Here is a 72,089-nt window from a genome sequence, read left to right as displayed (position 1 = left end):
ATGGTTTACTTAAAACTAGAATTTTTCATCAAACTTTTGGTGGATGCCCAGAAATGGTCTCAGTTTCAACAAGATGTTTGGCTTTCCCTACACATGTTCTGCCACTGGAACACAGTGTCCAACCTTTCTTCTTTTACCAGTGCCACTGTGAGCTTATGTTTACACTGGCTGCACCATGGCTCATTTTTGTGGTTCTTTCCTCCTTCTTGCCAAATACTTAGGTTTCCTCTGGCAGAAATAAGAAGATGGGGTGAGTGCAGGGTTATGGGGTGAGTGAAAAGCAAAGATGGGGTGTGTGATGACAAAGGGAGCAGAACTAGGAAGTGTGGGGAGAAATGGAGAAGAGGAGGAAGCTGAGATATTGGGAATGCGTGTAAGACTCAAATAGGATGTGTCATTGAACCTCCAGCACTTCCAAGACAGAGCTCTAAACAACTTTATTTTTGTCTGGTTACTATAAACCAATAAACAGGAAATGTGTTATAGTAATAAACAAAGGACAGGAAAAAGGAAACACCACTAATCAAACAGGAACACAGCCTGGGAACATGAAAAAGGAACAAACAAGAGTTATGTTTTGCCCAATTCCCACTCAAGATTGAGAACGGTAATGAGTGTGACAAAACACAGGACAAAGAAGAGGCACTTATGGCGGGACAGAAACAAAAACCATCATTCTCAGAGACATTTTGGGCTCTGTTTCCTGCTAGGAAATAGGATGGGAGCTTTTGATGCAAACTCTAGCTGCTGTTCCACCTCTTACACTGGAAGTTTTAGAAGAGTATCTGTGTCCACGTATGAAACTGTAACTACCTCGCCTCAGATCTGTCCTTTGTCTTTAGCACAAATTTGCATCAACAGAATGAAGCTATTTAGCATGAAAACATGTTCAATACTCAGCAGTCACCAGAGCTAGGCTCTGTTCATGCTGAGTGGAAAGTGAAAATATAATCTTTTTTCACTGTTTATACATACATTTTATATATATACATAAACATGCATTTCTTTGTGCAGGAACATCCTATTTCCAGCATTTCTGTTTTACTTCAGGGTTAGGGAGTATCCTTTCATGTATTCTCTGTTCTTTTTTCATATGTTTGTTCTGTGCTTTAGCCACAAAAACCTCTTTAGAAAACAGACTTATTTTTGACTAAAGTTTCTGTGGAGAAACTTTAGTCAAAAATAAGTCCAAGTGTTCCTCTGGATGTTTTTCCACGAGGTTCATTCTGAAAACAAGACTACTTTCTTGGAAATATTCTGTTACAAATTGGATTGGTATATGATTCACTTAATTCCATGGGCTTATGTTCCACCTAAAACACACAGGTGAATAATGAAGAACCATTTGGATATACTTTCCGCAAGTAGGATATTCATAAATAGAAAGCTCAAAGGAGGAAATGAGCTTCCAGTGGATAAAAGCTATCAGCATTTGAAACACGTGACTGTTATTCATTAATGATCTAGATAACGAAGCAGACTGCACCATCAGCAAGTTTGTACAATAAAAGGAGGAGTGGCTGATGCACCAGATGGTTTTGGTGTCATTCTGGGAGACTTTGACATGATGAAGAAATCAGACAACAAGAAATTTAGGAAATTCTAAAAAAATGAAACGGGGATCCTAAGGTACTTAGGCCACAAGCAGGCACTGTGGTGGTACCCATTGAAAAGACAAGAAGCAATAGGCAGACACTAAAATATAAGAAATTCTATTTAAACATAAGAAAAAAACATTGCTGTAGGGGTGATCATACATTGGCACAAGTTTTTCAGAGTGGTTGTGGAGTCTCCACCTGTGGTGGCATTCAGAAAGTGACTGAGCAACCTACTTTAACTGACCCTGCTTTGAGCAAAGGAGGGGGGGTTTGGCCTTGACGTTTATGAGAGGTCCCTCCCATTGTTAACTACTTTGTGATGGTGTAAAATTAAATAAAATCCCACCACAACAATGGCAGAAGATAAATGATTGTCAATTCACAGTGAAAGACAAGAAGGGGAATATTTTGCAGAGCACCTCTGTCTGCCTCATTTCTGAAGATACCCAGAAAGCAAGGAGATGCTGCTGAACAGTGCTCTGGAGGTACAGGTGACTGGACAGCTGACATCAGAAGGGGCTAGGCAGCTGAAGGAGCACTCTGAGCCTTCCTCCACCAGACACTACAGATGGCTGAACCAGAAGGCAGTGGGTGAGGCAAATCATGGGTTCTGGAATGAGAGAAAAGAAGTGCAGGTGGAGTCTCAGCAGGCTGTTTGGAGAGGGTTTATGTGCTGGAACAGTGGCTGTGGAGATATGGCTGGCTCCTACTGTGTGCCTCAGTCCTCTTAGCTCTCCTGAATGAATACAGGGCTGTGTCCAGCCCAAATGGATACTAAGCTGCTTGGGAACAGACATGGGTCTGGCATGAGTGATTTCTCATTCAGCTCTGGTCATCACCTGCTTCTCTCACTTTTCCCCCCAGATGGCTTCAGCTGATCATCCAATGCCTACCAATCATGGTGTAACTACTTGGATACTCCTTAAGCAGCTCTTTGGAAAATACTACCCAACATAAGGATGGCAGAAGGATAGGCTGAAGCATATCCATTTCCCTGGTCTCTTTTGGGTCCTTGTGCCAGAAAATAGCACCTTGGAGGTCTGGAGAAAAGCGACTGACCAGGGCTGACACACACAACATTCATGACCTTCTCATGGGGTAGTTTAAAGATAGGAGTGAGATAGCACCCCATCAGAGACCAAGGTATTTGCAGCTTTAGCAGCAAGCTGTGCCTATAGCTATATTTCTCCATCAGGGAGACACGTGTGCTTGCTTTGCTCATGGTCAGGATGAATGAATTGCTCCACTGCTGTGCCAGAAGCCTGAGTCTGACTGGCTGTGAGCAATTTTATGGATCTGCATCTTCCCTGCAAATGCCCCAGCTTCAGACATGCCTTTAACTGGCCTCAGAAGATAATTTAGGTGATCACTGCTGTTAGCTCATTTAAGTTGTCAAATGCAGACCCTGTTCATTAGTTTTTCTCACCATTGCAGTCTCTGTTGTCTGGTTTTGCCTTTCCAATACAAGTAAAAGATTTGGCAGAGCAGCATGTGGGGAGAAATAAGAGGTTCAGAATGGACAGCCCTGCTTACATGTCAAATCATTTAATCAGGCAAAGGGCTCAGTCAGACTGGGCAAATAAAATGTAATTAAACTGATTTCACTTAATTTGTGTATTAAAGGGACTCATCCCCTCTAAAATGGCAGCAACAGGAGAAATCACAAGTTTTGCCTACATGAAACCATGCTTAGGTCATGAACAGAAATACCAAGTGTAATAAGCAGGACATCTCTGAATCTGAGCGCCCAAAATACTGCACAAGTTTCATCTTCAAAGCACATAAGGATATCAGCATGTATCACCAAATATGTGTGTGATTTAAAATGCTAGTAAATTATGATTCCCAGACATATGAGCCAGATATACAGTTTTAATAAAGTGCCACATTTTTCTTCAGGTCATAGTTTGAACCCATGCCTGATTCAGATAAAACTTCTGACACTCAATTTTTTGTTGATCACAAATATGAAGGATTTTGGTAATAATGGTTGGGCACTCACACTGGCCAAGTGCACAGCAAGCAAGTCCTTTAAGCAGCCCATTTCTTCTCAGTATTATTAGTAAAACTATTTAAAGCATAATTGGTCTTTTAAGTTCTTGGCTAGGCTCTCATTCTGCTGTCTGAATGAAAATAAAATTAAAAAACTCTAATGAAAAATTCCTGACAGATGTTTTGTGCCACTAAGCTGACACAGGTGCAATACACCATCTCACTAAAGCAAATTACTCTGGCTCTGAAAACTTGAGACATTTATTCTTGAGTCCAAATTTAAAAACCTTTAAAAATCACGTTAGAAGTAGAAACCTGAGAATAAAGCAAACCAAAGTCTGTGTAAGTTAGTTTTGGCAAAATTAGTAAAGAAAACAGAACAAAATAAAATATGATCAAGGGAAGGGGAAACCCACAAACATAAAGGCACTTAGGGTGTAATTTTTTCAAAGTAGATTTTCACCAAAAGTAGTGCATAAACTCCAAACTTCATTAAAACATAAAGCCTGAAAGGGTTTAGTGGGTGAGGCTTTTGTTTATTACGTGTGACTGTGATGTCAGTCCAGGTGAAGGCTGTAATGAAAACAGTTCCAAGATTTTTGTCCAGTTTCTTTGCAGGTTAACCCAACATCACAAACACATCAAGTCATATAACACCCATGGGCCAGGCCAGGGTTCCTTCCATCCAGATGGCCCTAAGACTGTATGGACAGTACATGTGCTAACCTACAAGTAGTTTGTGGGACAGTGGCTTAGTAAACATAGGTTAAACTATTATCAATAGCTTGGAAAAGACGAATGGCCAGTCTTTCCAGAAACATGCATCTGTCTTCAGCGTGAAAAATACCCTCCAGGTGTGAATGCCCTCAGTATTTGCACAAACAAGTACCTGAGAGCACCTTATTTGCAGTTTACTCCCAAGTGCTGTGCACACTCATGTCACACATGATGCAGAATGTTAAAAAGTAAAACAAACAGCATCTTTTTAGGTAATATACTAGAAACCCAGAATGGAGAAGATGAAAGAGAGGAACTCAGCTGAGACAGGAAACTCACCCACATACCAAAAACTTGACAAGATTTTTATGAGATGCTTAAGAGAAACTCCTCTCAAGAGGCCCCATAATGGGCCTGAACCAGCCTCCAAAATTCAAATATTTCACAAACTTCTTTGCATAAGCCTGTTCCTAAAGAAGATAAAGGAGGGGGAAAGAAATTCCTGATTTCAATTTGGAAAAGAAGGAGTATTTTCTTTCAAGATAGAAAATTTGTGAAATGCTACCTCTGTTGCTGCCTGAGGAAAAAAAAATCTACAGGGAAGTTTTCTATTAACACTTTCATAACTTCACTTCATGGATTAAAGGAATTGCTACAGCTCTTTTCTAAGGCTTGGCCACTGTGCGCTGAAGGAACCATCACACACATGTACACACAAAAGGCTGCATTACCTGATTATGGTGTATGCACCAGAGCCTGAGCAATGTACCTACATTAAACACAATCCTTTGCTAAGGAAATCTTTATTCCAATATTTCAGCAGGGAAACTAGTCTCTTGCAAAGCATGCATTTCAGATTTCTAACTCAGGCTGTCAGGGGTGGTGCTCTGTGTGCCCCCAGCTCTCCCTGACCACATTTTCTCTCATGTCCTGCACTAACAGCAGAGGGGATCCACTACTCCCATTAAGTACCTGGATACCTTGCCAGATGCTGTGTATGGAGACCTTGGGTCTTCTGGAAGCTGAAATGCTGATTGTGAAGCCAGTGAAATGTGCTGGGAGACACAGCAAAACTCTGGGGCACGTGAGATTTAACTCTGTTGGCTGCATGCATTTACCTCTCAATACCCATTAGTATGGGCCTTATCCTCATCAGAGGTCCTAAAACCATGTCAGACCCTTTTCATGAGAAGAGAGTAGTGTTATTATTTATTCTACATATACTGAATGTGCCTTTTGGGAAAGGTGGGGAGCAGATTCTCGTGTTTTCCACGGTTTCACTTGTTAGATGAATCATGAGGAAACACCTCTGCCAGGAACACTGTGTGTCAGACCCTGTGAGAGCATGAACAGAAAATGCCTAGAGAAGCAGACCTGCAGGCAATGTAGACCTGCTAATAGCTTGTTTAAGAAGAGCTTGAACAGGTAACAGCATGGACACATCCACACTTCAGTAGTTATGACATGCTGAGAGGCAGTAATTTGGCAGTCAGACAGCTCCATTGCCTCCCTAGGCAGGTATGTTGGAAAAGCTACTTGGAGATTTGAGGGCTGAATTCAGGTAGCTGAAGTGGCGGGTGGGTGCCTCAGCCCATCTGGGGCCTGATCCTCCCATAGTTTGCTAAATACAGACTAGGAAACTGAAATTTTTCTGCATGACTGAAAGAGAAATTGTGCTGTTAGTAAAAAAAAACCTAGACTGCTACAAGTCTTTGTGATTTCTGCAAGGAAGACCTTTCCACAAGCCCAGGCAGCTGTATCCCAGCACAACCTTTTAGAGACAGATTTATGGAGCTCTGCCACTGCCCTCCATTGAGCATGAGCTCCCCCAGTGCTTACACAGTAACATGGAGCACATTCAGACTCCAGCTAGCCCTCAAATATCCAACTCTAGATGTATTTTCCTGACCCACATTTCTCATCACTGTGGCACTCTTTGGCTCTGGTTTGTGAAAGCAAGCACCAGAAGAAACCATGCATTATATTTTTTTGTTCTGAATTTGTTGCATTATTTTCCATCTGTCAACACCAGACCCCCCCCCCTGCAAAGTAGCAAGTTAGAAAGACTTCTGCTAAAAATTGCCACCTAAATAAGCTACCACTAAATTCTGCTAACTGAGCATTTTTGCACAATGTATGAGGGACCCAGATTTGCCTGGTGGCTGGAACTGACTCAGTTAGTCTGGGTTTCCAGGCAAGTGCTGCCTGTGTGGGCTGTGGTCCAGACCTGAGTACTAAGTCAGCCTTAGGAAGTAGGAGACCACACGATGGTGCAGTGCTTTGGTTTAGGTACACTCAGATTCAGCAAGTCCAGGGATACAGAGTACAGACCCTACTAACAAATGCAGAATAACACACATCCTGAAGTCTTCCATAATTCAGCATCTTTGTAAATGTAATGACCATTAATAAGTTGTACAGACATCCCTTGGATTTTATTTAGAATTAGAAATTTTCATAGAATTAGATAAAGACTTAGATTGATTAGGACATTCAAAGACTGAGTAAAAAGACATACATTTGAAAGCCAAATGTCATAGGCCATATGCTTACTAATTCCTCAAATCACCTTCTCCGGAGACAAGTAGCAAACATATCTGCAGTTTTAAACATTTCTGCAGTTTTAAACCAAAGAAGAAATTAATGCTATTTTAAAATAATTTTTGATGATTTATGAACAAGAAGTGATGGCTGAATGGCCCTTGTGTCATGGCCAGCACAGCATATGAGAGGAAAGAAGAGATTGCTGAGCACAGCATAGTTCTACCTCAGAAGTTCTCTGAGTCTTGAGAGGGTCCCCAGAGCTCTCCTTCCCATAAAGCATTAATTAATTTGCTGTTATTGTAAAGTATTTATAATTTTTAGCATCTAACAGCAGTTATGCATTTGCTATTACACCTTTGTTGGAAATTCAATCTCTGCTGTTCTTAGACTGACCTATTGCTTTATTAGCCAATTCCAAAGAAATTGCCTTAGAAAAGAAAATATCTTTTTTGCAAGATTATTTTTTAAGAGAAAACAAATGCCATTTAAAAAATGTTCTCTATGTTTATAACCTCATTTTTATGGTTCCTTCTTTCACACTAATTGCTCATTCCTGACCAGTTCTGTCTCCCAGTATCCCATCTGAACATCATTACACTCTGGATGTATTCAATCACCTTTTTACCAACTCAGAAAGAGGGGCTAGTAACATACTATTTTCTCTAGCTTACTTTTATTCAAAGAAAAATAATATGTTACTATAGGGACACAATATTTTTTTCTTTTTTTTATTCTGGCTATTGATGTTATCATCTGATATCCATCAATGAAGCCTTTTATTCTGTATATGTCCATGTACAATTCAATTGTCTGGAGAATTGGTGTGAACTTTTACAAATAATTAAAACACTGTACAAGCTCCTTTATAGGTGATAGCAAGTGAAAGTCTTGTGCAATTAAAGCATCAGAGCAGGTTTGGTTTTGTTCCCAGATGTGCATATTCCACTTCTCCCATAACTCTCTGAAGACCTCAGTTTGGCTCAGTACAGCAAGTTATTAAAAAACCTCCCCTGTGACATCCATGTTAGCACAGAGCTGTTTGGCTGCTAGAAGGATTCCAGAGTGTGAATGTTTTCCTGTTGGATGCTGGGCTGTGACATCACCTTGTCCCAAATCCTATTTTTCTGGTTTAAACTGCTCTGTTTTCCCACACTTACAGCAGTTTAAGCTCCTCTGGCAGCCTGTTAGGTCAGTGGAGAAGTTTTTGACTCTTTCATCTGAAGTCCATCAAGAAAATGTTGGTCATGGAGCATGAGGGGAGGGCTTTATTTGCTGAAGTCTGCCTCTCAGGGGAAGTTTTATTGGCATATTTGGAGAACTGAGGATGTTTTTGTAGTACAGAAGCCAAGCTGACCATGATAAGACCCTGTGGGGTGGGACACCAGGGTATTTTCTTTGTTTAGTTAAACTCTCATATCTGTGAGTTACTTAAAATGCTGATTAGATTTTATTGAAGACTTGTGATTCTATTTTCTCCAGAGGCCTATAAACATGAGGGTCATCTTAGTCTACGAACAACTCATATTCCAACGCCAAGATCTAAACCAAACAAACAAAAAACTCCAAAATCTAACTAAGACAATAGCTGAGATCCTAAAGGCTTATAAATTAATAAGCTTTCCAGAATGAAGAGAGGGTGAAGTTCAGGAGAGTAAATGACTTCCCAAAACAATGTGCTAAGCAAGCCAAGGTGGGATCCAAAGCTTGCTGAAGGCACTGAAAGGGCACTTTTCAGCTGGACATTTATCTAAGGACTCTGCGACATCCAATAGCACCATGAAATAGGGAACTGTGACTCAAATGTTATGACATATTATGGTCATTTGGACACAGGACATTTGGAAGGACTATCTACTTTATGGAAAAGAACAACAAAGAACTTTAATTTTATATATGTGAGACTATCTTGACGTAAGTCTGTGGTGTAGCAGAAGCTACCAGTGGCAATCATTGCTTGAACAGTAATAGGAATCCTTGCTTTAGTTTGTCTGATCAACACAAATACATAGGGCAAAACTACTTCTAAATTCCTGTCTCTCCTTGCTGAGTGATGCTTGTATGGTGTGTGGAATAGGTACAGCAGCATGTTGTGCACACAACCACTGTGCTGAGACTGCTACCCTGCTGAAACATGCTGTTCACCATGTAGCTACCATACAGATAAGTAATATTCATGCTAAACACTACTCCTGTTGGACACAACCTTCCATGTTTGTGACAGTCACCAAAAGAATTACAAATGTGCAACAATTCCATACACTTTGAATCTGAAGTACTCCACAATTTACAAAACTATTAGTTTCATCATTTCCAGGAATTCTGCCCTGCTTTTTCCCATTGTCTGACCTGAATGACTTTCATTTCCATCTAACCTACACTGTTTTTTCGTGATAAACACAGAAACCTCTCTACTCTCTGTAGCAAAGATTGTAGTCATCTACATATGTAAAGTATGGAAACACAAATTAAGTAAGCTCTATAATACTTTGCTAACTGTATGTTGGATCTTTTCCTGTGCTAAGCTTCTCAATTTCACACCAGTTGTGTATCTGCTTTAAACAGCCATATAAATAGACATCCTCTGGGGAGGAGAGGAGAGGATGCAGTTGATGGGATTTTGACCAAATCATCCACAATGAAGAAAGAATTGTATGTAGTTATGACAGACCAGGATAAATTTGTATGTTTAGATTGGTAGTATTAGTCTAAAAACCTTTCTCTAATTATGGATGTTTTAAAAGTCAACCTATTCAAAGTTTTAATTTTGCAATATCTTACTCAAAACAAAATTGGAAACATAATTATCTAACGATGTGCTTCTGATTTTCATATATTTGAATCTTAATTAATGAGCATCCATCTGCTACTCTTGACTATTAACTAAAAATAAATAATGATTTTAGGAAAAGACAATTAGTTCTCAGGATTTTTTTGTTTTGGGAAATGGAACTTTCATAGTATTCTAGGAAAATGGAACTTTCATAGTATTCTAGCAAAAATACATAATGTATTTTTGCTACATACATTATGTAAAGGACTGTGAGAAATATAACTTCAAGCACTAGGGTTTTTTCAGTCCTAGAGCCAAGGGATCAAGCAGCCAGCCAAGAAACACCACAGAGGAATGTGTTGAGGGAGTAGCAGTTCAGGTAGATGGTTTGGCCTGTTTCCTTCTCTTGCACTGCTAAATTCCAGAGGCCTGCACTTGCCAGGACTCAGTGCAGCCTTCTGCATAAGTTACAGCCCGATGGGGCTCCCAGATTCACTAGACTCACACACCAGAAACCTGCGAGCAATGCTGCAAAAAATGTAACTCTTTGAAAGCCAGTTACAGCCTGCAGCAGCAGAAAGGCTGGTATTGATATTCTCACAGTATGTCCAGAAAATCCCACCTCATCAGCCTCTTGCCATCAGCATTTTAAGAAACCTTTCCAGAGTCTCCTATAAATTATTATTTTTCTGGAACAATATGCCTTTCGTTTTGTCACAAAATATAAGAGCCTGAGAAGTTTTAATTTTCTTTTAAAATGCTTTAGGGGTTCTGCAGTAACTTGTTCAGGTCACTTTCTGGCTTTATCCTTATCTAATTTTGTGAAATGCTTTCATAAAGGAAATAATTCATTAATGACAGTAGCCTTTAGCATAGGCCTAAATAAGGAAGGGAAGTCTGGGTTCCCTGTGGCTGGTGATGGCAGTACATAGGAAATTCTTGCCCAATCCTCCCACCCAGAACTTGGCATGGACATGGTCAGAGAGCAAAAGGTCAGAGCTGGGGAAGCACTATATTGAAGGTGATTACGATTTATTAGGGCTATACACAAACAAATCCTCTGCACTAATTAGGGAGGCTGGCAGAGGAGGGGGTAAATTGCAGCTTAAAAGGAAGACAGGAAGGTGAACTGATAAAAAGTCTCCCTGACCAGCAGCTTGCAGGCACTGCTGTCAACACTGCCTGTTTTCTGTCCCATGCTGAACCACCAAGTTAAAATCAATGCTGCCCATTGCACGTCATGGTCTCAACAGGACCCTCATTTCAGCTGTCATCTCTAGAGACTTTATTCAACAGGAATGAACTTGAGCAATACAAAAACAGAGAAACAATAGGAACATTTCATAGAATTCTCAAAAAGTTCATCCAGAAGAAATTACAGGCTGTGTGGCTTTAAATTATGTGTAGGTTGTCTCTGTAAAGCACTGCTACAGGGAAGGATCAAGGCTTTTCAACAGAGTAAAAAAGATCCTTTCTCAGACTATTCCCTTTGGCATCTAAATATTCCTTTGTCTTATATTTGGAGTGACAGAACCAGGTTTTCCTACTTTCCATGAACCTCAAAACTCTCTGTGATGGAAAATTCTCTTGTTTAATCTTTTCACAGTGGCTTACTTCGTCTTTGGCTTTGCTGGTTCACTCCTGATTCTATAGTCTCCATCTGTAAAGAACACTCAGTGTAGCGCTGTCTTACATTTTGTCTGCTGTTCTTGTTACTAAGAACATGATTTCATTGATGAATGTTTATAACACAGCTTGAGGAATTTCATCCTCCCCTGGTAAACTGTGTAGGAGATTGCCTTAATGGACAAAGAAAAATGTCCGCTGGACTTTAGCCAGAAGCTTGGACTTGCTTATAAAGAAGAAAACACAAGTATAACCTTTTGTTGCTGTGTACAGAAGACATATTTAAAAAAATATTCACCTCTCTTCTCACAAAATAAAATTGAACCAGTGAAAGATTTATGTAGTTTTCACTATTTTCTGTCAAATTGCTTAGTTGTGACAAGTTTAATTCCACTTCTTGATCAGATATCTTACAAGGCTGTACTGCTCTATTTTTTCCAACAAATGCCTCTAACTGGGAAAATAAATTACAGATGACTGTGAAAAAATGAAGACAACTTTAAGTTAAGAGAAGAAAAAATGGTCATATGCTTCATTTACAGGTGTAAGGAATTTAATTTGCAACAGCAAATCGAAAGTTAAAGCCCAGTTTTAACTTCCCTGAATAGTTTACTTGAGCAAGACTTGGGATATGAATTCAGCAAAGCCATGATTTTAGTTTGATTTATGCTTGTTCCGTTTGTTTAATCAGGGCCTGAATAAAGACTTTGGGGTTTGAGCTGTTCAGAAGGCTACGTGAGACTGGGTGTTCCTGAGCTTAAGTTAAATTCCCTGTAGAGCAGTTTCTAACCTCTGCTGAAGAGAAGCAGAATCCCCCTGTGTTGTCTGGCTAATCTGTTGTGTTGCATTTATGGTAAAGGAAATATATGTGCTATATTTCACTGCTTGCTGAAATAACCTGTAGATCCTAGCAGTTCTAAAGAAGAGTTTCAAAAGGACACACACATAGCTGAGCAGCCAGAATGCACTAACGCCTTTCTCAGCCTGACAAGAGTAATTTGGAACTATGAATCACTCTCTTGCTCCTTCCCCTCACTCTCTGGTAGAGGTTAAATGTCCTTAACTATATCCCCACAGAAAATGTTGTATGCCAGGAGTGGAAAAGCACAATAGTCCCATGTAGCTGATGGAATGATTAAAAGTCAATGGGTCCCTTCTGCCAGTGTATCTCAGAAAAGGAAGAGAGAATGCCTTTATTTCCTTATAGCACCTTATCCCTGCTGCTTCTTCTGGGTTGGAGAAGGATGGATGGTCTTTTGGCTGTTGGCATTGCCTCAGGTGCTCTGGGATAGGAGACTGACTACTCTCTGCTTCATTGGAGCAAAGAGCCCTGGAGAACCGGAATTTGTCTCCCACATTTCCAGAAAAGACTACTCGTCCAAAGTGGCAATGGGACCTTGAACCTACTCCCACCTCTCAGGTTTACAGGTTTCCTCATTTCCCTATTGAGCTGTCAAGAAGCCCAGAAAGCATGAGAGCTGCCGATAGAGAAAGCCAAGTAAGCCTGCAGGGGAAGCAGGCAGCTTGGGATCCTGCCTGGCTTCTCTCACAGCCAATGTGCTACTCAGAAACCTGTCAATTACAGTTTGGGTTATTTTTTTCCCCAGTGGAGAAATTTGCTGTCAGAAATTTCCAGCCAGCTCTGCTCTGTGCTGCTACTGCTGCTCCAAATGAGAAAGCCAAAATGGCCCAGAGGGCCTCACACAGGGAAGGTGCAGGGCCTTGGGAGCCCTGGCATGACAGCAGGTCTGCAGTCCTGGCTGCCACAATCCAAGCACGAATGCACTTCCGAAATGTCAGATGTTCCCTCCAGAATTACGTATGCATATTCACTCTAGTGTGACCGCCAAAACACTGCGTGTGCCTTGCCAGGGACTTCAAAGGCTTTTGTACAACACTGTAGTCCTCTGATAAAAAGTTCTGCTTCTTATTAGAGTCCTAGTCCTGGTCAATATTCTTTGAATTTAAGAGGTAAGTGAATTCTTCTGGAATTTTTTTTTTTTTGCATAAAGAAGGATATGCTTTTTTTCAAATTAAACTATTTAATAACTTGCATTTTTTTTTTTACCTTGCCTGTCTGAAATAGCCAAGCTTGACAATGGTGTCTATCTGATGTATACAGAACTACAAAAATTACAGGGTTCAAAACTGTTACCACTGAAGCTGGGCTCTTCAAATGAATTGGGACAGTGCGCCTGATGGGTAATATTGTAAAAGTGTTACCATGACCAGCTGGCTCAGCTTATGCAACAAATCAGTTATGTTATTTTCTTAAATAATAACTCTCCATGTACTATCTTTTTCCATATACCAGAAAGTGAAACATGATGAAAATTATGATGAAACATGATGAAAATAGTGCTATAAGTTTTTTACCTTCTCATGGTATTTAGAAGGAGACATTAGTAAATGAAGTAGGAGTTAAGTAGTAACTTGGCTGGTTAACTAAAGTACCTATAACGATGCTGTTTTCTAGCTCAGTTTAAACTAATTTTTATTATGCATTACAGCTGAACAGTGATTTTGGTCTTAGAATCATCACAGATAAAGATGGCCATTGCCTCAGAGCAATTAAAGTATTTTTTAAAAAAAGGGAAAGATGCAGATAAGAAAAAATGCATTGAGAAACCCATGTTTGTTTATAAATATTGGCCAAGCTTGTTTGCTGTACCAGACTGCTGTTCAGTACAAACCTAGAGGAGAAGGCAGCCAAGATAAGCAGGGAAGTCGCCACAACTTCGTGATATTCTGCTCGTCCTCCTGTTTCAGTTCAAAATAGATTGCAGGACATTTTGCCAAAGGTTGTAAATAAAGTCACCCTTTTTACTACCAAAGAGATAATGAGTATCACATGGGCTGGCCTCCCATATAACGCAACCCAATACGTGCCTCAAATAATTTCCATGACAAGGATGTCTTGCAGGTGGCAGAGGTCAGTATACCCTAGGCACATAGAGAGCAAGACTGAAGTCTACAGCCTGAAGCAGTTGGACAACTACTGACACTGAACTTGAAGAGTTGTTCCCTTTTCAAGGGGCCTTTCTCCCCAGAGAAGTTACAGAAAACCTATAGCTATGTACCCCGGTGACACATGCAAATTCAGGAGGTAGGAATCCAGGTCATGACCACCTTTGTTAGAGAAACAAGCTCTCTTGGCATTTAAAATTTTACAGGGACTTTCTCCAACTTCTTTGTTTCTACCTTTACTTTTCATTTGTGATTATTCTACTTCTGAGCATCTATTCTACTGCTTCCATGTCTCTTTGGATTATTTTGTTGGTTTTTTTGGGGTTTTTTTTAAGACTTGAAGGACACACCACTCTGAGCTGAATTTTTCTTATTAAGTGACAACTTACAGAGAGCCACACCATGATAATGCACTGTCATTCAGATCTACATTAGAAACAAGAACATATACTGCAAATATATGCTGCTCTCTTAACTAGTCCTGAGATATGATAGTCTGCCTCTGATACAGGTATAGGATACAAGGTGTTGTCTTTCCTTTCTTAATTTGTATCTCTTGCACCCTTTCTCCTACAACAATTGCAATTAGTGATGCACTTCCACAAGATGAGCCAAATCAGTCACTTTTCTCCTTCAGCTCCTGGCCACGCGCTCCTGCCTCTTTTTCTTACTAAGGGCTTTGCCTTGAGCCGATTCAACGCAGCAACCTGGCAGAACAGTGACAACAAAACGCGGTTTTCTCAGCCAAGGCAGTGGGCTGAGCTATCTAATGAATGCTGGATTCAGCGCAAGGAAGGATGTAAAAGTACTGCTTTGGATGGCAGCAGGAACGCGTGGCACGCCGCTGCCACCCGATCTCTCCAAACGCACTCGCGAAGCACCCGGAGAAGTGAGGAGCACCGGGGATGGGCGTGCTTTAGAACGTTTCCTTCCTTCTCTCGTATCCAGGGGCGTGTCCAGGGGCGCCGCCGGCCTCTGGGACACACACTGGGAGCAAAGGCGAGAGAGCGACCGCCCCTGGCGGCCGCGGCGCTCGGGCGCCACCCAGTGGTGCCTCTGGGTGCGGCCGCGTCTGAGAGCGCCCGGGAGAGGCGGAGGACGGGGTGGCAATCCCTCAGGGACAGTGACCCGCGTGGCTGCCGGGCGTCTCCGAGAGCCTGTGGTATGTGGGGACATGCTCGGGGACGTGGTGGGCTCCGCGCCCCTCCTGCCCCAGAAGCACGCCCGCCATGTATGGCGCAGTGCACGGTGTGGCTCCTGTCCCCTGCTGTCCCGGGGGAAACCGTCCCCTCACGGCCCCTCTGTAACCAGGCAGCGACGCTGCTTCTCACGCTCCGTTCCAGGCTGTTGTGTAACCCGGCTCCTCTGACAGCTCGAGTCTGCAGGCTGTGCCTGCCCATGCCTAGCACGGACCGCCTTGCTCTTGTGCCAGGTGTGTGCTTTGGCACGAGTACCCCTTCTCCCGTGTGAGCCCGGCTGCCCCGCCTCGAGCTCCGGTGGCAGCACCCCTCGGCAAGAGGTGGCTGTGGGGTTGGACAAACCCCAACCCTCGGCAAGAGGTGGCTTTGGGGTAGGACAAACCCCAACCCTCGGCAGGAGGTGGCTTTGGGGTAGGACAAACCCCAGCCCTCGGCAAGAGGTGGCTTTGGGGTAGGACAAACCCCAACCCTCGGCAAGAGGTGGCTGTGGGGTTGTACAAACCCCAACCCTCGGCAAGAGGTGGCTTTGGGGTAGGACAAACCCCAACCCTCGGCAAGAGGTGGCTTTGGGGTAGGACAAACCCCAACCCTCGGCAAGAGGTGGCTGTGGGGTTGTACAAACCCCAACCCTCGGCAAGAGGTGGCTTTGGGGTAGGACAAACCCCAGCCCTCGGCAGGAGGCGGCTGTTGCCGCTCTGGGGTGAGGGGACGGTGGCAAAGGCGGGGCGGTGTGGCCGTGAGGCAGGTGCTGTCCTCAGGACAGTGTGTGGCCTCGGGGAAATCCTGTGGACCACGTGTGCCTTAAACCAGCCCTGCAAAAGCTCTGCTGCTGGGAGGGAACCAGGCTGGTTATAGGAAGCAGCTTAATCCATGCGTGACCTTGGAGGCAGCCAGTAGCTGGCTTTTGCCCTGACCTCCCTAACCTGGTGTTGCTCGATGTGCACAGCCCCACCTTGCCCTCCAGATTGCCACTTGCAAGCCCGCAACAGCAGTTCCAAACATCACGACCCAGAGGCGTAATTGCATCATGACACTGGCACAGTATTGTTTTTAGTGACAATATCAAAGAGTTTTTAAATGCTGTTGCTCAACATTGGTTTGCAGGCCTACACAAATGAGTAGACGGTAGCTGGAGATGAAACAGATTTCCTATTCTGCACATTTACAAATTCCTTTTGCATCCTCATAAGGGATAATGCTGCAGTACGTTAAAAAATAAGCACATTTTTAGCATTCTTTCTGTATTTTGGAATCAGGTTCTGATGCAAAATAGTGCAATGGATACCTTATCTACATCATTTGATGCCTCACATGCTGTTGGCTCTTCAGAGTAACTCTTGATTAGTATCAGACTTGTTCAGGTGTGGTGCTAAATTTTATGCATATTTCAAACTTCTTGCTCAGTAGGACTTGTAGTTGTGTGAGGAATACAGATCTACAGACTCCTTTAAAAGTGTTTTAAATTTAAAAAATGTTTTTAAAAAAATAGGAAAGTGAAAAAAGGATTGCTTCACAACTGGAAGATAAACCATATTTTAGTATAAATAAAATATAAGATAATGCTTTTGGAAATTATTTTCTTGCCCTTTGGAAGGGCAGGGCTGTATTTGACTCTTCTAGGTGTTTTGGTTGCTTAAGTCCTGCTTTCACAATCCAAGACTATTGAGAAAAATATTTCTTTTATGAAAACAGATGATCTTGAAAAGCTGCTTAGTAACTTGGTAAAGTGTATTATAACAGTATGCAATAGAAGTCTGTCAAAAATTCTATGTGCCTGCTGACATACAATCCTGTATGTCCGTGTGCTTTTGCAAACTGGAAAACAAACAAACAAACCAAATAAATAAACCAAATAAACCAAATGTTTCAGTTGTTTGTACAATTTCTTCCTAGCTCTGGAATCATACTCTGGTATTTCAGTTTGGCTATCAAAGCCAATGAAAATGCAGCTAAAAAAAACTACTCTGGCCAAAAATCTGCCTGTTTCATAGAAATACTGTAATGTTGCCTGAGATACATTTCTTTCTTTTCATTAGATATGGATTTTTGAAATTGCACATTGCACAGCCATGCAATAGCTTTAAATAGTGTTTCTGAGAGGTGGCAATAGAAGAAACAGTTTCGCTGCTTTCACTGCTTATATTTCAGAATGTCCTGGGAGGGGTTTTGTTACTTCTGCTGAAATGCAGGACAAAATTCTGGACCACACTGAATAATGGTTCCCCATATAACATAATGCAATAATCACACAAACACAGTTTTTCTAAATTAGAAAGAAACGTGCAAACATTTAAATGCCATAATTGCAATTCTTGACAATGACTCAATATCAGCTTTTGCAAGTGTTGCAGTTGCTGCTGCCTTTTTTCCCACAAGATAGCAGCACTGTAACTATGAATGAGCAAAGGACTTGTGAGCCCATCTCTCCAAATTCAGAAAGCCCACTTGGTTTATTTACTCTTTAGGAATCTGCAGCACAGGAAAATTTCTTATTTCTTAAATACCAGGACGGGCTGCAAACATCAATTAAAGGACTAAAATCTACATTTACATTTTACTTTAACAGCTATCTCCTTATGAAAAAGTACATCAGGTGTCTTGAAACCATCTGCAAAACTAAAATGCTGTGTACATAAATATATTTTTGTTAGTATGTATGTGTGGGTGCATTGCATACAGTAATAATCTTGTTACTGTATATAGCAAAACTCTTTTAAGTGGTTAGGTGTTTGTTTATGCTTCTCCCTAACTCACCTGGTTTCACCACTTTTCCTGGTGCTTTTAGCAGCACTTACTGATTGTCATTGTTCAGAAGTGCTCCCACGATGAAGGAGGAGCCCCTTTGCCAGCACTCAGCAATTGCTGGGGGGAGGTGCACTCCTGCTGTATTCACTCTGCCCTGAACGGTGGTGGAAGCCACATCAGATTCTCCTAGTGTAAATATGTATGTGGACAGCAATGCTTTGGGTTGGGTCGGGTGTGCACCTCGCAGGCAAATCTCCCAATTGTCCCAGCTTGGCAAGCTTTGCTTCACCACGTACCAGGCATGGAACACCTGGTTGCACTTTGGGAATATCCCTTGCAGAAGCACAGCAGAGGCACTGCAGCCACAAACAGGCACACAGCCCCTGTGATCAGGCTGGAGTTGGCAAAAGTTAGCCCAGGGCACAGCATGGATGTCATGGCATCAGCACCAGCTGTTTGGCCCAGACACCCACTCCTGTCAGACCCCAGTGCTTGCTAATGTACACAAAGCCTTAGTGGCCTAGATGGAAACTTGAAATCAGAAAGGAAATTTTTTTATAAGCTCACAAGAGGTAACAGAGAAGAGGGACAGAAATGATGGAAGAACAGACCATGTCACCTGGATGATGATTTTTTAGTGTGAAATTGTAGACATCCTAGGGCCATCAGGCAATATTTACTGGAGTTCAGGAAGGGGCATGCTGCCCTTTGCAGGTGGAAACAGTAAAGCTCTTTAAAATACTTCAGTATGCTCTGAAATAGCATATTTATAGAGAAGCTGAAAAAAGGACACTTTTCATTCAGTAAAAGAAAATACAGTGGGTGATGTGGAATACAGTGTGCACATATACACATCTTCATAAAAACATTGATTCTCCTTGAGTTTTAACTCCCAAGGAACATATACATATACATATAAAATATGTTTTTATACACACATATTATTTTTCTTTTTATGACTGTTCATATATTTTTCCTCTTTTTACCCAGGCACTACAAGGACAATTTCTCTTTGTGAAGAAATCAGGCAGTGCTGTGAAATTACATCAGATGTAGCCTTGCTTATTTTTTCCTATTGTTGTCAACACAACATATGCAAACTCTTTTGGACTGCCAGCTATCATCTCTTACATCAAGGAAACTGAATCATCTACCTTGGCCTTAAAAAAGTTAACAGAGCTTCTATAAATATATTTTGATAATGTCCTTGAGATTCCTGAAGACACAAAGAAGCAGGAGCAGTACGTACATTTTTTCTTTTGCTGTTTGAAAAGCCATGCCATCAGTGACCATTTGTACTTAGGTGAAATTGCAGCACTGGATCCTATCAACACAATAAATAAATAAACAGATGATTGTGAGTGCAGTTGAACTAATGAAGCCAGGTTTCCTATCAGGTTATAACTTGTAGTTCTGTTTGTTCACATCTGATAAAATGTGAGCTCAGCTTTAGCTTTTCCTGTCCTTGCAAAATGCTTTTCTCCTGTGTGGATTTTCAGTTTTGCACCAAGGAATAAGCGATCTTCCCCATAGCAATGACTCTAATTCAGAAATTTCTTCTTTAAAAGATCAACTACCTTAACAAAATTTGTTAGAGTTTGTCTGTTGAATTTGACTAAGACTGGCCAAAGATTCAAAAATACTGGGGAGGAGGGAAAGGTACAGTTACATTTGCATGCATGGTGACATAAAGGCAGAGGCAGCCTCATCTGCCCAGGGAACTGTGCTAAGCAGTATATCTTTATTTAAAGAAAACAGAAAAGATCAGGGTGCTATTACCCATCTCCTTTTAACTTCAATTGATTAATTTCTCATTAGGGGCACTGGACAACTGTTCAGGCCAAAAGCAGCAGAGAATACTGACAAGTCTGACAGTGAGTGCTTCCCTTTGAGGTAAGATATAACTTTATTTTTATAGCAAAAATTTCAGAAGAATTTAACCAAACTTGACAGAACAGTGATTTCTGACTGTTTTGACTTCCAGACAGGATTTCTGGCAGGCTGGTTGCAAGTCTGGTCAAAGGTATTTAAGCTTTCACAATGTTTGGTGACATATTAACAATATTTGACTTTACACCTACAAGACAACTGCTGAAGTCATAAGTATGAACTGCTACTAGCTCATTAAAGGTTTCTGTATCTGTTACAAGCAATAGATTAATCTCTTGGGGGTGGGGGAGGGAGGGGCATTTCAGAAAGAAAAGCATATCATGAAAGAAAATGGACAGAAGAATTACAGCTAAAGAAAATGATGAAAATTGTAAAACACAAATGCCTTCCATACAGAAGTGAAACCACCGGTAGATTACGCTTACCTTGTCTGGAAACAGAATGCATCAATTGCTTACTATGTAATGGCTCTCTGATCCATTGAACACAATCACTCAATAATGTCCTAACTTTTCTACAATGACACAAAAGTGTTGTCCAAGTTCAACATTTCCCAAAAGACCAGTAAACTGCCTGTCCTGGTTTTACAAAAATAGTGCTGTAAGAAGGCTGGTGCCCTGTGCAGGTGTGCCAGTGTTGCAGCACTGGTGTGCTAAGTTCATTCCTGTGCATCTGCCTGGGGCTGGGGGTGGAGGGAGGTAGGATATTCACAAGGTCTTGCCACTCCAAAGTGCTGGCCTTCTTGAAACTACCTGGAGTGGCCTTTCAATACTTCAAAGAGGCTACAAAAAAAGAGGGAAAGTGGATTTTTACTTGGGCAAATAATGACAGGACAAGTAGGTTTAGATTAAAAGAAGAGAGATATAGATTAGATGTTAGGAAGCAATTCTTTACTCAGAGGGTGGTGAGAACTGGAACAGGGTGCCCGGGGAAGCTGTGGATGCCCCATCCCTGGAAGTGTTCAAGGCCAGGTTGGATGCAGCCTGAGCAACCTGTTCTAGTGAAAGGTGTCCCTGCCCATCACAGGACAGTTGGAATTTGATGATCATGAACATGCCTTCCAACCCAAACCACTCCATGATCCTACAATTCTATGATCTTGACATATTTTATCACAATTGGCTGAAATTAAGCTCCATGTTCAGAAGCTAGTGGGTGGAGAAAGTGTCATGTTATGGCTTGTCAGAAGGACAACACATGGACAACCTGGGGGCATAAACTTTGTGTTCTTAGGAAATAAGGCTGAAAATACACTAAAAATATTTGGGGCTAACCATTTTATAACAGATGGTTGTCTGGACTTGTTTCTTAGGACTTCAGGAACAAAGTTTTTTTTTAACTAGGAAAAATTCATATGCAAAAGAACAGTACTTTTCTAAAAAAATTTATTTCAGTTTTTTTAGAACATATGTCAAATTTACGCCAATTGAATTATGTCAAATCTAGGTAAACTGATGTTTAGTTCTCCAGCTTGGAAAGCTGCTGTGTTCCAGCAAGTTTCTACATATATGCAATAACTTCTTGGGACCAGACAGGTGACCTGATTTTCATAGTTGCTACATATCCAGGCAGCTGTAGATGGTAGTTCTCCTGGGCCATTATTTTTGAAAACAGTTTTCCTTGTCTAAGGCCTGCAGCCTGAGGCAGTCACCTCGAAAAATCTTCAAAAATACTCATTTAGCTTTTTGCATCCATAGTATTTTGTTTCAGCTCCGTGCTATGTTTGCCCTCCAATTATTTCTCTTTTAAAAATCTTTTCCTGTTTTAATTGGCTTATGCAAAGATTTTGGCAGAATATACTGGGAAAAAAAGGAAAACAAAAATTAAAGGTTTTCCAACACATTTATATTACCATTCGTGAACACTTGAAACACTATCAACACATGGAAATTTATGTTTTCTTATTCCATTTTAAAACACTGAGGGATTGTGTATCTTAAAACCATTACTTATAGTGAAATTTCTTAAAGTAATTGAGTTTAGTGAGGTTTCCATAAAATTGAAGAGATTTCCATCCTTTGTGTAAAAATTTCAAATTACAAACATATAAACAGATTACACCTTGTTTTGCTATTATTATATTGTAACTAGGAAACCTGCAAAATACTGAAACAGTATTTATTTCTTCATTTTAACAAATTTCTACCTTTGTCTCAGATTGTAGTTTGGTCTCATAAGGGTAATTTCATCCTCAGGATCTTAATGAAAAATTATTTTAGAGCTGTAATTGATTTAAACTAAATTGTTTGATGATAAATAGACATTAGACTGATTTACAATTGCTAATTTGTACTAAGACTGAAAAATTTTGAGCTCTTGGTACCTGTTTCAGGTACTTTTTTTTGTTTTGAACAGCAGTCTGCTCACTTTTTAAAGGCAATTAGTATGTTTTTTAAGAATTGTGTTCCTTTGTTTCTGATTGCTATGGTTGAGGACAATTGCAGCTGCTGAAGTGGTTCTTCCATTGCACAGACACAGCGGTATCCATGATGGTTTCCTTAAGCCCTCACACAGAACAACATGAGTTTTATGCTTGTAAATTCTGGCAGGATGTTGTGCACAGGCTCTCCACAAGCCTTCAAGGTCTTGCCACTCCAAGACAAATGTCAGAGCGAGTTGTCTGTGGTGATCCTTCTTCCATCCAAGGCCAGAAACAGGAGCCAGATCATTTTGTCATAAAAGGGCAAAGGAGAGTCTTGTGAGAGTCACCAATAAAAGTGATCTCAGATGGGGCACAGGAGCAATACCTTCTACACTCTGATAAATCCAATTTCTGCCCCTCTGCTCTGGTGAGGTTCCACCTCCATTGCTGCATCCAGCTCTAGGGTCCCCAACACAGGACATTAATCTGTTGGAATGAGTCCAGATGAGGAAAACCAGGTTAATCAGAGGGATGGAGCACCTCTCCTATGAAAAATGCTGAGAGAACTTGGATTGTTCAGCCTGGAAAAGAGAAGGCTTTGTTGTGACCTAATTGTGGCCTGGGACCTGTAGTGAACTTAGAGGAAAGATGGGGGGCAATACCATTTAAAAGAGCATGGAGTGACAGGACAAGGGGAAGTGGGTTCAGATTGAAAGAGAATAGGTTTAGATTAGACACTAGTACAAAAATCTTTACTGTGAGGGTGGTCGAGGCACTGGGACAGATTGCCTAGGGAAGCTGTGGATCCCCCGACCCTGCAAGTGTTTATGGCCAAGCTGGAGGGGCCTTTGAGCAACCTGCTCTAGTGGAAGGTGTCCCTGCCCACATCAGGGGGACTGGAACTAGATGGCCTTTAAGGTTCCCTTCCACCCCAAACCATTCTATCACTCTATGGTAAGTTCCTCCAGGTTTTGGGGAATCCATAATGGACTTTGGTAAAATCAGCTTTGGGCCCTTAGATGGCTTAAATTGCAATGAGGCTTTTGTGTCGGGACTGCCCGTCCTCCTGGCAACTGGGCGGGGTTTCTCCGTGATTTTGCAGCTTCAGGTCTCCACCAATGCAGTGGAAACACAATTTCTCTGTGGCCTAGAAGTAGCAAAAGGTTAAACCGGTGAAATCGAGCGGCCACCAGACTGAGGACAGACACACGAACAGGTACACTTGCTCTAGAACGGCCTATTTCCAGCCATGTCCGTGGCAGGTGCAGCCGGCGTCCCGCAGCAGCAGCAGCACTGCCCGCCGGGACTCCCAGCGCTGCGGGGATCCCTCCTCCACCGGGCAGCGCGCGTCACCCGGGCGGCCCGGCCGGCGCTGCGGCCCAGGCCCGGCCCCCTCGATCCGGGTATCGCCGCCCCGGGGCGGCCCCGCCGCCGCCCCCTGTGCCGCGGCGGGAGAGCTGCGGGCTCTGGGCCGGACGCGCTGCTGCTCCCGCCTTGGCCCGACCCGGCCCGGCCCGGCCGTACGTACGTAGCGGGGGCGGCGCTGGGCTCGGGGCCGGCGCTGCCGGGGCGGCCGGGGCCGGGGCGGTTGCGGGTGGGCAGGAGGCGAGCGCGGGGCTCCGGCAGCCCTCGGCGCGGTGGGGCTGGGGGACCGGCGTGACGCCCCTCCGGGCGGCGCTCCGGCCTGACAGCTGGGTTTCCGCCTCTCTGCGGTGGCGGAAAATCCGATTATATGAGTTTCTCGCATTAAAACAAAAACATCCCAGGATGCCGGGACGGTTAAGAGTGAAGGCTTCGGTCCTGCCCACGTGCCAGCTCCCCTCACACCCCCAAACCCACTTTGAGCTTGTTTTTGCTGCCTCCTATTGCAGAACCTGCAAAAAGTGTAAATTTGTGTCTGCATTTCTTCCTGCCTTATCCTTTCGTGGTTTCAGAGCAGAGCAAGTCACTTGCGTAGAGCACTGGGAAACATCTTAAACTTTTATTGTTGTCTTACAATTCTAGGAGTGTGCAGAAATGTCTCCCTTCGAAAACAGAGGACTAATGCTGGGCATAATGGCAGGGACCGCTGGATTAAGCCTGGTGCTGGTTTGTTACCGCAAGATCCGAAAGCCTGGTGCAGCTGTGCGTATTCGAGGGTTCCAGGATATAGGTAACAGAATTAATTCTGTGGTCTTGCCAAATGAGGCTCCTAATGAGCAAGGAGCAGTAATGGTTTTACATGGAAGGCAACTGCAGATACTAGAAAAATTGAATGGCCTGCTACTAAGCGTGGATGAACTGAAGAGAGAGGTGGAATTTCTGAAAGAAGCTATTCCAAAACTGGAAGAGCTTGTTCGAAATGAGCTGCAAGGAAGTGGTGATGTTCAGAGAGTTAGCCCATCACACAGAGCAACAAGGCGGAGAAAAGCAGAGACAGCTCCTCGTGCAAGAGAAACTACCAGCTCTGAGGAGGCAGAAAGTGAAGGAGGGTGAGTTAATAATAATCTGCATATTCTACTATACACATGCAATGCAAGTTGCATCATTACCTATATGAAATTGTAAACAGGAGCCTTTTAAAAGTTTGATACAGATTTTATACTTCTGGAAAAATAATTACAAACGTTCAGATTAACAGTTTTTAGATCAGAGAAGACTCTTGGTGACCATCTCTGAGTCTGCACGATGGCTGAATTTGGCTTAATGCCAAGCATAATACAGATTCTTTTTTAAGAGTGTGTTTGGTAACACTGATGCAGTATTGCTACATAGCTATGCAATGAGAGGCAAAGTTCAGAATAATGGTGTAATTTTAAAAGTTCTTTTAGTGCAAAGTGTCTTTGACAGAGTTTGTTCCAACTGTACAAATGCTCATATGCTTTTCCTGATAATTGTTTTTTATCAGCCTCACAGATGAGTTATTACCGTGTTCTGCCTAGAGGCATTGCGTACTATGGAAGCTACATCTGAGAGAACTTCTGTACAAGTGGCAATGTTTATGTATATGAGCTGTTGTATACACTCTTTGGTGGCTCAAAAAGTGACCATGAGGAATTTAGAGTACTGACTCAGGTGGAAAGTTCCTAGTTTTGATCACATCTTGTAGTCATGTTGTAGTTTATGGGGTCATTTATTCTCATGAGTTGAGGAACATGCTGAGGAATGATTTGTATCAGGAGTCCAGGAGAGGCACTATATTTTTGTCTTGACATTAATCTCCTGTAATTACAACTTTGTTTTGGTATAATCAGATTAGATACTTACATGCAATTTACTAATACTATGTTTATAGCAACTGAGTTTTTTGAGCTACTTCTCAGCATGTCTTACACGTCTGTGTAGGCAGCATTATGTCTGTAAATTGCCCATCTTATGTCACCTTTTCTCTTTAAAATATTTTAACTAACTGTAATATTCTGGAGACAGCTAACATGCTGCATATTAATGGAATTCTATATTTAACAGTTTCTCCACATTCATTTTCAGTTCCTGTGAGCAGAATTTCTTTCTGTGTTACATTCCAGCCCACATGGTTCACAAGTCTTATATTTTGATACCATATTTTAAGACTTGTCAGTTCTATTATGAACCAGTTCTTTATTTTAAGTATTTGGGGTTGGCATAAGTATTCAACCAGAGTCCTCCTTCTTCTGGTGTGGAAACATCTTCGTTCTCTTCATTTCTTAGATTATTTCATCCATTGGTTGGTTTGCATAGGCCTTCATGTTATGGATAAAATATTCAGAGATGCAGATAAGGCAAAGGGACCAGTTTATGAATTACCAGGTCCACAGGCACAATGCAAGGGTTATTCCACACGTTTTTATAATTTATTATTTGTTGTCATTATTTATTATTTGAGAAAGTCCTGTTTTTTGATCAGGAATGATGTGTTGCTGTTTGAAAACAAGCCAAGGAGACTTGTGTTTTCATGTTCTTGTGTGTGACGAAGAAGCTGATGCGGTGATCCAATACAAGTGATTATAGTGTGCAAGAGCATTGAGTGTGTCCTTAAGAGAGGCCTTCTCTGACAAGTAGTTGTGTACAGTCAGAAGCAAGGAAGATAATTCAAGGTTACAGTTAGCATTAGTCATTTGGCTATGTTCTTTCCCAATGCTGTTTTTCAATCCCTTATGAAAAAAGGTGGGCTTTTTTCCTATTAACACGTTGTACTTGATGTGTTTGTTTTTCATATCTTCTCTAAATTTGAGATGATTTGATTTCATTTAAGTAAATAGTATTTTTTTCTTCCTCTTGCAAATAGATTGTTAATCCTAATGTGTACAGTTGCAGTATATACAGCATTTCCCAAGGTCTTCTGTAACTTTAATGACTGGTGCATGGCCAGGAGGGTCAATAGCAAGACTTGGGTTTTTTCCAGTTACTCTGCATCACTACTTCATATGCTGTAGGCATTACACCATGTGCATTGTTTTATACTCTTTTTTGGCTAATTCCACACACAATGGTGCATTCAGGTGCTTCTTTTTGCACTACAGAAAAAAAAAATTTTGCTCTTTGTTACTGATAAAACATTTTTTCACCTTTCTATACTCCCATCTAAAGTGCATTGTGTTTCACTGCCTCAGCAGTAATTTCATGATCTAGAAGATAGGATTTTGCTTGAGTTAAGCACTTCTGTTTTTAATTGACAAATGGGTAGGTGCTGGGAATTGACAGATAAACTAATCTGAAGAGTTTTATGGATTTGTGCTGGATGACTACATTGGTTTCAGGTTTGTAAACTTCTTCCAGAAAAGCTTTTAGTACTACCTAGTTTTTTCATTAAATATTGGAAGCTGACAGTCTCTGATAAGGCCCTCACTGCTTTGATCTGCTCTGGGCGTATTCTCAATGTCACTGTTGGTATTCAACACCTTGGGAAGAGAAGTTTTCTGGTTTGCCTTTCAAAAGTTATGTATTTCTGTAAGTGGAGAAATGTCCTGTGTGTTTTAATAAATGAGCTATATTTTTACATAATGACAGTGTGAATGGAAGGTGCACTGAATGGATGAGACATTAAATGGTAAAGAGTCTGTGGTTTCTAGTCTGTGCTTCTCTGTATTCTATTTTTTTTTTTTTTTAGTTTGTTTCAGTTCCAGTAATGTTGTAGTGAAAACTTCAATGTTTAAGATTTGAGAATGTGTAACAAGCACTCATTTATTTACAAATACAATAAATTGTGTCTAGATGATCACCTGGAATGGAACATGTCACCGAATTCTCCTCTTTGTGATTTTCAAGTTATTTCCTCCCTGATATGGCAGTGATGAACCCTGGACATCAGTGTCATTTTGGAGCCCGTCTTCAGCTGGCCCAGCATCCAAGCTCTTCAAATTGCATTTGGCATCAGGCACCAGAAAGATTCACTTCAGTCAATTCTTCTCTGATAGATGCTCTATTTATAATTTTTCCTTGAAATAGTTTAGTCAACAGGAAAAGAAATTTGCCCTGCCTGCTTTTGAGTATCATTTCACTTAGCATTTTCTAATTTATTTTGCTGTTCATTTATTTTAAATGCAACCTTCAGTTGGCTTAAGAATCCAGTTTGCCAAACCTTTCCTTGAAAGCCACTTATCATTACTGATGGATATGCACTTTGCTGAATCATACAGTGCAAATTTGATCCAGATCCATCTGTGACATAAAATCACCTTTCTGTGGAATTAGCCAGAGCAAATGAGAGGGTGTTTGTGTCAGCTTGTGTTTTTCTTCTAAGTTGGCAGGGAGATGACAGATGATATTTGATCTGTGTAAAAGCTGAAGTGTTGTGAATAAATGATACCTGGTTAGGCCCAGTGTCTGCCAATTTACAGACACCCCAACACAGTTTTTGAACCACCCAACTGTGTTTATACCACAGGGATGTTTTATACCATGTAGCTTGTTTTAATCCAGTACTGGGTGCTGGGATTTACTGAACTGCTTAGCCACAGTGGGGTGAGTCTCCAGCACACTTTCCATTTGTCCTTTGAACTTTGAACAGTCCATTGTGATACAACTGAGTCCTGTTGGTTGATCCTTGCTCCTCACATTCTTATCACTGTTCCTCTCTTTTATTTAAAATCTATTGGTAATAAAAGTGAAAACAAGTTGGCACTGACTCTGGACATTTTTTAAACATTCTTCCGTTTTTTCAAATACCGATCAATGTGTTTATCACTTGTAAATCACTTTTCTGTTTATTATCTGATAAAACCTCTTGCAGGAAAATACCAGGTAATATTGCAGCTTTCTGTATGGAATATTTATGAAACAAACAATAATGACTAGTCCTTGTTTTCTGTTTATTTCTTTTTTGGAGTAGTGTTATCGGTCCTTAAAATCCTGGAGTTTTTAAACTGTTAAGAAGAATCTCCACTTCTGTTTGTGTCAGTACTGATTTCAGTGCTTTAGAATGCATAGATATATAAGACTGTTAGCTGCTTTGTTGAAGGCAGATATTGCCCAACAAGTAAATTGAAATTTATGACGTTCTAATCAACGTTTAAGAGGGTCTGTTCCACATTTAAATACTTTGAGGGTTCATAATGCAGGTAAATAGAGGAGAGTTTGCAAGTACAGTGGACATGAGAGGGAATGGGTAAGACATGACCCTGCTGTCTCTGCTGTTTTGTAATTAACTCCTTACGGGTTCTCAAGGTCTGTTAGATAGTGACCTACTTCACACTTTTTCTATGAGTCTCCCAATAAATATATGACTTACCTGATGTCATGTGAATTTGATGTTTGGCCTCAATTTGATGTTTTGTCATGACATTTGGTATAGTGCTGCTGGAAATCTCTGCTGGGCTTGTTTGGACTGACAGCCCAATGGGCTTGGGTGTCAGCCCAACATTGTATTTGTCACCTGGCCATTATATTTTTGCTGGGAGAATAGCATTTTCTAATAATCATTTTTATCTGTTATCTAACACGGGAACAGTAGTGATCATAAAAATTTTAGCAGATGTTTACGCAGCAAAGGTAAAGAATACAACACCAACACTGACTTCCAAAACACTGATTCCTGACTTTCATATCTACCTGATTAGGTAGCATTTGATGCAGTGCCAAAATTCCTGTAACTAAAGATATTGTCTTTACTGCTTAGTTATTGCTCTTTTATATTATCTAGTGCCCTTATTTTAGGTTCAGAATTGCCCAGATCCTCAGCGAATTTATCTTTTATTTAGGGGGAATGGAGTATCTAAACCATGTGGGGAAAGATACTTTCCAAACAAGCTTCACATCACAGACTTTTGTATTGGAGCTAAAAGATTGTCCCACTCCCCAGGAACTCCCTTATACATTTGGTTAAGTTGGGGCTCTTATAAATGCAGCCATGATATATATCTGTGCCCACTTCAAAATAACTATGGAAGAACAATATGCTGTGTTTTTAAACATGCTTCAGAAAATGAAAATTAATGTTCAGTGACTGAATATAGTTTCTGCAAGATACAGCATACAATGTGTCATCAACTTCAGCAACATCAAGATTTTGTAAAGCAAATCTGTAGAAACATATGAAGTTTCCCATCTCTGTTCTGCTCAATGGTATTTTTCAGTTTGAACATGTACACATGGTCTGTGTATATATTGTTTTATCCAAATGTATTTTGACTCCTCTTTCTGGTGTCACTGGGTTAATTTTGCAGCAAAACTGTCATGCCACATCTAGCACTTCTGTAGCTTCATAAGCATTTGTTCATTTACAGGCTGGAAGTGTATCTGCTTTGATACACTCATCTGTTTTGAAAGGAACATACTGAAAACAGAATATTTGAAAGCCATGATTAATAACCTTCATTTTGACTGCTAGCATTCTCTCCTGGTTATATTTCTGAAAAAAAAAAAAGATTTTTTTACTATTCTGACTGTTATGGTCTTCTTCAATTATTCAGTTACTTGATGCGTATAGTACATTCCATGCTTTTCATACTCATAGTAACCATTTAGAAAATCTCTGAGCCTGGCAACTGATAGGTATTACTTCTCCCCAGAGCAATATTTTCAAAAGTGGAAATGCAGAAGAATGAAGCTTCTCTGTCCATTTTTAGTCCATAAGCAAAAGGCTGCTTTTTAAAAACAATGCTATCAGCTGCTCCTCTTTGAAATTGGAGTACCCTAATATATTCTCAGCACTTTGGACAGTAAGGCCACCTGCTTATCTCTATGTGATATTTATGCTTTTGCAAATATTTCTTTGCCCTTGACTGCCTTGTGCACTAAGCATCACGAATCAATATAAGCTCTTTTCCAGTTTCAGATACTCTGAACTTCAGAATGCTTAGAAGAAATAAGGAATTTATAACAATGGTGTTATTTTTATTGGCTTGTATTTAGATCTTAAAAGTATTTAAGAAAATATTGTATAAATGATTGTTATAGCGCTTATATTTTGGTTAGTAAGGTCATTCCTTGTTCAAAAAATAGGGAAATAGAGGTAAAGAGTTGAAGAGGCCTATTCAGGGTTACAGAGCATGTCTTAAAACACATTAATGATTTCAAGTGTTCTGCATATGAAACACAAGGCTACATGTGTTTCTAATATGTATCTGCATTTTTTTAATGGAGTATCAGACAGCAGTACAATTACTTACCTGTTATGTTTAGAATATGACTGTGCTATCCTTTGAAGATAAAGGTTTTGTAATAATAACAATAAGCTTGATATCCTTAATAAAAAATCCTTTAAAGTTGGACAACCAGGATAAATTGTACTCTGAAACTTTTGCTTTTTATTTAACAATGCCCTTTTTTTTTTAAGAAAAAAATGGTTATTATTTTCTGTGATTTTAGTTACCTTACCGCTCATACTGATTCTGAAGGAGACTCTGAGGAAGAAAAGAGATGGATGAAATCACCTGATGCCATGGTGGAATCAGAAAAAGATGAAGACTTACTTAATTTTTTACAGCAGGTAGACAATTTGCACAAGGGTTCAGAGGCTGATAAAAAGGAGGGCTTCAGACTGCTGCTTGAGAATGATTACAAGGTATTATGGGTAAACTTAATATTATGTTGCTACTAACTTATACTTTACTCTGCTTTTGAGAACTAAATACAAGCTTTAAAATGCACATAGAAATGGACTATGAAATTTCAAGCATATTTTTAAAATACAGTCAAAAAGCAGTATTGCAGAGTGGTGTCAATATTCATGTTGTGTGGACATAGGAGTTCTTCTATTTTATATCCCATTCTGATTCAATAACCTTGAAGCTTTGTTTGACATAGGAGTTCTTCCATGAAAGAAAGATCATGGGCTTTTTTCAATGTAAAATACACTTACTTCTGCTGCTTTTGGAATAGTCTGTGTGAGAAAATCCTGTAAAATTAAGTAATAAACCAGACCTACTGTTCTGAAACTGTGAGCATCTCTTCTGCTCATACCTTTCTAATACCATTCATGTGAATTTTTCCTTTTGCTTTACTGGGCCCATATGTAACTCCAGATAAAATTTAAAGGTGGTTTGATGTGCAGTTCTCAATTCAGTGTACCATTTTATTCTGGTTTGGCAAGCATTAGTTCTGACTGTATTTTCATCTGAATATTGGAATACCAAGAAAGGTAAATGGGATATTGTGAGTGAGTGTGGTGCTTATGGCTTCCCTAAAGAAAATACACATCACTTTGTTCAGGGATTTGTTGTGTTTTGCTGGGTTACCTTGTAAATGTTTATACTGAAAGAAGTTTAAACTGATTTATAAAATAAAACCTCTTTAGACAGTCTAGGGTATTTCCAAAAGCTGTATTCTCTTTTGTACATGGAAGATTGGTCAATTGGTTCTCACATGAAACTGAAAGTAGTGTGTAGAAGAATGGAAAATTAACAAAAAAATTATGCCATCTTCTGATTATTTGCTTTAAGCATGTTATTAATTTTAAGCATTGTGAAAGTAAACTGTTTAAATCACATTCTGATCAGTTGAATTATGTAGCTGTCCTCTACTTTCAGTACGAAAACTGTGTGGACTTTCTTTGGAGGCTTGCACGTGCTTATGGAGATCTGTTTGAGATGACTACTGATGCTGAGGAGAAGAGGAAATATGTAACTGATGGTAAGAGGAAAAATGTTTATGCAGAATGCCTTATGAATGTAGTGAAACATGCTTTGAACTTTGGTTAAGTTTTCCAGTATAAGGAATTTGAGATCCAGTAGATGGAAGCATTTGTACTGTAATGGTAATGTTTTGTACAGTAAACCACCACAGTTTGCAACTTCACTTCATTCTTTCCTCAATGAGACATCCAAAATCAGTGGCAGAGAAGTATAATGGGTCATAATTAGTGGCTGTTGTCTCTGCAGATGGCTGTAAAATCCTGTATTTTGTTGAGAAACAGATGGATACAGAATGTGAAAACTCCCAGATGTTTTTAGCACAGTTTCTTAATTACATCTTTGGGAGAGCAAGAGGAATAAATAAATGTTGGGGCTGGGTCAAGGTTTGTTTTTCTGCTTTCCTGTGGTCAGGGAGCACTCCTTCATATCAGCAGTCTCTTTTGTGATGATGAAACTCTGTGAATCTGGAGGAACTGTTGACCAGAAACAGAAGTGGTGTGTGACAGTTGATGTTGCTTCCAGTCATCTCTCCCCATGTGTCCTGTTTGACAATTTAATCTCTACAAGATTTTAATTTTCTCCATCATAGCACCTTTTTTTGGTTGCTTTTAAAATCATTGCCCGCTCTTTCACTGGCTGGATGGATATTGGCTAGAGGAACAGTTTGTTTCCCTTTTTATTACATTAAAACCTACATTTTCTCTATACTGTGTCACTCTCCTCCAGTCAAGGCACTGTTTTTAAAATAATCTATTTTGCCTTTATCTCTCTTTCTTTTGTCTCTCCATTTCCCCTTCTATTTTTGCCGCACCAAATTGGATTTGTAAGTGTAACCCAAGTTTGGGTTGTTTTGCCTTTTGTGACACCTCTCATTGACTTTTTGTTGTGTTGGCAGTGATAGTGTCACTGACAAAGCAGTTTCAGCTGTCCTTTGTCATCCTTAAAGGCTGTGTGATGCCTTCATGCTGTTGTAACATATTCCACAGTCACCCTCAGTTAGTTCAAGGTCCTTCCTTTTTCCAATCCTTTTGTCATCTAAATATTCCTAAAGACTTGCACTGTCTCAGCAAATTAATTGATACTGTCTTTGCTTTAGTAGCAACTTGGCTTTGTACATAAATCCTACAGTGAGGATTATGACACAAAGTAAATGAAAACAGTAAATTCTGTTGCTGAATCTTTTGCTTTTACCAGTGACTGGACTTGAAGCTGGCCAGGACTGTGGGGGACAATAAAGAGTTTTTTCAAATGTATTAATGGCAATAGGCAGTGTAAAAATAACATCAGCCCATTACAGGATGAGGGTGGTTGCCTCACAAACGGGGACATGGACAAGGCAGAGATGTTTAATGTATTCTTTGCCTCTGTCTTCAACACGGGTAATGGAGCAAGGGGTTATCAGTGTCCTGAGCTGAAGTACCATAGCTGCCAAGAATGATCAATTCCCAGTCAACCTGGAAATTGTGTATGATCTGCTGCTTCAGCTGGATTCCTAAAAATCCGTGGGCCTGATGGGATTCATCCAACAATCCTCAAAGAACTAGTTGGTGTCATCTCAGAACCTCTCCTGATAATTTTTGAGCAGTCTTGGGAATCTGGAGAGGCCCAGCTGACTGGAAGTTGGCTGACATTGTCCTGATTTTCAAAAAGGGCTAGAAGGAGGACCCTGGCAACTATGGGTCTGTCAGTCTTACTTCAGTGCCTGGTGAAGTTATGGAGCAGATTATTCTGGGAGGTACAGAAAAGCATCTGGAGAACAATGAAGCCATTGGTTGCAGCCAGCACAGCTTCATGAAAGGAAGGTGTTGCTTATCAAACCTGGTTTTCTTTTATGAAAAAGTACCCCACCTAGCTGATCAAGGGAAACCGGTTGATATAATATTTTTGAATATCAGTAAAGTTTTGGATACTATCTCTCACAGGATCTTTCTGGACAAATGTCCAGTGCACAGCTGGATAAAGACTTCATGGAATGGGTGAGCAACTGGCTCATGGGCCAGGCACAAAGGGTTACAGTGCATGGGGTGACATCAGACTGGGGATCTGTCCCTAGGGGGGTTCCATTCTCTGCCCTGTGCTCTTCAACATCTTCATAAATGACTTGGACACGGGAATGGAAGGGATACACAGCAAGTTCACAGAAGATACAAAACTGGGAGGAGCTGTTGAGTCCCTTGAGGGCAGAGAGAACCTCAACAAATCAGAGAGCTGGGCAATCACCAATGGTATGAAGTCAACAAGGGAAAGTGTTGGATTCTGTACCTGGGATGGGACAACCCTGGATGTACAGCCAGGCTGGGGAATGAGATGCTGGGAAGCAGCACCGTGGATCCTGGTCACTGGCAAGTTGAATATGAGCCAGCAGTGCCCTGGCACCCAGGAGGGCCAACCCTGTCTTGGGGGGCATCACCAGCCAGGCAAGGGAGGGGATTGTCCCGCTCTGCTCTGCACTGGGACAGCCTCACCTTGGGTGCTGGGGGCAGTTTTGGGTGACACAGTGTAAAAATGACATTGAACTATTGGGGAGCATCCAAAGGAGGGCCACGAGGGCGGTGAAGGACCTTGTTGGGAAGCCACATGAGGAGCAGCTGAGGTCACTTGGTCTGTTCAGTTTGGAGAAGAGGAGACTGAGGGGAAACCTCGTTGCAGCTACAACTTCCTCATCAGGGGAAGAGGAGGGGCAGACACGGATCTCTGTCGTGCCAGTGACAGGACCCAAGGGAATGGTCTGAAGTTGTGTCAGGGAGGTTTAGGATGGATATCAAGAAAAGGTTGTTCACTGGAGTATGGTTGGGCACTGGAGCAGCTCTCCAGGGAAGTAGTCAAGCACAGCCTGACAGAGTTTAAGAAGCATTTGGACAATGCAGTCAGGCACATGGTGTGAGTCTTTGGGGTGGTCCTGTGCAAGCCAGGAATTGGATTCAATGATCTTTGTAGGTCCTTTCCAACTCAGCAGATTCTGTGATTCTGTAACTGCATCTAACCTCAGCTGATGAATGATAGCAAAAGACAGGGAGAGATAAAGAATGATGGAATGAAAGTGAGTCTTAGGTGTTGAGTAACCAGCCTAGTTTGGCTCATTCTCATGAAGTGGGGGTGGCAGCAGCCTTTTTCATCTCAGTTTTTGGAAGTGCTGCAGAGGGCTTGAGACTGCAGGAGAGCTGGCAGTAGTTTCATGGTTATTTTTCATTCCACTGGGTAGGAGGACTGTGTATGCTGTTCTTTGTTTTTATGAAGTTAACTTACAATACAGAAATGTCAGTGCAGCTTAATTGCTTGCAGCTGAGACTCTGCAAACAGCAAGCATCTCATCTGAACTTCTTACTGGGGGTGTGGGTTTGATCAAATCACCTACTGTCATCTTTATTCAGTTAAAAGTGGAACTTAAGGGAAGGCTTTGTGCTAGAAAGGAACTTCAGCTAGTTTATTCCTGTACCCAAGGCACTGAAATGGCTTTGCTGGTTCTTCTGACAGGTGCTTGTCTGACCTGCTTTTAAGGCTCTTCAGTCTTTCAGACATGATGGCCTCCTTTGGCAGTCCAGTCCAATCCTTCCCTGATTTAACTGCATCTGAACTGGATTGTAAAGGAAAATACTAAAATTGCATGTATAGTTTATATATACTTACATGTAAGTGTATGACTATGTAAATGAAGTAAAGGCAGGATGTTACATTGTTCATCTAAATGTTTCTAAGAACAGGAAGCAATTTCTTTGCTGCTAGAGTAAATCAGATTGCTTTGTTCTTGGGAGTCACCTAAAATGTGGAAGAGTACAATAAATACTTTCATATACTGTACTCCATTTACAGGAAAGATTAAAGCTGAAAAAGCTATTCAGCTGGATGCTGGGAGTGCTGAGAGTCACCAGTGGTAAGTTTGACAAAGTTTTTACAAACTTGTGTACATTTATTAAGTTCAAGGAAAAAACCTCAGCCTGACACCAGTTTCATAAATTAGTCATTAATATTTTTTCATAGTTTTATGAAATTCATTTATTACCAGTTGCTACTAAAAATTACATTGAAATATTCTGTGAAGCATTTACTATATCATGTGAAACAACTCAATAACCATACTTCAATAAGTACCAAGAAATGGACATACAGTATTTGCTTAAGCCACTATTTTTTTGCTCAGAGAAGCCATAGTTTTCCATTTGCCTTCCCTTTCAACAATTCACAAAATAATGTCATTTGACCTTGAATTGTCCTTTCCTTTTCTTGTAATAGTCTAAATTGTGATAATTAAAAATAGATGTAGAGGACTATGGAAATTTGAATTAACTTCTCAATTTTTGTTTTATCATACAGTTTTTCTCCAAGCATTACTCTTAGTTTAGTTTTGTAGACCTTGCCAGAACTAACAAACTCTGCAAATATAAATATTTTTTTATCAAATCAACATTATCAGGTAAAAGATATTCTTCTGAGTTCTAGCTGATAGTTCCTCACCTTAGTATTTTATTAGTAAATTTTACTGAGCTTCTGATTTCTTTTCTAATATTATTAACTTTTCCTCTGAATTTTGGTTTCTACATTCTTCATTAATTTTGTCTTTGCACTTGTGGGATGGGATTTCACCAAACTTCTTCATATCTAAAACAAATACTTTTACCCCAGGCTCCTTTCACAATCTAAAGGAATCAGCCACTTCTGGAGTGCAGTTCACTGGAGTCAATTTTGCTCATTTAGTCTTGCATGAGGGTGAGATGAATTTCTCCTGGGGCTCAGTTGACAACATCTCCATTGCCAACAAAGGGAGCACATGTCAGCTATCTCAGGTTTAGATACTTGATTAGTCACAGACATTGTAATTTAATTAGGTAATTCTCTGTCTTGCTTTCTCTCTTTCTGAAAACAATTTAAAGCCATTCCTGCTCTTTACTTCACCACAGCCATGGCCACTTCCTCAGGGTAATGCTGGTGTACCCCTCTCAGCTAGAACTCTGTGTATAAACAACCACAAAATCACATTCAAGTATGAATCCTGCCCCTCCCTTCCTCCTCAGCCCACAAGACTGACAAAATATCCTAGTATAAATGCAGCTTCACTGGCAGAAACTATCCTGATAAACCCTTACATGTTGTGCAGGGAGATGTAGGTGGTCTTCTGGACTTCACATGTGAGATCCTGTCCTGGCAGGAATATCTAGCAGGGGAAGAATTATGAGTGTAAGGAGATGTGTTCCAGAGGTTAGCTCAGAAAGCCAAATTGAGAGGTTTAAGAGGAAAATCTTACATTTTTTAAGCTACTGCTTCTTGTAACAGGCAATGGATTTTTGTATGGTTTGCAGTTTTCAGCCTTCATATATCTGGGTTGCAAGTGAACATGAGGTTTTTATCAGTTATTGTTTAACTGATGTCTTTCTAGAGGTATAGATAGACATTATAGATTAAAATAGTTCACTATTTTTTTTTCTGAATATATTATCAGCTTGTCTTTATTTTCTGACATCTTTCTGACTTACTGCATGATTTTTAAAGTGTGATGTAAGTGTAATGGTTGTGCCAATCTAACTGAGGCTCTAAATACTGGGCAGAATGGACTTCCATGCTCCAGCGAGACTTTGGTATATTTTTGTTTAGCATAACAATAGTTGTTCCATCTGTGGTCCCAATAGACATTTTTGTGCTGTGCTGCTACTTAACCAATTGGACTTGTTCTGTAACTTATTTTTTAAACTTGTTTTATTCTATTTTATTATTTTTAAAGTGTTTTACACACATTTAATTGATTTCATGTTTATTTCTGACTATTTCTGAGGTTTGAGGCCATTTAGGTTTGTAAATGCATGCCCTCATGGATTAACATTTTATTTCAAAAGTGGTTTTTGTTGTATGGGCTTTTTAAAATCATTAACTTAATTAATGAAATTACTGGAAGATAATGGACCCAGCACCAAACTCTGGGTGACACCTGTAGGGATGCTCAGGTTCACATGAACCTGGTTCTGCAACCATTTCTACAGGTGATTTAATCTAAATATTTCCACAGTTATGTTTTGAGGAACAGCAGGTAGGACAAAGTCAAAGGCCACATAAACAAGTTGTATCTCATTTGTTGCATTCCTCTTACCCAGGCTTTTTTATCTTGCCAGAATTCTTCTTTTATCCTGTTTTTTTTCACAAAAATCTTGTGTTAACTGTTTTGTATGCTTATGCACTTCCAGAATAATTTATCCTGTATTGTCTTCAGGTTAGGCTGGTTTGCCTGTAACACTTCTCCTTCTCCCTGATAGCAGCTATGTTTGCCTTTTTGCTTGCTGTTGGGGCTTTCTGCATTACTCACAAGACTTCTGTAGTTGGCTCTGTGCCAGATCTATATTGTTTGGGTCTGGCCTAATGCAAATTTTTCCAGTTTATCTTAACATTATTTCACATGTTAATCCCCATGAACAGGAAATAAGACTTTAGGGAATCTTCTCTGTAAAAACTGTTCTCTCAAAGTTGTACACAAACAGAATTTTACCTGAGGTTATAAATAGAAAAGACTGTGTGTAAACAGATAACGATGCAATACAATTAAGTTATGAATAAATAATATGTGAAAGTAATATGAAATCCATAGTTAATAAGAATAATAGAGAAAAGAACTGAAAAGAAAAAAAATAGAACAAATATATATACAAAAAGATGCTAGGATCACTAGTGGGTGGTCAAGATCAGAGCTAAAGGGCAGTACCCAGCTCCCGATGGACACGTGGATGTTCTGTCTCTGTCATATGTGCCTGCATGTGAGCAAGGGCCAGATCCTGCACTTAGAGGGGAGGGAGAGTTGAAAGGCAGCATGTGCCATTTGATGTGCCAGGATATTTGCATGGCATGACGGATATTGCACAGGACCTTTGGGGTCTCTGCACTTCCAGGCCATCATCCAGAAGTGGTGAGAAACCCTAGGGCACCTCCAGTGGCAGTAGGCATCTGTGTTTGGGCAGGGGTCCTGTGAATTGAACAGGGTCTCTGCTGGCTGCAACAGAGAGAAATGAGAAGCTCAGCATGAGTGCAAGGTCAGTGTGAAAGCAATGCTGTCTGAGACCAAAATCCTTCCTTTTCATCTCACTGCCAACATAACGTTTTCTAAAGCTGTACAAGGTAAATAATCCTAGCCTGTGTAAGATGAGCCCATCTGTTTGTTGCATGTAAGGCTATGTCAGTCTGTATCAGCTATTGATAACCAAGCTGGTTTTCTGACCTTGACTGAAGAAAGTTGAGAAAGTTTTTCTTGATTTCTTACTAATTTCTGAGGGGGTTTGATATTTCCAATCAGCACAACTGAGGTTTTCACTCATGTTTGGTATAGCTGCCATCTATGTTGTCCACTCATACATTATTTCTAGTGTTCTCTTAAACTGTTTAATATATTATGGCTTACTAAGTGAGTGAGGATTAAATGATACCCTGTTCTTTTCCTGGTCCTTTACCTTGCTCTCTACTTACAGTTAACCCTTGTGGAGCAGGGGGGATATAAGTGAGGAAGAAATTGAATTCAGCCTCATTGGTTTCATCTTTTGCCATTATTTCCTCATTGCTAATTGTTCTGCACTTTCATTTCTGGTTTTTTTTTTTCCTTCTGGTGTATTTATAGAACCTCTTCTTATTGTCTTACCAATATCCCTAGCTAAGATGTGGACTCTTGTTTTTATTTTTAGAGTAAATTTCTTTTGGGTTTTAAGTTAATTGGGAATTCCTCAATGGAGCTGAATTGATCTAAAAATATTCCCTGCTGTGACTAAAGGGTCATTTGGAGTTGTGCTGTTGAATATTGTCTCTTACTAAATCTTTTATACAGCTTTTTCTAATATTTAGAAATATTAGAAAAAGGCATTTTTTAATGATTTCTTTTTTTTCCATTAAAAATATGCACTATGCCTGTCATGCAGTGGTTAGGTCTATAGACCCATTTGGAAGTTTCTTTTGGAAGCTTATCCCTGCTGCTTGAAAGTTCTATTTACCAAATAAACAGGTTCTTGTGACACTTTGACACACATAATTTTCCTAGTGTAGACAGAGTTATACAAGAAAAAGCATCCCTTTTCCAGATCAGGTATTTTTCTGTTTTGTGGAATTGCTATAAGGTGTCTGTAAGACAGAACACATTTGTTGTGTCCACCAGTGGAATTTAGTGGAATGGTTCCATGAGCAAACTTGCTAATGTAGGCTTAGAGTTCAGCTGTATTGCCTTACTTTTGATATTTACTTCCGTTAAGAACAAAAGATGCTATATATCTTCTTAGTGCATCACCTATGTTTTTCTGTAAAATTGTATGATAAAATGATCAACTCTCCAACTGTTCAACTTACTGATCAGAATACTAACAGTATTCAGCCTCAAATTAAATTTGAGGAAACATATGCAGAACAAAGAAAGCAAAATATCTTGAAGTAGTCAGTTGGTTTTGGTAATGAACTGCAGCTGCAAATAATTTTCATATCTGAATCCAGATTTTTGAAAACATGTGATAATACTTAATCTTGTAGTTGCCAATGAGATCAAAAACCTTCAGACTTTTTGAATGTTGACCTCTAAATAACTGAAGTAAATGGCAACACTGGAAAGGAAAAAGAGAGCTTTAATATTTGTATGAACACCCTAAAGAAAGACAGAGTAAATATTCTAAGTGATTTGTGGCTTTGTTCAGCTAGTGTCAATTTTTCAAGTTGTGGAGGAACTCGCATGCAAAAGTTATCATCAGCCATTGCAGGTCCTCTTATTTTTTCCAAGCCTCAAACAAATTCATTTTGTGGGTCAGTGATTCCCAAAGGACAGCTGTGAATCCTTGCAGCTCATCTTGGATCATGGAGCATCTTTATCACCCAGATTTTAATTAGAAGTGCTATGTGAACAATTTGATGCTACAGTTGCTTTGTAGTTGTGCTGCTTTACAACCTTACAGTTACAGAAAACAACATGTAGATGCATAAGAACAGTGCTTTTATTTAAAACTAAACTATCACTTTTAAATTCTTTTGGAAAACAAGTGAATTTTTATATTTGTGGGAGGTTTGTTGCTGGTTTACTTCAGGAGTTTGGGAAAGAGGTCTGGAAGGTTTCTCTGCTGTTGTGCAGATCCCCACACTTCCTTTTTTGTGGAGGAGAACTTGTTACAGGCTTTGCAAAGAACAAAAAGGTTACTGTTATAGCAAATTTTCAGGAAAGTTGCTTAAAAAGGTAATTCTTTGCATTGAGCTTTGGTTTGTTTGCCACAAACAAACTTGGTGCTGCTCTTGAGTTTGTGTTACTCTCTAGAAGTCACCCGTTGGTGGGAGTCATACAGCACATCTCATTTAGGTGCAAGTGAAGTTAGCAAGTGAAAACCCAGTGGCTGTATGTGAAGACCCTTTCTGAACACACCTCCCCCCAAGAGTTTTCTCTGTCATGTGTATGAGTGTTCATCAGAAGCACAGATATTTTCACAAGCCCTGGGTTTTCCATGGAAGTGAGTTCCAGAGCTTAGGTAAAGTCTCTCACTGGCAGGCAGCACTACGGAAGAGTAGTGCAGGTTGGTTCCATCAAGGACGCAAATAATCATTGTCATTTGGGTATTTTGGTGACTTTACACAAACTTCCTACAAAAAAGTGAACATTGCATCTCAGTAATAGAATTCTAGCAGATAATTTGTCAGGTTTGTAAGGTATAATGGCATAAAAGTAATTTTCCAGTGAAACAAAACTTTGCAAAATTTTGGAATATGTTGTAGGATATGGTCATACTACCAAGAACTTTTAAAATTAAATCCTCAACTGTTTCTAACTAAATGCTTATTACCTGTTGCCCTTAATTATCCCTTATTTAAACTTAGATGTGGCAGATAACTTTCAAGTGACAAGCATCTGTTTCTATCAGGCAGTCGCATTTTTCAGGAATTGATAGTTTGTACAGAAATACAAGGTTTCCAGCTCTTAGTTGTTTGCCCTGTATTTGATTCATGGAAAGACCAAAGAAATTTTACAGCAATCTTTGTTCTTAATTATGTGTAATCTTAGTCAGTAATCTTTGAATTATGTAATTTTTTTTTTAATAATTGAAAATTTCAAATTCAGAAGCCATTTCTCAAAAGCTGTAAGTTGTCCTGAACTAAGTGGATCAGTGAAACACTGCAGCATACTCATGCAAGTGCAAAGGAGGAAGGTTTGACATTTGAAAAGATCTGTTTACTACAAGCTTTTTGCCAGAATGGTCACAGAGGAAATAATTCTGACAACCTAATGAAGCCTATTATATTTCTACCAAGGAGAATTGTTGTGTTACTGTCTCTGAAAGCTATTGTTTCACTCTGTTTCTACACTTGTGAGGACTGTCCTGCTAATTTCTTCAAGATTGTATTTCCATCTGTAACAACTGTCTATTATAAAAATAAAAGTTAAATTTCTAGAAACAGGAATTTAGCACAGTTGTGGGTTTCACAGCCTAAGGAATGCTGAACATGGCATCCACACGTTCTACTGGTGAACTTCTGTGAATACACATTAACAGCAGCATTTTCCTTTGATTTGGTACACTGCATGTGTTGCAGTAAATAAATCCAGAATTCTTAATGCCCTTACCTTTGAGGTTTTTTAAACCAAACTAGGGGTTTGTCATGTTTTTGCAAGTGTTACCTACACAAGCGTGTGCTACATCTGATGTTTCCCTGGAGCTCAGCTTCAATGCTCTGTTGAATTTTTAATGTGAAAAGTGTATTTCTGCCAGTTTCTACAGTGTGGACTCAGTTATATTCCCAGAAAAAGGAAAGGGAAATGAAATTCCCATTAGCAAAAAATTCTCTGCAAACAAAATATCACCTAAACACTTCACTTTGCACCTTGGCACATCTTACTTGGTGTGTTGGCCATCTTAGGCATTCTCAGGCCCTGCTTCCATATCCCCATGAGGATGATCATATACCAATGCAAACCAATAATTTACTGTTGCATGGAAACTTTGTGTCAGATGCATTTTTGTAGATTAAATATCTTGCTACCAAAGTGATATGATATGAAGTATGAAAAACTGGGATCTCAGGAAGGGCAATGCAACAGGGATCATAATTAGTAATTTCAGTTGCAAAATCTCTCTACATAGAAATTGGTATCTCATTGAAATAATGTCAAAAAGAAATCCTGTGGGTCTCACTACATTGCAGAGACTGTCAGAATATGTAAGTGGGTGAAAACTGGTGAGTGAGGGAGTTCTGGGCTAAAATATAAGATGGCATGCACAGAACTGAGCCATGCAGAGGTGGAGAGATGCAGGAACACATTTAGAACTGGAGGGGGAATGAACTTTCTTTTCACTGGGCCTCTTTTGTGCTGCCCACACATTAGCCTTTGCTCACTCTACTTTACATGTTAAATATTTCTCAGATAAGGAGGAGGGAGTGAAAAACAGTTATGAAACACATGAATTAAACTTTGGTGGTGGTGAATATCACAAACTCTCCTCCCATTTGCAAAGTCTTGTCAGATAATTTAAAAAATTGGTCTTTTCCTTTCCTGTTGATACTGAGATGCTAAAATGGAGATCTGGATTTCTAAATGTAACCTGTACCCACACATTTCCAAAGTCTATGTGACATAAAAGGTTTTTTTTAGATTTGGGATATATAAAAGGGTATATAGGAGAGGAAGGAACAAGTCTGGGAAGGTGCATGTTATTTCTGGTTTTGGCCATGTGAAATTTATCGGGGCAAAGATAAATAATGCTATATTTAACTGCCCTACTGTGGTTTAATCTTCATTTGAGACTTCAAAATCTTTTCTGTAAATCTGTCTCATGTAGAATAAGCTGTGGATGACAGAGTCTTAAGTATAGGTATCATTTTTTCTATTAAAATTCAAATTGGCTTGATAAAATTATTGGATCAACCTGCTTCTCTTTTTTTGGCAATAGGTTAAGATATGTCCCTTACAGTTTTCCCTGGCCTGAATACACATGTATCACCAGAAGAGAAAATGTTAATTCACTTTAATTAGGACCTTCTGCATGATGGCTATATAGGTACTTGGCATCCATCTCTGTCAGCTAGAGTTTCTTGCAAGTCTGAGTTCCAGGACATCATGGAGGAACATGGTGCTGACCTATTATATTGAGTTTGTTTGATTGTGTTTATGCTTAATAAAGGTTTGCTAATTGTGGGGATTAATCATATGCTGCTACACTGTGTTCAGTAATTTTTCTTCCGTCTGGGAATAACATTTTTTACACCAACCAAGTACTGTGTCACTTGAGGTTATTATTGTTGTGTTTATCTAGATGAATGTGTCTGGGGCTGGTTTTTACATCACCCAGGAGTAACATCAGTTCAGCAAAGAGGTCATTCCTGGCAGAGCTTTCCTGATACAATTTCCTCTTTATTTTTGTCTGTGAAAGTTCTGTAAGCAGTACTTTGATAGTCAGAGGGTGTGAGGGAGGTAATGGCTGTGCAGAGAACCAGTATTGCTTGCACTTCTAAGAGGTGTGCTTTTTACCCATTTCATTAGGTATTTGCACGTTGTTGTATGATCATCTTTTCAGTATTCCCCCTGTCACCACGAGATGGGGCAGGTGACCATGGAGTCCAGGGCTGTGGAAAGACTGACATGGAAGCATTTCTAGTTATTCCCTGCCTCGTTTTCTTTGGTCATTTTCTTCACCATGAGAGTGGTGAGGCACTGGAACAGATTGCCTAGAGCATGGGCATCCCTGGAGGTGTTCAAGGCCAGGCTGGATGGGGCTTTGAGCAACCTGGTCTAGTGGAAGGGTCCCTGCCTATGGCAGGGCGGTTGAAACTCGATCTTTAAGGCCCCTTACAATATAGACCATTCAATGATTAACATTACCCTTTGCACCATTGAAAATAAAAGTTTGCCTGGTGTCTTAAACTCTTTGAAAATTATTTAAAATGTCTAAAAATTCTTCTCAGGAAAGAAAGGACACATTTTTTATGTTGTTTGTGGGATTTTTGAGAAATTAAATTAATATCCAAAATGCTATAGAATTTCAGAAATGAAATAATTACTTTTTATCAATTGGCTGCCTAGTCCATTTCAAAAGTATAAAATTTAAAAAACCAAACCAAAGCAAGTTAAAAAAACCTAAAGATATGAAAGACACTTTTTATCTTTTCTGTGGAAAAATAATGGGTATTTAAAGTTAGTAGGTTCCCTTACTTTTAATTCAGTGGAAATTTCATTGGGATTTCCCTCCCAAGAGATTTTAGCTGTAAGTAGAAGTTTTTCTTTGAACTAGTTTAAACTAAGGCCCTCTTTCTTGTCACGCACAGACAGGGAAATACTGCAAGATGCTGGATTAGCTTGTTCGCTTTTCATTGTTTTCTTTTGTAGCAGCAATCCGTTTAGCTATGGTATGCTGAGTTTATCTGATTAGCACTTAATGAGTGAAGGGAATAGGGGCAATGTTGCTTGAGTTACTTAACCCTAATAAAGTTTTCACTACCTCCCCCCTCTGCCGAAATACCTGAACTTTCCTCACCCCCACCCCTTGCCTTTCCCTCAACTGCAGCTTGTTCCCATAGGAAATGCACTCTGGCTGCAGCTCTGTCAGCACTAGTGCTGCCATTAGCTGGATTTTGTCCAGTGCACATTGGTCACAGCAAACACCCTGCCCAACAGTGTTTGACAGTGTGTCTGGAGCTCTTACAAGCTCAACTGGTGTTCTGCTGACTCCGTGCCTTACCTGGGAACACTTAGTGACCAAAACACTTCTGGCCAAAATTACCTGTAGCATGAGCATTTCTGACTTAAAACCATTAGGTATAACTGAGCAATAAAGTAATTTCTTGAGTTGTGTTAGCAATGACATTTTAATCAGGATTCACTGGAGCTTGAATAATTACATTATATAAAGCAATTCAAGAAAACTGATGTTTAATAGTCCTTATAAACTGTGTGTGCCATACAGATTGTGGTTGTGTTGCCATAATTAACTCGGTAAGCTTCTTGCATAACTCATATTTTCCTCTGGACTTCAACTTGATTTCCTTCTTTTAGGATTATATTTTATTTTTGTCTGGTGTTGCATTGTAAAATATTTGATAAAAAAGCAAAATTCTGAAAAATATTAGAAAAGTAATCTACATGAGGTTTTGCTGCTTAACTATTTCTTTGGTGATTTTGTTAGTTTTATACAGAGGTGCAAAGTTGTCTTAATACCAATGAAAATAGGTCCAAGGAAACTGTAATTGATATCTGTGCAAGAAGTTCCTTATGCATAAAGGTTCTATAACTGTTGAAGAAATAAGAAGAAAGCAATAGAAATTTAGGTGGAGTGTCAATAAGATACTAGTGCTGCTTAGGAGATCTGAATCTTTATAGGCTTACCTCTGAAAGTATGTTCACTTATAACTGCTTAACAATACAAATATTTTATAGAAATTATCTCACATTTCTTTTACCACTCAGTGTCCCCAATTTATGATAATCATAGTAATAATAATAGAAATAATAATGATCTTAGCAATAGAAATCTAATAATAGCAGTAGTGATCCTGTTAGAGCAGAATGTGTGTGTATGTTTTCAAATCTTAAAGATACTAGAAGAGTGTCAGAAGTGCAGGAATGCACTGGGATACTTGAGAAGGGTAGAAGGCAGCTGTGAATGTTTCTGAGGTGTGTACAGCTTCCAACTGGGCACACCCGAAGCATTTGCCTTCCTGGGTGAGTTTCTGCAGCTGGTGGTGCTCACGTTCCCGGTGAAGTGCAAAGCACAATGTGTCAAGGTAAACTGCTGTCAGTAGAGCCAGTCTGGAAGTGTTGCACTCTGAACTAAATGGCCTAAATTTTGGAGATAAAATCTGTTTTGTCACTAACTGACAACCCAAATAGTGTCATTTAAACTTCTCCTTGTTTCCATTGTTTTGTTTTGGTTTGTGTTTTGGTCTGTTCTTCAATATGTATAGCTCATACCAAACTTCCATCCAGCCATTCAGATGGAAAAATAAAAGTGTAAATGTGTGCATTAGGTATTGAAATATTTTGTAATATGATTCAAAGGTTTATTTAAATCACAAAAAGTATGTGTGTGTGTTTTTCTTTTCCCCTCTCAGGTTTGCAATTATGTGTGGCTATATGTCTCAGTTTGAAAGTGTACCAAACAAAATCAGGAATGGTTATCTCTTTAAGGTATGTTTTTGTAGGATTTGGGGTTGTTTTTTTTAAGCTATTCCTTTAAGTTATTTCCTTACATAGTGTCAAAGACAGGTTTTCCAATACAGTAATTCAGCCTCACAGATCTATTTTGGTGCTGAAGTTAAATTGAAAAGGTTATTATTATGTATGAAAATAAATTATATGCTTGCAAAATATAAGAATTGAGGTAGGATTCTGGGAACAGCATTAAGATTTCTGATTTCCTTTGTAGTCAGAGGGGGGGGGAAAGGCAATAATGATTCTGTTTAGAAAACCAAAACGTGAAATGGCAAGCGATGAGCTAACACAGTTCTGCAGTCATCCTTCATGTTGCCCTTAAGTAATGTTTGTTTTAACTCTGTCCTTGCAAAGGTAATTGTGTTTTTTAGAGTTAGCTGTTTGTGTTACATGTGCTACTCTCCCCCTCCTTGTCCTCAGCATTGCTTAGACACTTTCCATCCATGCCTTGCCCTCCAAGCTGGTGTCCCCCCTTTCTGGGTGACAGTGAAAGGCAACAGACGAGTTCCAATCCCTGGGGAATGCCTGGGGTGGGCTCCTTTCACATCATGTCCGTGTTAGGACTTGGAGTGTGGCAGAGCTTTCCTATGAGAGAGCATTCATTACATCTGAGCTGTGCCAAGCCAGCTAAGCCCCGAGCAGCACTGGGACGGGCTGGGAACAAAGGGAAAAAGACAAATAACACAAGTGCTGCAGCTGTTCAAGGATGGAGTTTTTAAAAGTTTTAAAAGAGTCACTGCAGTGAGAGCAGGAGCCGTTTCAGGGAAGTTTTGCTCCTCACAAGTAAATCCTGAAATCTGTTGATTTGGGAAAATAGTAGTATGAAAACATAGCTCCTATCTGAATAGTTTGTGGGTATGATAATATAGTAGTCTCTTATATATATGTTAGTCAAATACTTTTGTGACTGGCTTAATTAGAAAGATATATGGGGGAAAAAAAGAAATGTTTGAATGAAATTTATTTTGAGATGCAAATGGTAAGGCTGAAATATTTATTTTTTCTTCCAGCTCAGGTTGAGCAACAAGAGCTTTTTTTGGTAAATTAAAGGTACTCATGACCTGAAATGAGAATGATTTGAAAGAGCCTCATTAGATACTTTATAGGTTTCGTAGTTTCACTATAAACAGAACCATTTTATTTTCTGAATATCACAATATAATAACAGTTGTTTGTGTCAAGTGCCATTTCATTGGGGCTGTCACATTCCAAGGTGGAAGGAACTATGCTTCAGTAATGGGTGCTCGCATGTAAGATGTCTTCAAGAGTAGTTGCTTACTCACTGATTTGATCTGTGATAGTTTCCTAATATTAAACTGTAAATGAAATTAATGTAATTGAAGTTGTTGCCTTTTTAAGACAAAAGTTCTTGAATTATTTGACTGAACTTTAGAGCTATTTAGTCATGTTCTAAATACAGCATGCCTTCTTGCATTGTGTGCAAAGTTGCTAAATAATTTTGTGGTTTCCCTCCATGAGGAAGGGATTTGCTAGTTGAAGTTTTAGGTTGTTAGAAGACAATTGCAGCAGGAGAGAATTTCTGAATTTGTTTCTGACTTGCAGCAAACTACTTAGGATGTAAACACACTTGCCAAACAAACATCTAAAGTGATACTAATTTTCTTTCCAATAGGAGCACCTAGACAAGGCAATTGAACTTAAGCCTCAAGATCCCTTTTTATATTACCTAAATGGAAGATGGTGCTATTCAGTAAGTTGTGTTTTATTTATCTAACATATGAATTGAGTATAATAAAGAATTGTAATTAAATAGTGGGACTTAAGACAAAGTAGGTGTTTATTTAAGTAGATGTTTTGAGCTAAATAGACATTTACACTTCCTGAGTTCAATACCAGATGCAGGATGCTCACAGCTGACCATTCCTGCAATGTAATTAGGTAAGCTGTGCTTGTATGTACCTCATTGTTTGTTCAGGTTTTTTTTCTGAATGAATGAATGAAAAGTAACTGATTTTTGGAAGGGAGGAAGGGTGACCTCTTGAGTTTACTTCTTTGTTCTGCCATAAATTTTCTGGGTGGACCTGGGCTGGTAGCATAGCCTTGTGGTAACTTTATTTCCCATCCATAACTTAAGTTAAAGGCACTGACAATGCTGTGGGATTATGTCTGTGGCAGCAAGGGTACCATACTGGCTTGGTAAATTCCAAGGAATGTCCAAAAAATATGTAATTCACCAATGAGTTTTGCAAGAAATACAGTTTGTGTCCTACCAGTACAACAGCTGCTTTTAAAGATTGTTTTAGTTATATATTTTTACTTTATAAAGATTATATTAGATTCTAGTAGATTCTGTAGTGATGAGTACTCATATATGAAAAAATAGGATAATTGGTTTACAAGATTAACTATTCATTAATTTTTTAGAAAAATTGTGCTTGTGCTTTAATAAGAGAGTTGTCTTTTTGGTAATCCACATCTTTGAGGGCTCAGCTGGCTGTCCATACTGGTTCATCTCTAGTGCTTTGAGGAATCTTTTGTTGGAAGAAAACATTCTTGCATTGTCTATGCTGTAAAAGATCACTGTGAGTCTTCTCAGAATAATGACTGCTAATGCACAGTGAATTCCAGCCAAGCTTTTTTCTTTCAGATACTTCCAGTGCAAGTCACTACAAAGTGCCGGCAAACTGGAAAGAAGGATTTGCTGTGACACATTGCAGACTTTGTCTTTATCTGCAACAAGACTTAATGCAAAGTAATCTTTCAGCAGTTTTTCAGGTCATATATATAACTTCCAAAGAGCTTTCAGCAACCATGTTTTTTCTCTGTTGATTTAAATAAGGACTGACACCAGCTTTTGCAAGGATTTTGGCTTTTTGCTTTTTGTCACAGTGTAATCTTGAATATCAGCATTAGCTATGCAAAAATAAGTTGCTGAAGATGATCCTATAGTATGCCTGCTGTACTGCCTCTGGGAAGCATCTCTCTGACCAATGATTCCTTAAGCACTTTTATACTGTGCTGTGCCCAACAGCTAACTGCAGCTTCCATTTAAGCCAAATATTCCCAGATGTTTTTCATGGCTTATTTCTCCTGTGAGCTGCTGCTTTTTGAAACACACAATCTCAGTATACCTCACTTTGTTCTTATTGCACTTTTTTTTTTTACTCATTTCATTTTCGTGATAATCACCACTTCCTGACTGAGTAATACATGTGGTTTGTTGTACTGTATTGTTACAAATTCATATCCCACACTTGCAACATATATGCAGGACTTCCTTACTAAACATTGAAACCACAGATTAGCATTTGCTTTAGGTTATGACCTGACCTGCATTTATTTAAGTGAAACAATCTACCTAAACAGATGCAGCCACTGAAATATGTAAGGATTGAATTCAGATTTCTGTTCTTTTTTTTTTAATTCTTGCCTTCTGTGACTGCCATGACAAAATAGTAACCTGAAACACACAGAACAAATTTTCGTACTCTAAACAAATGCAAGTATGAATAACATATTGTTCAACTTCTGGGGCTGTCAGCTCTTAAAAACTTACTGTCTTTGTACACTTTCAGTAGCAAGATGAGGTCATTTGGAAACACTAGTTTTGAGGCATTACTAATTTTAACCCTAGCCCAGTGAGATTGGTAATATCCTCACTAGTTTTAGCAGAGTGAATTGTGTCTGTGCTGATTCACTAACCCAGGTTTTGCCATGCCTGTGATATAGGTAGTCATTGGAGCTTGTGGAAGGTATGCCAAATTCCTTGCTCCTGTTCTGCAGACTGTGAAGTTTCATGCAGTGATAATTATCCCAAAAGAAGATTGTTGGCTGTGGCCTTGATTCCAAATACTTTGTCAGGGTAGAGATTATGATGGAGTGTTGAAAAAGTCCTTTGTCACTCATCTGTTCTGGTACCTCTAGATGGAGTGATAATGCTCCTCTTAGCTGCTCTGTTTTTAATGTTCAGTCTCACTGTTGCTGAGGCTGGGAAGGTGTTGTCCAGTGTGAGATAATTAAAGCAGAAAGGGGATGATTCAGGCAAGAAGGTTAGTTTTTACATTTAGCCTTGCTGACTTTGGGAGCAAGTTAGGATTGGCCACAATGTTTGTTCTTTTGTAGGTATTGCTTCCTAGGGTATTTTTGTGTAATTTTGGTCACGTATTCTTTTTCTGAAGCAGTGTAATTAAAAAAAAATAACAAGTTTTTGATATTTTATAGGTTTTGATAACAGTTTTGTGAAATCTGGTGTACTTAAGTCTTCCCAGTATAGTCAGATATTTCCCATTCACTCCTGATTTAATGTTAGGGGATCTTATTACTGTTGTTTAGCATACGTTTTTTTGGATGACAAACAGGAATTGCATAAGATATTGTAGATGCAGATGCTTCAAGTGTAACTCAGGGCTACAGTTCATTTTCACAAGTGAAAATCCATTGAAAAGACTTTGAGGTAAAAAGTATATAAACATAGAATCATCAATGTTAGAAGAGACCTTCAAGATCATCAAGTCCAATTGTCAATACTGTCACCCCTAAACCAGTGGAGGCAGATGCAGAAGATTTATTGAAGACTGAAATATATATGCAAAGACTGCATGCTGTGCTAGTAAAAGCTGTTTAATTAGTGGAGTTTAATCTGGCCTGACTGCCTGCCATTTCCCACCTTCCTCAGTGTGGCACAGTCCTTTGCAAGGAGCAGTGGTACAGTACTGCAAAGTTTCTTACCAGCAGTTTTTCTTGCTGGGCCAGAAATGAAGCTGATGCAAGGTGTCATAGCACCTTCCAGCAGAAAGGATGAGCTGGGTTTTCACTGCCTCACATCAGCTGGGGTTTGTCTGTGATGCAGAGCCAGTGACAGTTGTGCACCACCTTGTCTAAAAATCAGTTTTTGCTGTTTCTTATTTCTCTTACCATTTAAAGTCAGTAGAGCTGTACAAAAGAGGAGGATCATAGAATCCTCTCAGCTCTGTTAGAAAATTACTCCTGGTATCACAATCAGGTAGGCAAGATTTTCACCAGTCATTTCATAGATGTCATAGTGGGCAAAATTTTGCCTATGAGACCTGCTGTATATACAAGAAGTGAATGGATCTATGATGCATGGTATATAAGAATTATTTCCTTAAAGTTTTCAGCACAATTATCTGATAATTCTTTATAGTTGTATGGTCGGGGTGGGGGGGGGAGGGGAGTTAAGTGTTTTAATGTTTCAAATAGCTGATAAAACTTTCTAGTTAAGACTTATGTCTACTTGCCATTACAGGACAGGCACAGAACAGCTATCATGTACTTGTGAAACTGGATCAAAGTCCCTGGTAAATGCTAGTAGTGTATTAAAAATTAGATCTCCTGGGATTTTCCTTCTGCAGGTTATAGGCCATATTTTGGGTTTGTCTCTGGTGTATCCCAGTATCTGTTTGGGTTACATCAGGGAATAAATTGATACAGTTCCTTTGTGTGCTCTCTACATGGGCTTCCCTTACTGGAAGGTGAAAAGCCCAATTCAAGTTGGATAAATACCTAAATGCCTGTGCAGATTGTCCAGGTTCCTCAGCTGTCAAGAAAGAAAATGTTTTTGTTGGAAGCCAGTATTTCAAAATTGGTGTCCAGTTACTTAATCTCTTCCAGAAGTCAAAACATTGCAAAATTATTTAGTACAATTTTACATTAATACATTGTAATGAAAAAGAAAAATAAACTCTCTGGGGATATTTAAATAGATGCCATTAATATTTTACTGAAGCTGGATCAATGCTGTGATTTACCTTTATGGAAGACAATTGTGTGATATGTGTTCAGTATGCTGTTAGGAAAGAAGCATTGGAAGAGGATGTCTTTTAGGGCTGAAAGTCAATCATGGATGGTTTTTCAATTCCAGTGGGTTAATTTCCTTCAAACCAACATCCTGGAATTTGAAAGGAGCTGTCAGTGGGGAGGGTTTGCTTCTCATAAATTACAAACAGAAGACAAAAATCCAGCCAGTGTTACAGTACATATATATATATATATCTGACTTTTGCTGATGCTAGGCTAAGGAAGAGAAAGGGATATTTTTGAAATTCATTTTCCCAGTATTTAAGGGAGAACCACCAGAGATCCAAGAGGCCTGATGGAAGAGTGCCGAGTATGAACTTAACGTTCAGCGGCAGTTTAACTCTGAGAGTGCCTTTCTTCCATCTCTGGATATAATAGAGATTTTGGTATAGGATAAATTGATGACAGTTTGTTGACAGATCAGGAGAGAGTTGGTTGACACAATAGGATAGGTTGGTTGAGACAAGCATCTCTATTTGCTTCAGGATACTGTAGAGTGGCCTCCTCTCCTTGGCAAAGGCCGGGCTGCCAGGATGACCCACTACCCTTCAGCTCTAATGGACATCAGGAGTTGGCTGATGGTTCCTCAGGCCTTTGTTGCTCTTGAGTGGGTGGGAGTAGCTCTCCTTATGTTTGGCAGCTTGGGAGTGATGTTCCTTGAGTGACCCACCACATTAAAACCTGATATTCTGTGGAAACACAGTGTTCCTTGCAATGCTGCTCTGAATTTTCAGGCTTCTGGCAGGACTGACATCCAGGTTTAGGAGACCTAAAAAACCAAAACTCACTTATATTTGGAAATCATCTGTAGGGCAAAACTTCATTCCTTAATTTTGTGGTTGTTGCAGCTATTATTTGCAGCAGTAGTTGTTTGCCTTATTACCTGTTGTACTCTACTACTCCTGGAACACTCACTAAGTGAAATCATGGTTCTGCTGTAGCTGATGACAGTTACCCTCTCTTTACACTTGATTTTGTACGGACCTCCAGGTGCACTTTGCACTATTGGAGTAGCCTTGACTGTAGCAGTCAATTCTGAACTATGCTAGAGCATGTTACACCAGGAGATCCATTCCCTGTGCTTGCTCACAGACAGAGAATCATTAATATCTAGGTATAGTAGGAATGATGTTTCCATTTCATTGAACATAGTGTAAGAGTTACTCAAATGAAGTTATTTCAAATTAAAGACTTTGCTTATGGGTGTTTAGGGGAAGAGTATAGGTTCCTGTTCATCATTATTGCTCTGGGACACAGTTTTGTGTATTCATACAACAGATCTCTTCCATTTGTCCCACTTCAGTCGTAGAGGGGTGCAGACAGACTCAGGTGGGGCACAGTTAAGTTGTTGTGATGGGATTCACCTCAGCTGTCTTTAGCTATCCCTAGGGTCTGCTCCTTTTGTAGTTGAAGAAAAGAAAGATGGGAGTGTTCATCTCAGGCTAAGGTAGGTGAAGAAGAATTGCCTAATGGAAGTGCTTCTCTGTATTGACCATGCAAGGAACCTGGACAACTTGTGTGAACTAGATACTTCGTATGTGGAGGGCTAGGCTTGCTGTGACAAATTCATAAAGGCAGTGGCATGTAAGTCTCACTGCTGAAACATTACAGAATTCTCAGATTGTCTCTGGAATAGTCACAAAGTATAATGCTGGATAGAGTGCACATTATAAAAACCTCACTATTGCCATAGAATCATAGAATCATCAAGGTTGGAGAAGACCTATTAAGATCAAGTCCAGCTGTTAACCCAGCACTGTCCTGTTCACCACCAGCCCATGTCCACAAGTGCCACACCCACATGTCTTTGAACACTTCCAGGGAGGTGATTATATCACTTCCTTGGGTAACCTATCCCAATGCTTGACCGCCTTTTCAGTAAAGGAAATTTTCCTAAGATCCAGTCCAAACCTTCCCTTGGTACTATTTTGTCTGGTCCCATCACTTGTTACCTGGGAGGAGAGACTGACACCCACCTTGCTACAACCTCCTTTCAGTGTGGGTGGTTTTGTGTGAAATGTGCATGCGCTTACATGCATTTCACTTTTAAACATTGTTTTAGCTTGATGGGGATGGTGAAATAAAAATGGCCAACTGCATATATGTTTGGGCTTTTTAGAAATTTGAGTAGTGCAAAGCAGCACCCAAGCCAGACAAAATAAAGACTAAAACCTCAGCAAATCAGTTCTGATTAAATCTCATAAGAAAATAAAGTAACTGCCAGGAAGAACTTGTGTTTTCAATAGTTAATTATAACTCCACATGGAAAAACTGCAATTTTGTTTCCTCATTATTGCATAACAGCGGACATGAGTGCGGTAATTGTATCTGTGCAGTGTGTCTCTCCAGGGTGTTGTGTGCTTTTGCAGAGAACAGTGTAACACTTTCCCTTTATTTTTTCCCCCTCTCTTCCTCCTTCTTGATGTGAGGGACCTAGAAATATAGAAACGCCCTTCCTCTTCCAGGAGAAGAGAGAACAAGGGGACAGTAGATTGACATGAAAAAAACAGCACTTTGGCAAAAAATCTTTTAATAACTCTTGCAGAATGTGTCTCGGAAACTATACAACAGTGAGAGAAATGAAATGGGGAAGGACATTTTATCTATACCTACAGTTACAAGTTTTAAGCAGCATGTTGCAGTTTGTAACACGGTGGGAAAGCACTGCAGGGGCAACGGCATCTTGTTGCTCCAATGAGTAAGAACTCCATGATTGCTGGAGAGGTTTTGTAAAAAACATTTTCTGTTCTCAGAAGAAGCTTCAAAAGCGAGGTATGTGAAAGAGAATGAAAACAAAAGCTTTTTTTTTTGTAATATTGATTCTCTCTAGGTTATAATTTAGTGCTTTGGTGTGAGACACAACATGTAACAGATAAGGCCTTGGGACCCTACTGAGCAGCTAGCATGACTGGGACAGGATGCCTTCTGTCTCCATGCAATGCTGCTCTCATGTGGCTAGAGGCATTGGGGCCTCTAGATGAGAAAACATGATCCTGTGCATTTCCCTGCTGCATACTGACCTGTATTTCTGGTCTTTGCAATGGTATTTTTCGTTTGCAAGAAGAAGTAGGTAGAACTTGATGTCTATTCAGAGGAGAAGCATTCTGGTTGGTAGCTGTGGATAGTTATGACAAAGTGGATTCTCATATTTTACAATTATTAGCTGACATCTCCTGGATAATTGCTGGATATAGGTGGAGCTGGTATGGGGAGCAGCAGCAGCCCTGCAAGTATTGAGAAGCCAGGGAATGAGGCAGGAAAAATTTAAAGCAAAGCAAAACCATTTTAAATTTTATAGCAGTAGGAGAGACTTGACTTCAAGGCTGAACTCTGTTATTTGAATTGCAGCTCCTTCTGAAAAAGAGATGTCCCTATGTGATTCATATCTCATGTCCAAGTCTCTGATGAGGGGCTCTCTTTCACACACCCTATGTGTGCCTCTTCTCTGTGTTGCCTCTGCATAGATCAGGCCAGAAAATACAGAACCTTGGTTTTTACCATTTTTTGACTCATCTGCTCGTGACAGGAGCCATCAGTGTTGTGCTTCAAATACGGATGTGAAGGAAAAAACTTCTGGCTTTTCTTTACAGATGTGGTAGAAGTGACCAAAGGAAAGTGGCTTCACTCCTCCACTTAAACAGCCTTTTCTTTCACGCTGCATTTCTTAACAACTCCATCCTTTGCTAGAGATGTGAGGGTTGGGTGATGGAGCCAAATACCTTATGGCAGTAACCAAAGCAGTTTCTGTCAGGTGTCAGTGTATGTAAGTCATATGCATTGTGTGGCAATATGACAGTTCCCTAAAGTCCTTTTATAGCAGTTGATCTTTCTGAAATGAGAAGAGGTCATTGGCAAGTGTTACTTGTCAGATTGGAGGAGCTAAAAATTGAGCCTATTTCTTAACAGTGGTTGTCACCATCTTCTGTGTAATAAATGAACTTGTAATACAAGCTCCAAAACCACTCACATTTTTACAGCAGCAACACCTTTTTATAATATAGGAAAGTAGTCAAGTGCATAGATTCTCTTGAAAGCTGTCTATTTCATGAAAACCTTAACAGGTTTCAAGTACTATTTCTAGCCTTAGGTTTTTTAAAAAGATAAGATGCTATGAAACCTAAAATGTACTTTAAGCTTTGAACATGGAAATAACCTTATATTGAGGATGTTGGTGTTTGGTCATATGACTAAAATCCAAAAGACTGCTTTGAGCTGGCCAAACTGACACTATAAAGCATTGCTTTACAGGTTCTTTTCCAAAATAGGTAGTACAATATGAAAGACAGTATTTACTGCAAAAATGAAAAGCAACTCTTAAGAAATCTCACTTTTTAATTTTTTGTTTGTTTGATTCTTATTTCTAGGTAGCTCAGTTGTCGTGGCTTGAAAAGAAAGTAGCTGCTGCTCTCTTTGGGACTCCACCAACTTCAACAGTAGAAGAAGCACTGCAGAATTTCCTTAAGGTAAGTCCTAGCTAAGGGTTTTCCTATATTGCTGTTTGCCAGCTGTTATTTGTGAGTATTGTCAAGATGTCTGTTCAGCAGACTGTGTTCAGTAGCTATACATTCAGGGCTCTTCTAAACACCACTGAGCTTTCTATTAAAATATTTTTTTTCTTTTCAGTTTTAAAATTAGTTTGGACATGAGTGGTTAGCACCTTTCTTTTCTTTATTTAGTTTCAGAAAATTCTCCAATTAATTGCCGTGGTTAATAGTTATTGAATTGAATGTGATGTGAATGTAGATTAGTTACATATGCTGCTAAAACAGATGAACCATAGTGATAGTGATTGCTGATTTGCCTGTTTCTGCAAGAGAAAGACATAGGCAAGGAAAACTTTGACATTGTGATGCTTCTCTTTTTCCTGATCTGAAACTATTTTCCACTGAATTTCAGTAAAAGTCTTTCTTATTTGTGGAGATGAAATGGCTTTTGTAGTGAAGTAGAGAAGAAAGCCCTGTCCTATATAGGTCCATGTTCCTGGGCATTCTATTTGAACACAGTTATGAGAAAACATCACATGAATAAAATAAATCTATCTTTTATTGCTTTCCATATGAATAATTTCTGCTTCTGGAGCTCAAAAGCATACAAGTTTTTCACATGACTAGATTCAAAGCATAAACTTCTATCGTTACAATTGCTATCAAAGTTTTTCAAAGAAATTGGACAGGCATCTTTTCCTCACTATAAAAAGTTCTTCTTTTCTGTGTTCTTAGTCTATTTAAAGACTGAAAATCTCCTAAATTTTGGACAGTACAATACAGTACCATCTTCCCAGTTTAAGAGATTTTATCTTGAAGGTCAAATTCCAAAAGCGGTAGAAATAATTTGAAACATTTGCTTTAGCCTCAGGGTATTTTGTGGTGGGCTGCAGAGTGACTGTGGTTTTAAGTCATCTTCAGCAACAAAAATCAAATTATTGTCTAGAAGACAACTGTTTAGGTTTCTTTTTCAGTTGTTTGATTCTACACAGTTGTGGTAAAGCAGCATTGTTTTGGGCCAAAGATAACAGCTACCATAAATTTCACTGATGTAGTTTTCCCCTCCCAATAGCTGTTCTTTGATTAAAAGCTGCTTCTTTGTTAGAAGATAATTAGTAAAAGTTTTACTCATCTTGCAAGCTTCTATATCCTTGATTTGTTTAAAAAAAAAAGGACATTATTAAACTTTTTAAATTACCTGAACTTTTTAGAAGATGATAATTTAAAAAGAAAAGTGAATCCAAAGCTAGAAGATAAGAGAATGTGGAAGGGAAATAATTGTAAAATTGATAAACACAGTTCTTTACTCATTACACAAAATGTGAATGTTGGTTACTTTCTCACTTCTTTGATGAGGAAATAAATGTTAATAATCTATAGACAGTGGTATCTTTAAACCTACCCTGTAAGTGAATGAATCCAATAGATCTTGTACAGAATGACCCTAAATTTTTACAGAGTGCTTAGGGAGAGAGGAGAGCAAGCAGTACAGAACATTTTCTGTGTTCATTGTCAGCATCTCGTGTGCCTGGTTTAGGTTTTGAGTGTTGTAATTTTTTTGTTTTCTTGATTTTTTTGAAGTGCTACTAAACAGATTGCATTACACAGAGTAGGGATGATTCAGTCTGATGTTTGAGGAAATGTAGTGCATTACTAAAAATGTTATGCAGACCACATAAATCTCATCATGCAAGTTTTATGTCTATTTTCTTTCCTGTTTTTTATTATTTAGGCAGAAGAAATGCATCCGGGATATTCCAAATGCAATTATGTGTATTTGGCAAAGGTAACCAAGTTCTTTTAAAAATAATGATTTGTAGACTCTGGTGTTCTTACAGTGGTCTGATTGGAAACAAAATGTTTTTTCTTTTCAGTGCTATAAAGATCTTGGCCAGAAAAGCAATGCACTGAAGTGCTGTGATTCTGCACTGTCAATTCTCTCAGTTACTAATGAGGTGGGTATTGAGAGTGATAACTTGTTCCCTTGTGACTGCTCTCTTGTCTTTGGCATCCATTATTGCACTGTGGGTAACAACATAATGTTTCAGTTTTTCCTCTGAACACAGAACATTCCTTTTTCCTCCACTCTAGGTTGGCTCATTACAGTTGTCTGTATCAACAGCTTTAAAAAAATCTTTGTTTGGGGAACAGTTAGGGACTCGTCTGTATCAGAAATTGAATTGTACTCTTTGTAATTCAACCCACTTCATTAGATCATCTTGAGCATAAGCAGTTGAGTGTGTCACTCTAGCTGTGCTGAAATTTTGCCCCAGACCTATGCTTTTCTCAATTGAAAGCACTCTGGATTTTTGTCCTACAGTCTCTGTCTGTGCTCCTGAAAGCCTCTGATTTGTGATTCTTGTTAAGGGCAGTATGTTAATTACAGCAGAGACAGATGAGTTATTAAAGATTGGCTTTGTCTTCAATGACAGGGCAGTTAAGGGGGCACAGTTCTTCAAGTCACATCTGCTAGCCTAGAGTTTGTTCTAAGAGGTTACTAGATTCCTCTTGAGGCCCATTACAGTATTTTAGGCCCATTAGAGCATTTTGGTATGTGGACACAAAATTTCTACAAATATTTGAGAGATTTTAAGTTGTTTAATTTCTCAAATATAAACCAAGTCATGGCAAGAAGGTTCACTCTGTCTGATCTCATGTAAAAGCAAGTTCCATAAATGACCCATAACTGGAAACATGTTACCATCCTAGAGCATGATGAGTTCAAACCTGAGCTTTTTCAGCCTAAGGGACCCCCTCTGAGCACAGCAGATGTGGTATGGAGAGAGAGAGGTGATTCCTGAGAGGAATTGGCCCCACCCCATTTAATTCTTTGAAGTTAACGAAAAAGACCATTAAATAACTCTTTAACTTGATTGACAATAAATGCTGTGTGTGGAGCACTAACATGTTTATGTCAAGTGTTCCTGCTGGGAAGAAAGACCCCTGCATGCCTCACCAGCCGCTGCTCCTGGGTGGCCTGATTTTTGGCCCCATTCATAGTATGTACCAATCATAAATTAAGTAATCATTGCTTAAGTTCAGTGTTTCTTTAAATATGTATTGATACTGATATGACATTAACAATGATTTAATTCTCTTTATTCTTTACTTACTGTTAAAATATACCTTCAGCTTGCCTATTACAGAACATAGGAAAGGCTGCTATAAATTATCTGTTTAATATCCCATCACATTTGTGAAGTATCAGCAGATCTGAGAAGGAGAAGGAACCCTGAGGTGAGAGCAGGAATTCAAAATGAGTCTGAGAGATAGGTGTCCGAGGGATATATATTCTGACAACCAGGGTGGTGATGAGAACAAGAATTACGCTGATTTGTGTAATCAGAAGAGTGAGCATCAAATGGCCCCCAAAAATCTTTTGTCCATCTAAAGAGGACAAGATGATTTGACCTCTCCTATTTTGAAAAATTCTATAGATATCACAGATTAATCTCCTTTGTCTTGTTTACTTGTGATGTTTTTGAGTTAGATTTAGGAAAAAAGAGTCCAGAAGAATGTGACATTAGGGCAGTAGTATGTAATTCAATTTAAAAAAAAACAACCAAGCACTCAGCACAGGGTAAAAAAACCAAGTGCATGCTGAAAGAAATTACTGTGAAATGGAGATCTGGAACACGAACTCTGCTGTTGCTGGCTGTTACCTCAAATCCCATCTGAATTTGAATATTACATGTTGTTTTGGTTATTGTGTTACAGAAGGACTGTTACTGATTTTTGGGAAAAAGTGTTGGAAGTGAAGTGGTTCAGGGCTTGGAGCTGTATGTAGGAATAACATTTAGTGAGATTAGTTTTAAGAGGGGAGAGAGACTGTAATAAGACTGAAGAGGCATTGGGGAGAGAGTAATAAACAGATGCTAATATGCACTTTATTATTGCCTGAATTGACTGCAGCCCTGTAGAAGTTGGGGCTCATGGTCTAAAAAAAAGCACAGGTCAGCAGCAGTGTGAGGATTTCTTTCCATTTGCCACAGCTCAGGATCTCAGGGTTGTCAGCAGTGTGGTATTTTGTCACAGTCATGTGAAACCCATCATTCTCAAGTGTAATCATAGTTTCTCATATGAATTTTCTCTTTCTTCAAGCAGGGGAACTCCTTTATTGTTTTTAAATGTTGGATTCTAGTGAGAAACATGTATTTGTATAAAGGCATAAAATCAGGAGCAGGCTGAGAGACAAAGTTTCTGGAAAGGTGCCACGTTGAGGAAATGTATAGTATTTCATGATAAAAATCATCCTGCGGAAAAATTATCATAGACAGTGGTTTACTTTTTATTGCTTCTGAGCATCCACAGTTTCCAGTGCCTTCTGGGAACCAGAGGTGCTTGGCATCAGTAAAGTAGCCCATAGCTCATTTTAATCCTCAAGTCAAATTCTCAGCTGCTGTAATTCAGGACACTTCTTTGACACTTTTTCTAGGATTCATTTCACATGTCATTTCACATGACATCAAGTTAAGTGATATTATTTTTGTCTTGAATGTTATGTCACATCCAGATATCACTTCTATGCCTCTGTTTTACCATTTACAGAGTTTGTTTTAATTCAAGGGGTAAAGGGGCTTCCAAACATAGTTAATTCTTGTTAAAGGAAAAAAAAATCAAATGGCCTGTTTCAAACCTATTCTGAATCTTAAAAAGGACACACAGAAATTATAAAAAAAGAAACAAGTTCTGATTGAGTGAGTCCTGTAAATTAAGAGTTACAGGAGGATTTGTAAAAACAGGACAGTTTTTAAAAATAATTTGGCACATTTTTAACTTATCAGTATATGGATTCTTTTTATTTTAAAAGGAAATATGTGAGATTTGGTTCAAATTACATCTGGAAAAACATAGCTGATATTACAGTGCAACTTTAAAGACCTTTCTCTATCCTTTCTAAACAAAAAGCCTCCAATGAATCATACAGTCCTTCCTTGGCCATAAATAGTGTAGAGTGGTACTTCACTGCTGGAGGTGCATGGGACATTAAATTGTCCAGTTTTTCTCTGGTTGCTACCCAGGTGGATAACCTCAGGGTCCTGGGAAACATTTGCCCTTCAGTAAAAGAGATCCCAATGTTCAGGGCTGCTGTGAGTTATTGTTAAGTGCTTAACAGCTGCTCTGTTCATCTAGAGGATGTTGCATTACCCTTACTGAGACTCATTACTTTGTAGTGTGCTCAGAGCCTTGCTGACTGTGACTGTGTGAAGGGCTCTTGAAACCAGATGTGGTGGACTATTGTGGTAGAACAAAATTACTTTTTTAATTTGAAGACAAAAATGTAATTTAATTTTGAAATCATGAATGTCTGTCTTGCATACAGAAAGACAGAACAGGTAGGGGGTGCGCGTGTGTGTGTATGGTTAAACACGTGGTCCTTTGCTTGTAAGGGGAATAAGACCCTAATTTCTTGTTTATAATAAAGATTGTTGGAAGTTTTCAAGACTGGAACTCTTAGAATTTCAAGTCTCAATGTAGAATTATAAAGTATAATAGTCACTGAACTGTTTTTTCTTGTGTCTGGAGACAACCATGAGCATGACAATGAATTCTGTGCTTGTAGGACCAGTAAGCTCACCACAAAGGAGTTAACAGCCTAGCAGAGAAAGAGATTAAAATTTCAAGGTTCTGGTCTCTATTACATTTTTTTAAAAAAAAATTAATCTCAAAAGCAGCAGTTGCATTACAAAAGGTGTAGTCTTGGAAGAGATGAAGACAGGAAAGCAGGAAAAATGCAAAGGAAATCTATTTGCACTGAGTTGCTGAAAATCTTACTTAAAATGTAGATTAAAACTTCCCTAAAGATAAGAAAGTGTTTTACAAAATTATTGGTGATTTTGTTCACTCTGTCCTTCCCAGGAATTAGAAATGATAGCAATTCAGAGTTGAAATTAACAAAGAAGAGAGATTTAGATCCTACAGAAATTCATGATTATGACATTCACTTCTTACAAGTGTAGAATAACAGGAAGCAGAGACTTGTTAAAGACTCTGCCTTCAGCCTCAGTGACATCTGAAACTTGTGTGGAGGAGGTGATAAATGTAATAATAGGCAGCAACAATGGCTGAATTTTTACACAAGAATGCAGCTGCTGAGGAGAACTCATACAGTTTTCTTACACTTTTTTGTACAACACCATAATTGATTTCCTTGGCTGTTAATTTCATTTTTAATATTGTCTATAAGGAAAAAAGTGGGATTTGCAGAGGGATGGAAGAGAGGTCAGAGTATAAATTTCAGCACCCATCAGCTGTTCCATTCCAACAGACCATTTCTCTATCTGTATTTTCAAGTTTTTCCAAGAAATACCACTCCAGCAGCCATGGATTGGTCATATGAGCAGACCTTGTTGTGATATTTCCAACAGATCTTATTTGAAGCTGCTATTGTAATCTGTCCTTCTGAGTAAGATTTTGAGGAGAAAAAAGTAATTTACCCTTGCTTTTAAAGTGAAGGTTACAAATTATGACTTGTTTTTGAAAAAAACTACCAATTGAAACGGCGTAATTTCAACTAACCTTATAAAGTGTTTTTGTTTTCTCATCAACCAGAATATTTTCTTTTCATATCTTCAGCTCAATACAAAATGTCATGCTTTTCAGTGAATATTTGTTGCTTTAGATTTTTTGCATATTTGTCCTCCAAATGGCCAGCAAAAATCAATGATGTTTCAATTGAAAAATAATGGAAGTGTTCTGATTTGTGTTCATTTTGAATTCTAGGCTATTGTTTTCCTGCTAGTACTGTTTGTGGAGTTGAACAAGAATTTCCTAATAGCTACCACCAACTCAAAGCTAAAATATTTTTTGAGTGTGCTTAAAAAAACTATTCTGTAATTAGTGGGTTTGTATACAATGAATGTGACTGCTTCAAGTGCAGGGAATACACTTTTTAAAAACTCATTATAAAGAAATCAAACTTCAAACTAAAATTCTAGGGGAAGTGAGACATTTGGTAAAGAGTTGCTAAAATAATTTGAGACTGCCCATATTTTACATTATTTTGTACTTCAAGAATAGTCTATTTTTCTCTATCTTAGTGATCAGATCAATTTTCTATCTGCATGTTTGAAGTCCTTGAAAAAAGCTTTGTTTGCATTGTGTACTTATTTCTTCTCTCCCTCTGAAAATGATTCCAAAAAGTGAAGATATTTTTTGTGGTGCCACAGTTTCATACATAAGGATGAAGTTTATCCTGATAAATACCAAGCTTATTATATTTATGATGAAACTGACTATCACACAGTATTCATTTCACCATCCTATCAAAGCTAACACAGTTTTAACATAGTTCTTAGTCCAGCAAGACTGGTCAGCAGCCAGTTCCCCAAAGTATGGAGTGTGTCTCTTCCACTGGCATTCTCATGATGCAGGGACAGAATGGAAGAAGTATTCACTGAGGTAGTGGTACACTCCAGGATTACAAAACAGATTGGCAAAAACCCATTCTGAATTTTTGTAGAGTAGCTGGGCCAAGTCAGACTCCTGGGATTTTGAAATACATTGTCTTAGAGGCAATATGCAGGGTGAAGGAAAGCCTTGACAGGCACCTTTCTGAGAGGGCTGTAACTGGGTGTGATTGTCTTCAGGCTGTTTCAGCAATGACTGTGCAGAAAGAAAAGCTGTAGGTCCCATCATGGGAGAGGCAGACAGAAAGAGGAGAATGTCTTGAACACCAAAAGCTCCATATTGTGTACAGTAGTAAAAGAAAAACAGATCATAGGTGAAATGTAGTCTTTCAAGTCAGGAAGGAACTAGCCAATTAAAATTTTACATGACTACTAACTATTCTGAATTGTATTCTGCTGGTTTGTAATTTTTCAACAGTAGTCCTTGAATGAGCTCATTTTCATATTCTTCTGGGTGAGAAAGGGTATTTTCCCCTCTACTTGAAGTAATATCCAAAAATCTGTAATTATTGACAGCTGCCTATTTTAAAGCTGTGATTGCCTTGATCCTAAAAGCCTTGAAAAGTTATGGTTAATCCACAGAGAAGATAGTGGTAATATGAAAGAACATAGAATACACCAGATTGTGGCATACAGCAGTCATGTAGAAGAAGAAGAATCACATGGGTGATTGCATTGGTGTGTTTCAATATCAAAGGAGAAAACTCGTGGTACTATACAATTGTTAGTGCACACTACAGTCACACCATCTGTGAGAGTCTGTCAGGAAACCAGGAAGGGATAGGATAGCATTTAGCTTTGCATGATTTGTACTGTCCACAAGAGCTATTGCTCTCTATCAACCCTTGTGCATACTTGGGAGTCTCTTCTGCTAGTCCAGGATTTCTGCTGGAGCTGTGTGGGAATGATACAGCTGTACCCCAAAGCAGGAGTGTCTCTCAGCACCTCATTGCTGTTACTGCATATCAGAGTACAGCTTTGGACCACCCTTGCAGCCCAGCTCATTTAATATACCATGCTGCCCTGCTGACTTCAGTGAAACCCTACAGGATGCATGTCAGCTTGGGATTTGGCAGTGGTTGCACACAATTATGTTTTCGTTGGCTGGTGTAACCATTTTGGTTGTGGTCATGGGGCTGTATCGTTCTCTGCTGACACTTGGGACTTTGTCAACAAGTGCACACATGTGCAGTGCCTGGGTTGAGTGTATTAGCACATAAGGAAATAATTAACAGAGATGGAAGGTAAAATCATTATCTTTCTTTCTTGGCTTTAATTACCATTTAATTTTTACATTCATATTTATATGTGTAATTCTCCATGTATATGTATCAGTAAATTTTTTTCAGCAAAAATGAACTGTCAAAATGTGGACTACTTCCAGTTAAGCCAACATTCCCTTTTTCCCACCAGCTCTCTCTTCCTTCTTGCTCTTGTTTTCAATTCCCTTTCTCCCCTTGTTCAGTCCCTGGCCTCCCAGGTCTTTTTTTCCTGTGCATATCCCCTGTGAATGATGAAACATAAAAGTAAAGCAACAAAATAAGGCAAAATACGGTCCCTGACCCTGTAATTTGAATACATTTTGTGTAGCAGTTTGCAGAACATTTTGAACTCATATTCAACTCTGAAAATGATATAAGGGGTGTTTAATAAATGTAAGCCTTGACAGTAGAAAGACAAGGTTGAAAATGGCTGTGTATTTAGTCAGTGCTGAACTAAGCCTCAGGGTGAACAAATGGGATTGACTCAAGTACGCTGCATTCCTCCTACAACTTGCACCTCTTCTTCTGCTTGCCACACTCTAAAGAGAAACCCTGCTGTCTGGGAAAAAAAAAAAAAAAGAAAGAAAAAAAAAAGGCTGACCTGATTGTTCATTTTCAGAAAGCCACAGACCCAGAAATCAACAAGGAAGAGAGTTGGCCCAGGACAGGATTTAATGGCTTTTTCTTTCCATCAGCAGCAAAGCTTTGGGCAATAATGAAGTTTTCACCCTAAAACCAGAAACTAGTACACTGAACAGACTTGTGGCTTCTCTCTCCTTTTAGCATGACACACCTGTTGGTCTGGAAGGAGTCTCTCCAAAGGTGACATAATATTCCCTTCACTGACCATTCTTAGCTCTGTTTTTAATGCCATTACTGATTTTTTTCAATGCTTTTGCCGTACGAGTTGTTATTGACCGGAAGCTGCTGGCTTTAATGCAACCCGTCAAGCAGTTTGCAACAGTAATTCCTGCTTTAACTGATATTTGCCTGTTTAGAACTGGCAAACCAGTTAATGCAACCCGTCAAGCAGTTTGCAACAGTAATTCCTGCTTTAACTGATATTTGCCTGTTTAGAACTGGCAAACCAGAGGTAGAATGCTTTGCACGTTTGCAGTTTCTTCTCCAGACAGTTCTCAGAACAATCTTGGGTTTTGTTCCATTCTTTTTCCTAAGCCCAGAGGAAGATTCAGGGAAGATTGCTCAATGTTTTCTGGACCTTTGCAACTTGTAAAGCTCATTGCCCAATAAAATCCTTTACTTCTAAAGAGACAATTATCCAAAGTTGTTTGGAGATATATTTTTAAAATGCTGTATCCTGCAAAATGAGTAGAGAATCCCATCAACTCATGAAATGCTGAACACTATTCAGATATGAGAAAACCTGCACCTTTATAATTTTCAACTTAGAAAAGTATCATAAGAGTACAACCAGATACAATTAAGCTTTTCCATTTCTTACTAGCATGGGATAGTATCTGGCTTTTTACTTTTTTTATTTAATGGAGTTTAGAATCATTTTCACAAGTTGACCACAGTCAGTACAGAAAAGAGTCTGTTTTCCCTGAATTAAGGGAAAATTTTGAGGTTTTCAATTTTTGTTGAAAGCAATGGACGGCATGGTGCTCCAGACAGCCTGTAGTGATGTGGAGTTTAAGGGCTGCTCAATGCTGCATGACATTTCCTTCTGTTAGAGTATTTTGGCAAGAGCTTACTAGCTTTGCAGTGTGTGCCTTTAAAGGCCTCTGATAAATGATTAGGCAGATAGTTTAGCCTATTGTTGCCAGTAGGAGTAAGGCAGTAACTCCAAGAGAAGTGTCCAGCTAATGTAGTAATGCCTTAATCCAGACCAATAATATGATGTAGTTTGACATGTCTGGCATATGGTTTCTATCATCTCAATATTCTTCTCTGTTCCTCCATGACATTATAGACAACTAACCAAAATAAAGAGAAGCAGGAATTTCTTCACCCATGAAATACATTCTAAAATGTTCTGTATTTTGTTCCAGCTCTTTGGTTGATTGAGTAATGAAGTGATCCTGAAATCTAGTGATTACTTCACTGACTATCTACAGTATTTTCCTTCAGAATATCCCATGGCATTATCATTACTGGACCCTGTCATTAGAAATACTTACACAAAATCTGTGATGTGCAGGCACTTTTCACTTGCGCTGGTAAATATCCATAGGTGCATGTGTTGGGTGTTTAGACCCTTATGAGCCTTCAGGCATGAGGTGGTGACATTTTAGAAATGTGTTTTTTAAACCAAGGTGAATTTTTCAAGCTAGAAGTTTCACAGCAACAGCAGCTAAAGGAAACAGATTATATCCAGGGGACACTTAAAAACAAGTAGAATAATGGAGTTTTTGTACTGTGGTTACATGCTCATATGCATATGCCCCTTTCCAAGCAGATTATACATGGAATAGCCAAAACATATGTCAGTGGGTACCTGTGAGACAGTCTTAGTCCTGGCTTAGGTTTGAAGCCCCATGCAAGCTGTGCACTCAAAACATTTGGGCCTAAAAGGAGCCTTTTCCTGCTTTCTCCTGCTGCCCAAGGAGTACAGTGTAGTGTTGGCTCTGAGCATTGGCCTAAAAGGAGCCTTTTCCTGCTGCCCTAGGAGTGCAGTGTAGTGTTGGCTCTGAGCACAGCAGGTCACCTGGCACTTGCTCCCACCTTGGGTCTGCCATGAGCCCAGTAGCATAGGCAAAGCCCAGTCTGGAAGCTACTGAGGGTGGAGTCAGCCCGTGGTGGCTGTTACAGGTAGGTATGGCTGTATGCTCTGAGCCCACAATCTAACCTATGTCATTAGTTACATTTCCCAATGTTTTCTTCTTAGTTGCATAATAAATCATTAGCAAACATCACAGAACATCTTTAGAGAAACTGCATGTGGTCGGGATGCAAGATTACATCAGGTATAAGGCAAGGCAATACTTTGTGCAAAGTACACCAATAAAAATTATATCCCAGGCTGAAGGGCTTACTGGTCTGCTGAGAAGGCTATTTGTGGGCTAACATTTTAAGTGCTTTGACAGAGCTGTAAAGGGAGGGCCGCCATCTGGCTCTTGTTTTCACTTCAAACTTTATTTTTGTATTCACTGATAAATTAACTTACTATGCAGTCTTTACATTTTGTGGCTGTTGCAGTTGTGTGTTATGTCTGTTGTTAGTAAAGAAATGTGGATAGGCACGTATTAGGCAAATGAAGGGATTTATCCTCTCTAAATTGATGCATGGTTGTCTGTTTCTTTCAGGATAAAGAGGCCCAGAAAGACTTAGAGGCTTTACTTCTTACGCTGAAGCTCTGATACTACGTACTTTTAACTCTTCATGCTGTAATAAAATTGTAAAACTAAAATGCGACTGGAAACTGCGGGTAAATTTCAGCTAAGTCAATGGAAAAACAGTCATTGATTTTGGTTGGCTTGGATCGTGGCCTTTAAGTGTCTGGCAATTATAGTACTAAAATAATACATTCATTTTTGATTATTTATAATCTTGTACTGAAGTTTAATTTTAGATTTCTGACACTGTGAGTCTGATTCTCTGAACATGAAGTCCACTGCTGGCAATGGACATACTGGGGGTTTGAATGCAAAAGGAATAAATCTCACTCTTTGAAAGATGAATCAACTAGTACATGATGCCAGCATAGAACTGTGTGTAGCATAAACAAATAAAAAAATGTTTCTATAGTAAATTATATTTATATCAACTAATTTACACAGATGTGTACAGAAGAAAATCATTAATATTTATGTTTACACATTTCTCTACTCTTAAAATATTACAGTCTTGTTGAAGTTAAACAAAGCTGTTGCAGCAACAAAGCTCTTTTTACTTTAAACCTATTGTTGGTTTTACAAAGAAATGTGAAAATTTTATAAATTAAATATTATAATTTATTTGTAACATCAAGAACAATATTAAAGATAAGAGCAATTAAATAAAGTGGTTTAGAATAATCTATTACAGCTCTGATATTTAATGGATTTGTATCAGGATCTCCATCAAGTTTGTGAAGTCTGGCTCTCTGTCTTTGAAGAGTTGCCTAATGTGGTTTCATCAGAGTGTCTTTGAAGAACCTAGTCTAGCATGTGTCCATCACTAACCTTTTATATCATCTATATAACATAACCTGTACATAAAAATAGACTACTAAAGACCTACTACTTCTGAGTGTGTTGGACAGCAGTGTTTTCAATAAAATGTAGCAGATAGGGAAAGAATTTCCATTCACCACTGGACTGATCCAGAGTACACCAGATTCTGTAGAAGAAGAGAGGCCAGTTGTGATTGGCTTTTAATTCAGGTTGTTAATCTAGATGCAGGGAGTCTACCTTGAAGAAGTTGGCATTTCTGTTAAAGAACATTGAATTGAGTAGGGACAACTATATGTTCCCTTGATCAATTTGATGTGTAAGATAATGTGGACCACTTTATAGCAAAGATGGGGAGATCTTCACAAATTGAAATATGCTTTTTTTTTTTTGAATGTTCATCCTGTGGGAAAAATAGTTTCTATATGTCCTCATTTCAAGAGTTCTTTTTTTTCATACATAATCTCAGAGAAGAGGGAAAATGAAAGATTAATCCTAACACTTCCTTCTATGATAGTCTTGTGATTCACACAGAGTAATTGGCTTGTGAATGGGGAAGCTGGAAAGGTGACACATCATGATTTTGGTAAGGGGCTCTTGGTAAAGTCTGCTTTTGTTGTTTTCATAGACAGTGCAGGAAGCATAGTTTAAAAGAATCTACAAGAGTGATTTGTACTTGGGGTTGTTAACAACTCACTGTCGCCTAGGAAGATGTAATAAGGAGGCCTTTCCTGAAATAATTTTTATGCTAATTTGTATCCTTTATAAAATAAGTTGGATTATGCAATAGATACTTCATTTACAAGTAATTATTGCTGATAAAAGCTGAAAGTGCATTGGAAAAATAGATTAGAACAAGAAGTTACTTACATTAATTACTGAAATTACATGACATAATTAGGATTTACTTCATTGAGGGCAAATATAAAGTCTTGAATTGAAGTAATTAACAGAAAGAGATTGGAGGATACCAGGCCAGTTGTAATTCTATGGAAAAGGACATGCAGATTCCAGTGAGTGGCAAGTTAATCATGGGTCAATAATGTTATGTTTTTGTGAAAAAGCAAATTTCATACTAGACTGAATAAATAAACATTCCCCATTAAATTCACATGAAATAACCTTTTACTCTAATTAGGCCTAATAAGTGCTAATGAGGTCTGAGCTGGTGTACTGTATCTGGTTTCAGGCACCACACTTGAGGGAGGTTGGGGTCTAACTGGAAGGAGTCCAGTGAAGAGAGAGACAAGAAAGATGAGAGTGCTAGACAACATTATTTTGCGTGTAAAACATGAAAGAATTTGGTGTGTTTAGTCTGCAGGAGCAAGGACTAAAGGAGTATTCACATTTGTAAAAAGCTTTTGCAGACAAGACAGTAAAAAAAGAACCCCAAACCTTGTTCTCCAAATTCCCTATTCATAGGGCAAGAGGTAATTGCCTGCCTTCAGATTAGGCATTAGGAGAAAATGATCCTGATGG

General features: G+C 39.2%; 1 protein-coding gene across 4 annotated transcripts; it reads left to right on the top strand.

The window, feature by feature from the left end:
- The first annotated feature begins 23,512 nt into the window (after window positions 1-23,512).
- On the top strand, window positions 23,513-70,484 carry RMDN2 (regulator of microtubule dynamics 2). Of its 4 annotated transcripts, none has more exons than XM_066547893.1 (11): window positions 23,513-23,626; window positions 24,415-24,881; window positions 31,177-31,372; window positions 32,337-32,439; window positions 36,252-36,312; window positions 47,466-47,541; window positions 49,199-49,276; window positions 57,708-57,806; window positions 59,560-59,613; window positions 59,702-59,782; window positions 69,765-70,484. In XM_066547893.1, the coding sequence occupies exons 2-11, from the start codon at window positions 24,427-24,429 to the stop codon at window positions 69,816-69,818; spliced, it is 1,257 nt and encodes a 418-aa protein (XP_066403990.1). In that variant the 5' UTR covers window positions 23,513-23,626; window positions 24,415-24,426; the 3' UTR covers window positions 69,819-70,484. The 4 variants fall into 4 exon arrangements, with proteins under 4 accessions (XP_066403990.1, XP_066403989.1, XP_066403987.1 ...); XM_066547892.1 differs by lacking the exon at window positions 23,513-23,626 and adding an exon at window positions 23,827-23,930; XM_066547890.1 differs by lacking the exon at window positions 23,513-23,626 and adding an exon at window positions 23,835-23,934.
- Window positions 70,485-72,089: the final 1,605 nt, after the last annotated feature.

Source organism: Molothrus aeneus, chromosome 3 (assembly GCF_037042795.1).
Source record: "Molothrus aeneus isolate 106 chromosome 3, BPBGC_Maene_1.0, whole genome shotgun sequence".
NCBI classification, from domain to species: Eukaryota; Metazoa; Chordata; class Aves; order Passeriformes; family Icteridae; genus Molothrus; species Molothrus aeneus.
The sequence above is the reverse complement of the archived record's forward strand: the minus strand, read 5'-3'. Positions and strand labels throughout refer to the sequence as shown.

What these genes read in the sequence shown, in the direction of transcription:
- RMDN2 (XM_066547893.1), top strand. Translation starts at nt 24,427, where the DNA reads ATGTCTCCCTTCGAAAACAGAGGACTAATGCTGGGCATAATGGCAGGG. An exon ending in GAGGAAATATGTAACTGATG is followed by an intron (nt 32,440 to 36,251) that starts GTAAGAGGAAAA and finishes CTCCATTTACAG; the next exon opens with GAAAGATTAAAGCTGAAAAA. An exon ending in ATTATGTGTATTTGGCAAAG is followed by an intron (nt 59,614 to 59,701) that starts GTAACCAAGTTC and finishes TTTTCTTTTCAG; the next exon opens with TGCTATAAAGATCTTGGCCA.